At 36.9% G+C, this 72089-nt stretch overlaps 5 protein-coding genes across 5 annotated transcripts; 2 read left to right on the plus strand and 3 right to left on the minus strand.

Moving 5' to 3' along the window:
* Nucleotides 1–4576: 4576 nt before the first annotated feature.
* On the minus strand, nt 4577–19258 carry LOC104889459 (protein STRICTOSIDINE SYNTHASE-LIKE 10). The gene is made up of 3 exons (XM_010674682.4): nt 18773–19258; nt 12142–12408; nt 4577–5323 (listed from the first exon to the last, which is right to left on the minus strand). The coding sequence occupies exons 1-3, from the start codon at nt 19054–19056 to the stop codon at nt 4747–4749; spliced, it is 1128 nt and encodes a 375-aa protein (XP_010672984.1). The 5' UTR covers nt 19057–19258; the 3' UTR covers nt 4577–4746.
* Nucleotides 19259–20168: 910 nt separating this feature from the next.
* Nucleotides 20169–30055, minus strand: LOC104889460 (protein STRICTOSIDINE SYNTHASE-LIKE 10). The gene is made up of 3 exons (XM_010674683.4): nt 29651–30055; nt 21706–21969; nt 20169–20955 (listed from the first exon to the last, which is right to left on the minus strand). The coding sequence occupies exons 1-3, from the start codon at nt 29947–29949 to the stop codon at nt 20385–20387; spliced, it is 1134 nt and encodes a 377-aa protein (XP_010672985.1). The 5' UTR covers nt 29950–30055; the 3' UTR covers nt 20169–20384.
* Nucleotides 30056–38505: 8450 nt separating this feature from the next.
* LOC104889595 (uncharacterized) lies at nt 38506–40874 on the plus strand. The gene is made up of 2 exons (XM_010674853.1): nt 38506–40273; nt 40516–40874. The coding sequence occupies exons 1-2, from the start codon at nt 38506–38508 to the stop codon at nt 40872–40874; spliced, it is 2127 nt and encodes a 708-aa protein (XP_010673155.1).
* Nucleotides 40875–53568: 12694 nt separating this feature from the next.
* Nucleotides 53569–58178, plus strand: LOC109134770 (retrovirus-related Pol polyprotein from transposon RE1). Its single transcript, XM_057393428.1, has 6 exons — nt 53569–54814; nt 54937–55616; nt 56342–56558; nt 56643–56788; nt 57101–57327; nt 57482–58178. Exons 1-6 carry the CDS (start codon nt 53569–53571, stop codon nt 58176–58178), a joined length of 3213 nt encoding a protein of 1070 aa, XP_057249411.1.
* A 12932-nt stretch (nt 58179–71110) lies between these two features.
* Nucleotides 71111–71968, minus strand: LOC130590848 (uncharacterized). The gene has a single exon (XM_057393429.1). The coding sequence runs from the start codon at nt 71966–71968 to the stop codon at nt 71111–71113; it is 858 nt and encodes a 285-aa protein (XP_057249412.1).
* Between the last annotated feature and the right edge of the window lie 121 nt (nt 71969–72089).

A 72089-nucleotide genomic window follows, 5' to 3' on the forward strand; every position in this document is an offset into this window, starting at 1 on the left:
CTTGCACTTTAGGGTTACAAGATTTGGGGCTGCGGTTTCTACGATCTCTTTATGTTTGGTGCCCTTTTGAGATCTCTTGGTAAAACGAGAAACCGTGTGGATTTTGCTATGGAGTCTATGATAGATTGTTTTTGAGTTTATAATAAATTAGCAATCTTGGTTATGCATTAGATTTTGTTCTAGTTATGCTATTTCTTATCTCAAATTTGGTACTTTTGTGTTTATTAAGTACAATTGCAATTTAGAAATTATTGTTGTCATTCAGTTTCTAGAATTGCCTTTGAATTTGTTGTTGAGATGAAGACGTGTTTTGAAGAGAGTTTGGTCAATTTGATGAAGCATGCTAGCGTTGGTTACTTTATACTCTCGATCTAGGCCATGTGATGGTTTTTGTATACGGATTTTGTGTTCGAAGACGCATCGGTACACAATTATAGAAGATGTTCGTTTTCTGGATTGCCTACAATGGGTAGGTTTATGGAATTTTGCTTAAGGTGGAGGTTCTATGGTTTTTTTGGTTGAGCATCATTTTTTGGTTTAAGGTGGAGTTACCTTGTTTGATCGGTTTCAAGTCAAGGTGGAGATTTGTTAAATATGACTTGAAATCTTGTGAATGGCATAAGGCTAACTTTGAATGCACATATCACTCAATCTATAAATGATTTCGATGTGATTCAAATTGGAGGTGATAGCTTGTTCAAAGAGCTTTCCAACGATAGGTCATATGCCCAATTTCGATGAGAAACGAGAAAGTTATGACTGTTTTACGAAAAACTGACGAAGCTGTTTCGTCTCGGGCCCGACCGGGCGGATTTCGCCCGACCGGTCGGGCGGTGCGCAGTTTTGAACGCTGAACGCGTTTTTCGATATATTTTTCGTTTTAAGTTATCTTTTAGGGTTTGTACGGGTTCCTTATGATTATAAAAGGGCTCTTAGTGTTCATCATTATTAACACAACTTATGAAACACTTTTAGCCTCTAGATATAGGACTCTTGTATTATTCTCTCTGATTTTCTCCATTATAGTGAAGAAGCTCTAATCCCCCACCTGTGGATGTAGGTCAAATTTGACTGAACCACGTAAATCCTTGTGTTTTTGTTTGTTCATCTTTATAGTTTTCTCACCTTCATTATTTCATTGATTTTATGTTCCGCATTAATCAAACTACAACACATCCGTTATAACAAACTGGTATAAATCCTTGTGTTTTTGTTTGTTCATCTTTATAGTTTTCTCACCTTCATTATTTCATTGATTTTATGTTCCGCATTAATCAAACTACAACACATCCGTTATAACAAACTGGTATCAAGAGCTTGGTTGTTTTAAGATCTTAAGTGTTATAGAAAAAGTTTGATTTTTTTTTCATTATGTCAATGAAATACAATATTGAGAAATTTGATAGGCAAGTAAATTTTGGCCTATGGCAATTAAAGATGAAAGCCATCCTGGTTCAAAGTGGTTGTTACAAGGCTTTGGTAGGTGCATCCAAAAAGCCTTCGGATATGACGGATGATCAGTGGGAGGATATGGATTTGAAGGCACTCTCAGCAATTCATTTAAGTCTATCTAATGAAGTTCTGAGAGAGGTTGCCAAAGAGACGACTGCTGCGAGTTTGTGGTTGAAGTTGGAGTCACTTTATATGACAAAATCTGTGACCAACCGTCTACTACTAAAATCTAGACTTCATGATCTCAGTCTAGAAGAAGGTAAACCGCTTGAGTCTCATTTAGATGAATTCTTCTCTATAATTATGGATTTGCAAAATATCGATGTTGAGATCGATGATGAGGATATGGCTATTAGGTTGTTGTGTTCTTTACCACCTTCGTATAAGCACTTTCGAGATACCTTATTATATGGTAAAGATGATTTGAGTTTGCAGGATGTTAAGGAGGCCTTAACTCAGAGAGATTTAATTGACAATAAATTAGTTAATAAATCTAATAATTCTGCTAACACAAATGCTTTTGCTGCTCATGGTGGAAAGAATTCTCGAAAAATCTGTAACTATTGTCATGTGAAGGGTCATATTAAATCTGAGTGTTGGAAATTAAAGAAGAAAAGTGGAGAAAGGTCCAATGAGGGTCAATCTGCAAATATTGCCGACACTGTTTCTGATGATGATCTTGCACTTTAGGGTTACAAGATTTGGGGCTGCGGTTTCTACGATCTCTTTATGTTTGGTGCCCTTTTGAGATCTCTTGGTAAAACGAGAAACCGTGTGGATTTTGCTATGGAGTCTATGATAGATTGTTTTTGAGTTTATAATAAATTAGCAATCTTGGTTATGCATTAGATTTTGTTCTAGTTATGCTATTTCTTATCTCAAATTTGGTACTTTTGTGTTTATTAAGTACAATTGCAATTTAGAAATTATTGTTGTCATTCAGTTTCTAGAATTGCCTTTGAATTTGTTGTTGAGATGAAGACGTGTTTTGAAGAGAGTTTGGTCAATTTGATGAAGCATGCTAGCGTTGGTTACTTTATACTCTCGATCTAGGCCATGTGATGGTTTTTGTATACGGATTTTGTGTTCGAAGACGCATCGGTACACAATTATAGAAGATGTTCGTTTTCTGGATTGCCTACAATGGGTAGGTTTATGGAATTTTGCTTAAGGTGGAGGTTCTATGGTGTTTTTTGGTTGAGCATCATTTTTTGGTTTAAGGTGGAGTTACCTTGTTTGATCGGTTTCAAGTCAAGGTGGAGATTTGTTAAATATGACTTGAAATCTTGTGAATGGCATAAGGCTAACTTTGAATGCACATATCACTCAATCTATAAATGATTTCGATGTGATTCAAATTGGAGGTGATAGCTTGTTCAAAGAGCTTTCCAACGATAGGTCATATGCCCAATTTCGATGAGAAACGAGAAAGTTATGACTGTTTTACGAAAAACTGACGAAGCTGTTTCGTCTCGGGCCCGACCGGGCGGATTTCGCCCGACCGGTCGGGCGGTGCGCAGTTTTGAACGCTGAACGCGTTTTTCGATATATTTTTCGTTTTAAGTTATCTTTTAGGGTTTGTACGGGTTCCTTATGATTATAAAAGGGCTCTTAGTGTTCATCATTATTAACACAACTTATGAAACACTTTTAGCCTCTAGATATAGGACTCTTGTATCATTCTCTCTGATTTTCTCCATTATAGTGAAGAAGCTCTAATCCCCCACCTGTGGATGTAGGTCAAATTTGACTGAACCACGTAAATCCTTGTGTTTTTGTTTGTTCATCTTTATAGTTTTCTCACCTTCATTATTTCATTGATTTTATGTTCCGCATTAATCAAACTACAACACATCCGTTATAACAATCCCATTGACATGTTTTTCAAGAAACTCGTGTGAAAAGATAAGGAGAAAGATAGAGATAGATAAAAAGTAGGATCCATATGATAGGAGATAGATAAATAAGAAGATATTACCGAATAAGGAATGTTACAATTAATTTTAAAATTTTCAAATTAGGAAAATGTTGCAATTGAAAAAGACAACAAAAGTACTAAAATTTTACGTAAAAAGTAATATAATAATCGATTAAGTGGGTCAATTCTGAAATTTATGATGTTCGAATCAGATTCAAGCTTCTTTTGACTTCTTGAGTCAAGTTGAAGTTTCTCTCAACAACTTCAAGTGGAGTCATTGAATGAGGTAGATATATATGGCTTTTCATATTTTATCGCTTCTCAAGATTTATCTATTATTTTACTTTATCATTTACAACTCCTTTTCGAAAAAATTTCGTCCTTTTGAATTTTGGTTGGATGTAGAGTGGATTGCTAAGAGGTATTTGAGCTCCTTGTCACAGAGAATACCTATGATGGTTTCACTATAATTGTTTGGACCCATTTTTTGGACTGGCCATGTATGGTCAAATTACTAAAATACCCCTACATCAAGGAGAGATAATCCTCCACCAACTGAAGCTAACTAAAAGGTCCTTATTTATCGGAGGTCCCATCCTCTATAAATAGGGATTGTCTCATTAGTCAAAGGTATAAAATTCTCACCTACAAAATCAGAGCATTTCTCCCTACATTTACTCACTTTCTCTCTCTACCTCAATCTCAACTGACTTGAGTGTTGGAGGGGCTGTTCCGTGAAAATCCTTGGGCCAACTTTTTCATTGTGTTTTGCAAGATCGTTGGAAACCTCTTCCTCGTCACTTCAGACCTTCTCGGGATTTTAAAACTCTCAACACTACAATCATCTTTGACAGTTTCTATGTAGAAACAATAATATGATTCATTAAGGTATGAATCATCGTGGTACCTTATACATAGTGAATTTCATTTTTTCTAGGACGGACAATTGTCCTGCAGATGGCCTTACAAAAGGAAGTAGGACTTCTAGAAAACTGCCAATGAGCTATAATATCTCATGCATTATACAATTATACAAATTTGTTTGAAATCGACCAGAATAATCTCCTTATATAACTTATAATTTGTTGATTATTGATAATATTAGTCTAATAGGCATGGCTATTCTCCCCTTGTACATCTAAAATGTAACACAGATTTCACGTATGTGTGTACAAAGAAGGGGAGAGGAGATTTCAACCCACGATCTATCGTTCACATCACCTCAACCTTAACTAATATCAGCACATCGTCGTTGGTATATGTATTTACACTCTAATAGTAAGAAAAGTACTTACACTCACAAAAGTGGTGGTTCGAAACATATGCAAAATAGAATTTTAAGAAAATAACCATCATCCTCCTAATTTGTCTCAACATTATGCTTCATGATCCTTATACAAACTCGCAAAGGGCAAAACTACAGAACCAAACCACAAGTTCCCATCCTTTTCCACAACTTCACTAACAAACTTCAACATACCACTTTTATCCTCCAACATTTGCAATACATTACAGTTTTCATCCAACTTCACAGCTAAACCAATGGCTCTCAATCTAACAAAGAGTTTAACCAATTCGACGGCGTTAAATGGGAGCTTCACAATGGTGTTTCCAACCCAATGATATGAAAGAAGCCACTTCAAAACTTTGCCTCTTTTTGAATAAATTCCCACCCAATATTGTCCTTTTGAGTTCATCTTAATGTTGTCTGGATAACCTGGGAGTTCTGCTAAAACTTCAACTGTTCCAGATTTTGGAGTATTTTTAAGCCAATACCTTAGAATTTGGCAACTAGTGGTCTCAATTAGCAGAAGAAACTTCCTGTTTTTGCTTAAGGATACTCCATTTGGAAATGTGAGGTTGTCAAGAAGCTTCGTTACTTGTTTTGTTTCTGGATCGTATTTTAGCAACCTTCCTGTCTTATCATTGCTAAGAATCAATGACATGTAGCTCCTGTAAATTGACATTCAATGATTAGCTTTTGCGCCTATGTAGGACCTGTTGGAAGTACCAAGAGTAAGGCGGAAAGGCTCTGTTCTTTTCGGCAGAGTTTCAGTTCAGCTCACTTCAGTTCAGTCCAAAAGAACAACCGTTTGCCAGCAAACAATGTTATGATAAAAAAAATGTAGTTACCTTTACAAAGCTTATTATAGTTGAAAAAGTAAAGAATGATACATAAAATGATTTCCATGGTAGTTGAAAAATGATTTCTAGGTGAGATATAGAGATATTTGACCATAAAAAATAAGGTTATGACTTATGAGAGGGGGATAAATAAATGTGTGAGAAGCAGAAGCCAAAAGATTAATGTTTTGATATAAGTATATAACAAGGGTCAAGATACAGATCAAGTTGGGCTATATTAAGAGATTTGTTGATTACAAAAAAGAAACTAAAGAAGAATGTAAACATGCATAGAGGGGTTAGACCAGCACCGATCCAAATAATATGGAGGCCCTGTGCTAATACTGAAAAATAGGCCTTTGTATGAAAAAAAAACATAAAAGAAACCATCAAAATATGCAAGTAAAACAAATAACAAGCATGCATCAAACTAAGTTTTTCTCTTCAAAAACTTTTGATACAATACAAGAAGAGTTGAATTCAACAAACTTGCAGACATTTTGACCATCAGCTTCAAGTCTTTTGTGTTTAAATAATTTTTATTTATTATTTTAATTTGAAGGCCCCTTTGAGAGTGAGGCTCTGTGCCTAAATTAGACGTGCTAATTCAAGTGATGTGTTGTATGGCTAGGGTTTTCTCTAGGGTTTGAGCGAAAATAGTCTTGTTTGGCGAGCCTCTAGTCTCGTTTAGGGAGCCTTTTCACCCTGATTAGGGCTCGTTTGTCAGCTACTATGGCTGATGATTTGATCAATAAATGTTCCAGTCTGCGAATCACTGAAGACGAGGAGGAAATTATCCCTTTGGGTGGCGTTGTTAGTGAGAACGTGGACTCGGTATTGGAACTGGCAATTGTAGGGAGGGTCTTAACCGAACGCCCCTATAATTTTGAAGCCTTTAAAAATACCATGAATCAAATCTGGGCCATCTCCAGGAAAGCTTTGTTTAGATCAATAGAGAATGGCCTCTTTGTAATCCAATTCGCCTCTGCTCGGGATCGGACGAAGGTTCTTGAGGGGCGTCCTTGGACTTTTGACCAAAACCTAATCTTGATGAATGAAATTGAGGGGAGTGTGCAGCCCTCTGAGATCTCCCTCTCTCACTGCCCTTTTTGGGTGCGGTTGTACAACCTCCCCTTGGACAGTCGTTCGGAGAAGCATATTAGACTCATTGGGGAAAGTTTCGGGAAAGTCTTGGAGGTCGAGTCTGATGGTGTTGCATGGGATACTTCTGCCCGGTTGAAAGTCATGTTGAACGTAACAAAACCGCTTCGACGTATTCAAAAAGTGAGAAACTCGAGAGGGGAGGTGGTGCAGATTGATATAAAATACGAACGCCTCCCAACGTTCTGCTTTGCCTGTGGCCTTGTGGGTCATATCGAACGGGATTGTCAACACGCAGTTGAAGAGGATAGGGTGCAAGTGAAGCAGTGGGGGTCGTGGCTCCGGGCCTCGCCCAGAAAAGGACGGCTGAAAATGAAGGAGGAGGCTCAAGTCTTTTTGAGCTGTGCCAAAGTCTTAAACTTCACTGTCCAAGATGATAAAGTGGAGGTGCCCCATCATCCTATGGTGCAGGAGAGTGAGGTTCAGAATCAGCAGATGGTGGTGAATGTCGACGGATCTTCGGTAGTGGGGCCACAACATGACAAAGCGGATTTTATCGAGGAGTCAGTATCTTGTGTCCCTCATCATGCAGGTGCTACGAGCCCTTCCCACCACGTAAGTGATTCCCCTTTTACTTTTTCTGTTGGAAGTGGGGAGCCCCTCAAAGGGGGTCGTCGTGTTAAAATTTTGAAAAAGAAAGGGGGGACTAAACTGAACATTGCGGGGAATAATGTTGCGGTTGTTCCTCCTGCTATTATTTCTGCTGAACTTAGAGACAAGAGAAAGTTGGTAGATAATATGCTAGTTAATGATGATTTGGAGTCTTCTGATCATGGTGGAAAGAAATGTCGTATTTTTGGTGATGACGATATGGCTAGAAGTTGGATTTCTAGTACGGCGGAGGTTGGCGAGGACCAACCCCGCCCATCATTATGAATCTTTTATGCTGGAACTGTCGGGGTTTGGGCAACCCCCGGGCAGTTCGAATGCTCCGTCAATGGAGTAGTGTTCATAGCCTAGATATGTTATTTATTTCTGAAACTATGATTAGTAGATTTGTTGCGGAAAAGATCAAGTCTAAGTTGGGTTTTAATAATGCTTTTGGTGTTGATAGTGTGGGTACTTCTGGTGGACTTTGTTTGTTCTGGAAAGGAGAGAGAGTTCAGTTTACTCTTATTTCCTACTCGCGGAATCATATTTGCGGTGATGTTGTAGGGGAGTCGAATGTGATTTGGCGATTCATAGGGGTGTATGGGTGGCCGGAGACGTCTCAAAAACATAAAACTTGGGACCTCATTCGCTCTTTCAAGTCCTTTGACGGTCCTTTGATTCTCAGTGGGGACTTCAATGAGGTCCTTTGCTCAAGTGAGATTGAGGGAGGTGTGGGGGGAGAGAGGAGTGCTATGTTGGGGTTTAGAGAGGTGATGGAGGAGATGGAGCTTCGAGACCTGGGGTATGTAGGCTCTTGGTATACTTGGGAGAGAGGAAAAGATCCTAGGGTGCGGATACGGGAGAGGCTCGACCGGTTTGTGGCAAATTCGAGTTGGTGTACCAAGTTTGAGCAGGCGACAGTTACTCATTTAACCAGGTTCAAATCTGACCACACTCCTCTGCTGCTCCGTGTGTGTGGGAATTCAGTTCGCAGGCGACCCCGTAATAAACGATCCTACTTTGAGACAGCGTGGTTACTTGATTCGGAGTGTGAAAAGGTGGTGAAAAATGCGTGGCAGCAAGCAGACAGTTCTGGTCTTGTTGAAAAAATAAAAAAAGTGGCGGAAGACTTATTAGTGTGGGGGAAGTCTGCGGTTTCGAAGTTGGGGAAAAAAATTCAGAACGTGGAAAAGCGTTTGGTTGCGGTCCAAAGTGGCTCCTCGGTATTAGATAGTGAACTGAATATCTCTCTACAAGCTGAGCTTGATGAATTGCTAGAGAGACAGGAAGCTTATTGGTATATGCGATCCCGTGTTGCTGAGCTTCGTGATGGTGATAAAAATACTAAGTATTTCCACCACAAAGCTTCGCAACGGAAGAAACGAAATTACATTAATGGGTTATTTGATCAGAATGGGCAATGGAAAGATGAGGCGGAGGATGTTGAGAAGATTATTGAGGACTATTATGGTTCCCTGTTTGCTTCCAGTCAGCCCCCTACGGCAATTATAGATGAGGTTCTGTCATCTCTCTCACCTCGTGTCACTCTTGATATGAACGAGACTCTTGTTCGACCGGTTACAAAGGATGAGGTTTGGACGGCTTTGAATCAGATGCATCCGTGCAAAGCTCCTGGGCCGGATGGTATGCATGCGATTTTTTATCAGAAGTTTTGGCATATTGTTGGGGATGAGGTTGCTGCTATGGTAATCGGTATTGTGCATGGGACTAGGCCCCCGGATTCTGTCAATTCAACAAATGTAGCTCTTATTCCGAAGGTTCGTTCTCCTACTCTGGTTTCTGAATTTCGACCTATTAGTCTATGTAATGTCATTTATAAGCTTGTCTCAAAAGTAATTGCGAATAGGCTTAAAGTGATTTTACCTGATATTGTGTCGGAAAACCAGAGTGCTTTTGTCCCTGGTCGTCTTATTACTGACAACGCTCTTATTGCTCTTGAGATTTTTCATTCCATGAAGCATAGATTTCGGGGCAGGAGGGGGTCCATTGCGATGAAGTTGGATATGAGTAAGGCGTACGATAGGGTGGAATGGAGTTTCCTGCGGAGTTTGTTGCTTAAGTTGGGTTTTGCGGTGGATTGGGTTCAGTTGGTTATTAATTGTGTCTCTTCTGTGAGATACTCTTTTGTGGTGAATGGTAATGTCTGTGGTTATGTTGCTCCTTCTAGGGGCCTTAGACAAGGGGACCCTATTTCCCCTTATCTGTTTATTCTGGTTGCTGATGCTCTCTCCTCTCTGTTGTCTAAGGCCTCCTTAGAGAAGCAGATTCACGGTGCGAGGGCTAGCCGGAATGGGCCTGAAATTTCTCACCTTCTTTTTGCTGATGACAGTTTACTCTTTGCTAGAGCTACTCGACAGGAATGCATGACTATAGTTGATATTCTCAACAAATATGAAGCGGCATCCGGACAAAAAATTAATATTGAGAAGTCGGAGATATCTTTTAGCAGAGGGGTGAATGCTGTGCAGAAACAGGAGTTGACAAATTTTTTGGCTATGAGACATGTGGAGTGCCATTCGAAGTATCTGGGGGTCCCGACTCTTGCTGGTAGATCGAAGAAGTTGCTGTTTTCGGAAATGAAAGATCGTATCTGGAAGAAGCTTCAAGGTTGGAAAGAAAAACTCCTTTCTCGAGCTGGTAAGGAAGTCTTATTGAAAGCTGTTGTACAGGCCATTCCTACCTACCTTATGGGTGTTTATAAGGTTCCTGCTTTAGTCATTCAATCAGTTCATTCGGCTATGGCTAAGTTTTGGTGGGGTCAGAATGGTTCGGAACGGAAAATTCACTGGAAAAGTTGGGCGGCTCTTTGCACTCCAAAATGCCTTGGCGGTTTGGGTTTCCGAGATCTTGGTGTTTTCAACGAAGCCCTTTTGGGGCATCAAGCATGGCGGCTACTTCAGGCCCCGCATTCCCTTTTCTCCAGAGTTATGAAAGCTAAGTATTATCCGAGTTCGTCTTTTCTCTCCTCTTCTTTGGGCCCTGTAAGTAGCTACTCTTGGAGGAGTATTTGGGGTGCCAAATCTCTGCTTAAGGAGGGATTACTTTGGAGAGTGGGTAACGGAGCAAGTATTAGAATTTGGGATGATCCGTGGGTGTGTAAAAATGGTGAGCGTTTCTTATCTGGGGAACCTTTTGGTGGTTTGGAGATGGTGAGTGACTTGATTGACAAGGATGCAAATGAGTGGCGGACAGATTTTGTGCTAGAAAATTTCGAAGAAGGGGATGCTCATGCGATCTTGGCTATCCCTCTGAGTGAACGTTCAACAACAGATTCGATGTGTTGGGCTTTCACAAAGGATGGGAGGTACTCGGTGAAAACTGCTTATATGGTTGGGAAATCATGTAATTTTGACGAGTTTCATCAAGCTTGGGTGAAGTTGTGGAGTTTGAATGTTTCCCCGAAAGTGCGTCACTTTCTCTGGAGGATATGCTCTTCTACTCTTCCGGTTCGAGCCTTACTGAAGTTCCGTCACCTGCTAGAAGATGATGTGTGCCCTCTTTGTAAATCTGCCCCGGAAACCTTAACTCATGTTTTATTTACCTGCTCTCACGCGAAGGAGGTGTGGGATCTTAGCGGTTTCGCCGATTTGGTTCCCAAAGTTGAAGTTACCTCAATGTTGGATGTTTTTGAGAGTTGGAAAGATGTTGAAGATGAGAAGCTGGAGGGAGTGAGTTTTATTGCCTGGACCCTATGGTTTAGACGAAACCAAGCATTATTTGCAGGGATTAATGTGGCTAATGGTGAGCTGGTTGGGCGTGCATTGAAGGCTCGTCAAGATTACCAAGCTTATGCCCAACGCGTTTATGGAGCTGCTGGTCTTGCTGCTGGCAGCAGCTCTCATGTTTGGCAAGCCCCTGCTGCTGGGGTGATCAAAATCAACTCGGACGCGGCTGTAGGTGCTGATGGCTGGGTCGGTCTAGGAGTGATAGCCAAGGACTGCACGGGACAGGTTTTGTGGTCAGCTTGCAGGCGCATTCGAGCGTGGTGGCCAGCCGAGATTGCAGAAGGAAAAGCCTTGTTATTTGCTGTAAAACAGGCGCGGTCTCATAACCTCCGCAACGTCATCTTTGAAACCGACTGTAAAGGCTTAGTCTCTCGTCTCTCAAAGGGAGCCATTTTCTTTTCCGATATTGATACTATTTTTGAGGATGTGCTTTTCTTTTGTAAGGACTTTGATGGTGTTTCTTGGTCTCATGTGCGTAGAGATGGGAATAGCGTAGCCCATCACCTAGCTAGAGTTGTGCCGTTTGGTTTTGAGCAAAGGTGGGAATGTCATGTACCCCCGGAAATTGCTCCTTATGTACTCATGGACTCTTTGTCCCTTCCTTAATATATTGCACATCGCCTCTTTCCCCTCAAAAAAAAAAAAATCAAGTGATGTGTGAATCAAAAAAATCTTGGTTTGGTACTTTTATAAAGATTATTTCATGTTAATTTTTATTTGAGTCAGATCAATTTCGATCTAAATTAGGAATCAGATCATATAGATTATAGTATAATTCGGATTTGAAGTACACCCTCTCGTTTTTATTAGTTTACCCACTTTCTTTTTCGATTTTCCTTATTAATTTACCTACTTTTTTCAGTTTTGAAAATGGTCCCCTAATTGTTTATTTATTATCTTTATCTTCTCACTCTACTTTTCAATCCCCACAAGGCCACAACATTAACTTCCATATAATATGCCAATAAATTAAGACCTTTTTTTTTTCTTCTACAATCCACATACATATTTCAAAGAAGTGGTTAAACTAATAAAAAGCCGAAGGGAGTAATTAAATATTTGTCATTTGTACAAGGTCTACTCATGCATGCACACATGTTAAATGCATAAAGTTCAGAACATAAAGAAATAAAACAGGGATGGATTTACCTTCTTGGGTACCTAGTACTGCTCGAAGTAAAGTAAACATCCCCACTTTGCTGATCAATATCCAGCCCATTAGTGAACCCAAGGGGTATACCTTCAACTTCTGTTGCAACACTTCTAGCCAGCCCACCATTTGGGCCTACAACCAGAAGGCCCAAATACGCATCAGCAATATAAAGCTCCCCTGTCTTGTCGTTGAAACTTAGGCCCAATGGCCGTCCACATTTATGCTCCATTTGTTCATGATTAGATTGCTTTTCACATACTTCCCTATTAAAATTAAAATGCAAAATCAAACAAAATTCATTAAAACAAATGGGTCCAATTTTAGCCCCACCAATATTTTATTCTGGTGTAAATAAGTAAATAAGCACAATATTGTAGACGAAATTCGATTTAAGGTTTCGAATAGACGAATATTACTCCTATAAAACTTTAGCAATTAATTTAGATAACATCCAAAGCGCCACGAATGTGACGTATCACTATTCACACTCATAACATAATTAAATTATGGGAAAATGTTTGAAATTATGTGCTACTACAAATTAGTCCCAAACATAGTGGAGCAATTTTCATACATACATACGGTGATGACTGATGCGGAAATATGACAGCCATACAATGATAATTGACACATACCATTCGTATCAACTTAGGTTAGATCAAGGATGACAATTGTCATTAACACAGATAATTCATGGAAATCGACTCGAACGAAGATGTGACATTATAATCTTACAAAATAGAAACATTTCCACCTTTTGGATAACTAATTAGTTATTAGGTCCGGGCTATACTTCGGGTAAGGAAAAAATTCATTTATTAATATAATACTTTATGATAATAATACTAAATACAACTTAGCCTAGTGGTTTGAAATGTATTGTTTGGTTTAGTTATGTTATCCTTAGGCCTTGTTTGGTTGACAAAATAAATTATAGGAAGTACAAATTCCTCGGAAGTAGAAGTATATGAAGTTGTTTGGTTAGCAAAATCATGGGAATTTGCACTTCCTAGGAAGTTCTACTTCCTCCAAAATGGAGGAAGTTACTTACCTAGGTCCCCCTAGGTAAGTAGAGCTTCCCATAGGAAGTTCTACTTCCCATTATCAACCAAACACAATTTTACTTTCCTAGGAATTTCAAATACATGGGAAAAATAACTTCATAGGAAGTATGACTTCCTATATACAACCAAACAAGGCCTTATATTCATGCTTTAGATACTTTTTTCAAAGGAAATTTTGTTAATAAATATCACATTTTGAACACTTTTTTAAAATAAATATCTAGGTTGTTTGAAATTATATATAAATACTAACTTTCTGCTATTTCTTTTGGAATCACTACCACTTCATAGATTTTCGCAAAATCGTTGGTTTTTCTACGTTAGTGGCTTGCTATGAAATTACCTTTTTACCTTTCATTAATCTCCTCCACTACCATTACCACCAAAATTCCACGAAACTCACTACCCTTGTGATCGTCTTCTCTCTCCTAACCACCATTACGAGGTATGGTGGGGTGTAGTTAGTTAGTATCATGGGGTGGGTTGATTTTTGATGGGTGGAGGTGGTGGTGCTTTCGTAATTGGTTAGGGTGTTGGGGTGGGATGATTTTTGAGTGGATGGAGGTGGTGGTGGTTTTCGCAGTTTGTTGTGGTTATGGGTGGGTCGATTTTTGGGTAAGTGAGAGTGGTGGCGGTGGCAACAGTAGCAAACATGGTTCTTGCATGTGGTAGGGGCCGCTGGTGGTAGTGGTGGCGGAGGAAGGGCAAAATTGTAATATCACATACCACTAACGGAGCAAAACTAACTTTTGTGCAAGATTCCGTCAAGTAGTAGTGGTTCCAAAAAAATCTAGTCAACCTTGATATTTATATCAAATTTGAGACAACCTCGGTATTTATTTCAAAAAAGTCTCCAAATTATGATATTTATTGACAAATTTTTCCTTTTTTATAATAAATATTTATATATTGTAATAATTTATAGCAATTTCAATTGCAGAGAGTACTTTCAAGTTTCAACAATCAGCATAGACCATACAACCTTTTTAAGATGAACCTGAGCTCCTGATTAGGTGTATGGCACTATTCACAAACCCAAAATTGGGTGATTTCATCATCACTTGAGAGATACATTAAGCAAATTAGTTAGATAATTGTAAATAATATTGGCCTTTAATTTGGAATTGATGGTTGGTTGAATTTTATGAAGTATTGGCACTCCTAACTCTTCATTTTATAACAGTATATAGTTACACACTGATAAAGAAGGAAGTAGATTTAACTAGAGAAAGTATTGACGTTTTATAGTGCGATGTCAAAATGACAAAACAAAAAAAAAATTTATCAAAGCTAAGTCAAAATGATATCAAAATAGAGTACTTTGATAGCAACTACCAACTCTATTTTGGTACCAACTTTCAGTTTGGTACCGATGTTACATTTTAATACTGTGACTTTATTTTGGTACCACGTTAAATTAGCTTTGTTATCAAATTTTTTTTGTCTTTTTATATGAGATGTTATTTTAACATCTCACTATAAGACGCCTATAACACTTTATTTAACAGTCCAATTACAACATAGTACGCATTACTTAAAGTGTTGGTACCTAGCAAATAAAGACTCTACATTACAATAACGAACCTACTGCATAAAGTAACAACTTGTTATTTACGCCAAAACCAGAAGACTTCAATAAGCATCCAAAATAGTTTACTAGTAATAGTTCTGAATTTCGTTTGCAATCATACTCCATCATATCGGATAATCAATGTTCTTAACCTAATTCTGTTGTTCTAGCAAACTTCTGTATTATGGACCTTTACACCCAACTAAGTTGGTCTGAGTAGAAAGTTAAATATCCCTATTAAGTGTTAGTAGTTCCAGACCCTCTATGGCTCTATCTCGTACTCTTTCAGTATCCAAATTCCAATATAAGGTGGACCTCCTTAACTCAATCTAACAGAAACTTTATTTATATTTCAATTTATATTTTATATTCCCTCTGTCCCATAATATAATGCATATTTCATTTTTTGTGGGTCAACTTTAAAATTTTTGACTGAATATTCTCATTTGTATATATAAAAAAACATATTCATGTGAAATCTTGTTAGATTTGTCTCAATATGTAGTTTCATAATATCAACTTTTTATATTTTTTCATTAATAGGGAATTGAAGATATTAAAGGTCAAAGTTACGTCTTGGTGACCGTGTAAACAAGAAACAAGCACTTATTATGGGACGGAGGGAGTAGCAATCACAATGTGATTGAATTACTTTTGAAGCAGCATTAGTTAATATTAGATATGAATGGATGCAAGAATTAAGTTGTAATATGTATATCTATCTATTTAGCATTTAACTAGATAATATTGAACTAAGGATGTCTTTTTCTAATGGTTAAGAATGCGGTGCTGTAAATGATAGGTCACAAGTTCGAATCCCTCCCTCCCCTTCTTTAATTCACTGGCGGAGCCAGGAGGTGCATGTGACCCCCCGATTGTTTTTCAAAAAAAATTAAAATTGTATTGCTGAGGCTTGGACACTGAAGTGAAGAAGAGTGTAACACATGAATATATAGGAAAGGTGGAAAGTCATTGTGTGATATTTAGACTTCGGATTGTCTGACCGACCCCCAGCTTTTTATTTTTGGAAATATATAGGCCCCAACAATAAACAAATAAACTTTAATCTATAATATGTAAGATGAAGAATTTATCAAATTAATATGTAATTCATCATGTTTCAAAAAAAAAAAATATGCAATTCATCAAATTAATAATATTGGTAATTAAAATAAAAGTATAAGATTAGGTACCGCTAATTACTTTACATGATAATTTAGTTTCTATTTTTAGTACTTATATGATATATCTCTATTACATAAGGGAAGGGGGACCTATGGTGTCCTCATTTGAACTGACTATTTTACCCCCCCCCCCTTTCCCTTACTAAATTACAAAAATAATATCACTACCAAAACTGGGGATTCAAACAAAGCTATCGGAAATTAAATTTCAACATCACTCCCAAATCACTTATGTTAGGATACTTTACAAATCCCTTTCTAAATCACCTTCAAGAAATCCCACATATCACTAAACTTTGCAAAAAATTAAAAATTAACTTACAAACCAAAACTAATATAGTAGCGCGTAAATACATAAAAAAAATATTCACAAAATTCACTTACAAATGATTATTCTCAAGAACTCACAAATTTCACTTACAAATTATTCTTTACCAATACACGCTATGCATAAAAATCTGTAAACAAAACATAAAATTTCAACGGGGATATCACACATTTGTCCATCGACGAATTGCAAACTTCCAAAAAGGTACATAATTCTTTTAATCTTCCAAGTTATTTCAAATTAGTTGAAAAAACAATAGCAATTGTTATGTAGCGACTAACAGAAAAAAGGGAGATGATAGCAATTAGTTTAAAAGGACTTAAATTTAACCCTTTATTTTCACATGAAATGAGAGAACAAGATAAAAGTAACAAATTTTTTCTTAAAAAAATAAAAATCCAATATTAAAAATTCTGCTCATAACTTTTGCAAAAAAAAACCATTTTCACAAATAAATTCTGAAAAAAAAAACCAAAATCAAAGTTTTCGCGAACGGTTTTTGCAAAAATCAATTTTTATTTTCATAAAAAAAATTACATTATTTTGCGAAAATAAATAGTGAAATTAAGCACCAAGACAACTGTAAAATTTTGAAATGGAAAAAAAAGGCTTTTATACAATTTAAATTTAATTCAGTTTCATGTTAAATCAGAAAACAAGATAAAAGAAACAATTTTTGTTTTTTTAAAAAAATTTCAATATCAAATTGTTTATGAAAATTTAGAATTTTATCTCAAATATAATTTTAAATATGAGACTGATGAAAATTTTAAATATAAGTTTGTGAGATCATAATTTAGATGTTAGGCAAGGGGAAAAAAACTGAAATTGATTCATACTTTTCGGATTAAATTTTGGGATGATAGAATCGACCCAAGAAAAAACTGAAGTTAGTTGATTTAAGAAATTACCTTTCTTTGTTATAAAATTGACTCAAGAAAAAACTGAAGTTGGTTTGCTTCCTTCAAAAGTGGTTGATACGGCTACTGGATTTTTGATGAATTAGATCTACTGCTTTGCTTAATACTTGAAAAGGTTGATTTTCTTATTGTATAGTGTATAGTTTGATGAACTATGTTCCTTGAAAATATGGTTTGTAGATTTGTAGTGAGAGGAGAGAGAAAATGATTATCAAAAGTAGTGAAATTATACTGATGTTGCCAAGTAGTGGAAAAGGTAGTGAAATATTTTTTGTTAAAATTCTAGAAGGATGTGCCTACAGGCTACAACACGTCACTCAAAATTTTGGGTTTCAAATACAAGTGTGGATCAAAGTATAAATTAGCGAAATTATAATATGGGTTTCAAATACAAGTGTAGATCAAAGTATAAATTAGCCAAATTATAATATTGTTCCATTGGAAATTCAACATAACATATAATATGGACTTTTTTTTTTTTTGTTCAATAGAGATAAGTTTAACTAAGGGAGTAATAATGTAATGCTACTTAAATGCAAAGAGTTAATGACTGCAAAAGAAAGAACAAAATGTAGAAGGAGTACTATTTGATTGTATTTCAAAGAATCTTATTCACAAAATGGAGGTGAACGAACTTAAAATACTAACTTGCATTTTCTTTTTGTTTACTACTTAGTAATAATTAGGCCTAAAAATGTCATCGCACGCATCGCGTGCATAAAAAGCTAGTGGTAATATGTTGGATTGATTATCATATAATTAATTCATGTGGAACAATGAATATAGGAAATGATATGTGATACATACACCTAGATAAAAAAAACAAAGGCAATAGAAAAACAGTCCGATCTTTAACAATATCGTATGTGTTGTGCATCCCTCAATTTGAAATCTTGGCTCCGCTACTACCTTCTTTGTACTTTGTACTGCCTTTGTGGCTCATATGGATAAAAAAAACTAAATAATATTGACTATAATTGGAAGATCACTAGCTATCACCCATACTTAGATCTTTTCTTATCTTGTTCGTAGCACGTATTAAACAGAAGTGGATGGTTGATAGATTTTTTTATAATTATTAATACTTCCTTCGTTTTTTTAACAACTTGCAACATTTCTATTTTTGAAAATTTTCTATTACTCGCATCATTTTTATATTTGGCAATATATTCCTCTTTCTCTCTTTTAGCACATAAGACTCTTTTTTTTTTATCTCTCTCCTCTCCTTTGTCCATGCGAAAAAAAACCGATGCAAGGAATCGAAAAACGGAAGAATTATTTAAATAGGATATATCAAAGAATTCTTTGAGCTACTCCCTATTAATGATAATCCATATAACAAGCTAAGATCAAATTGGTCCCTCAAACATTTCCCAATGACACTTGAAATTAAAACAACGTTAGCAAACGTGCATTGATTTCGGAAAACTAGTTATTGGGAACAACATTAACACAAAAAAAGGGAACAAAAAGAATCTTAATGAATGCACCAATCCTAATAAAAAAAGACAAGTAGCTAGTAGAATGATTAAAAACTATTTATGTAGGGATGTATGTGCACCTTAGAGGAGAAGTGAAGGCAAAGTCCACCCAACGCCGTTGATGAGGGAGCCACTTTATAATCCGGCCATCGGATATACCAGCATACGGCCCGTCGCCGGCCGCGTCGAAGGCGAGACTTTCGGGCCCGAAAGCGCCATCTATAGGCAAAACCTCTAGCAACTCCGAAAGTTTTGAACCATTTTTATTAGTACTATCTTTGTTTGGGTAAGGAAGATATGTGGTGATTAGAAAGGCACATATGAGGATAATTGTAGGAACTGCCAAAAACTTTGATGGGATCATTCCTACAAGAATTTGTGATTGTTTGAGATGATGTTGAAGAGATAGAGAAGGAGGATCAGAAACGTGGAGGTCCAAATGTAAGTAGTAAGGTTGTTCAAGTTAGGAAAGGGACATGTACATGAATAATACTAATATTTGACCATTCCCTTTATGTAGGAAATATGATATACATGGAATAACATTTGGTGTAGAGAAATACCAAGAGTATGAGGACTATAGTATAGTCATAAATTCTGGAGGAATGTTAAATAGTCTCCAAGTGTTTGATGTTTGCGATTTATCTACTTTTCGGTCACATGGACTAGTAAGTCAAAATTGAATTAAGGAAGTGATATGTAGGTAAAGTCGCTACTGAAAAATTATAGCGACTTTACTATTCATGTAAGAGGTTAGATAAATCGTGAACATTTAACTATTAGAGATTTATAATTTTCCTAAATTTCACGATATTGTAGTTATTTACTTGCAATCCACCAAACTTAATAATTAAAAACTCCTAATTGCCCTTTCTCACACTACACATTTACTCATCCCTATCACGTTCGGTCACTTCCCATTAAAAGTTACTAATTATTACATGCATATATTTACATATTGATCTTGATTTATTATTACAAAATTAGTAACTAACTACTAAACGAACAAGTGAAATGTCAAATTTTTAAGAAAGTGGACCATCACCAAATAAAGATTTTTATTTTTTGTACAACCCCAAATGTGAAGCTCTTAGCCAAAACTGAGTACAATTTTAGGTCGGGTATAGTCAAAAAGTTTCCTTATAATAGAATAACTAGTGTTTTCGAATTTTATATGCATTTTTTTCCTATTTCCATTAAAATATATCAAGGAAAACTCAACATTTAAAAGGTACAAATATGATAATATAGACACTTAAAGCATGATTAAAAGTTGGTTGAGATGCTAATTGTGTCGTGTATAATAGCAAGAGGTCACAACTTCAAATCTTGTTACAAGCTAATTTTACTTTTGTTAATTGACACGACTTATGTATACATTGGGCAAGTGAAGTAACTGAGGTGCCACGTGACATGTATACATTGTCACGCACGCCTTTTAATATATTTGTATAAATGGATGCATGTCATATGCAATTAAAAAGAAAATGTGATTATGTAATTGATATACTCCCATCAAAGAAAATAACTATCATCGTAAATAACACAATTCGAACTAACTATGTGTTAACTACATCTAACTAACGTATTATGGATCAAGAATATGAAAAATACACTAGTGAGTAGTGATAGTCCTTAAACTACTAATGTTACGCTCTCCTATTATTATACATCATATGCACAAAAACAGTATTAATGCAAATTGTAGACCCAAACCGAAGGCATCATAACAGAACCAATCCACAACTTTCCATTTCTCTCCTCTACTTCACTAGCATACCTCACTTGCTTCCCTTGAGCATCTTCCAGAACTTCAACCGTTTTTCCTTCTTCGTTCAACTTCACCGCAATTGCATGGTGCCCGCCCATAAACAAAGCATGAAGTCGCTGTGCAGAGCTAAGCGGGAGCTTAAGCAACACATTTCCGACCCAAGAATTTTTAAGAAGCCAATCTGCCAAACGGGTTTTCTTGGCATGTAAAGCAACCCAAAACTCGCCTTTCGAGTTTCTTCTTATATTGTCCGGAAATCCAGGCAATACAACGAAAGTTTCAACTTGGCCTGCATTTGGACCCTGAAGCCAGTATCTTAAGATCCTGCAGGTGCTAGTTTCAGCTACCAGCACAAATGAACGGTCTTTGCTCAAAGCCACTCCGTTTGCAAAGGCAAGACCACGCAGCAAGACAGTGACTTCTTTGGTTAATTTGTTGTACTTGATGAATCTGCCTGTCTGATCTCCACTTAAAATGGATGGCATGAAGTGTCTGCAATTGAATGCGAGTAAATGTTAGCTAAATTTCTTATAATATGACTTAAATCAAACGTAGTCTATCGTACATTTCAGTATTGGCTAATCATTCACGTTCATAAACCATGGGTTCATATGACTAAGATCATAGCAGTCAGCCAGTCAATAAGAGAATAAGGTTGCAGTCTCTTCAACAGAAACAAGGGAGTTGATGATGCTGTTTCTGAAGGAAGTAATACCGTAATTCTGTAAACTATGTGAGATATGAGAATGGGACCAATGACAAGAAAGGCCTCCCAAGGAAGAGAAAAAAGAAGCTGAAGAATAAGAGCCAGTCAAACTACCCCCATTTGTCAGGCACAAAGGCTACCAACTAATAAAATAGGCAGGTCTTGAATCACACATTTTATGGTACAACATCCTAGAGTCTTCAAGGTACCCAGTATACGCGTCTTCTAAAGGGATCTTAAATCAGCTATCATTGTGAGACCGTGATCCCTCTACGAGTCCTCGAACCAATTTATAATAAGTAAACCAGATAAAACTCCATGAACGGTAAAAATCAGAGGTTAACATTAACATATGAAATTGTCCTACCCAGAATTTTTTTTGTGCCAACATTAGTTTACTGCTTTCCTTGTTAAATCTTGAAATACTTCTTATTCGAGATCTTACTTGAACCCTAGTGCTGAAACATGGATATTTTAAGTCTGAAGTAATGTACTAGTGACTACTAAATAAGCACATAATCTACAGGAGACTATACCTTCTACGAAACTTCGTGCTTGTGTCGGTGAAGTAGATGATATCATTTTCTTCATCAATATCCATGTCATTGGTGAAATACAAGGGAACGCCTTCAGCCTGAGTTGCCACATTTGAGGCCAAACCACCTTCAGGCCCAACCCTTTGAAGGCCAAAGTAGGCATCAGCAATGTAAAGGTCTCCACTTTTCTGTTCAAATCTCAGACCTAGTGGCCTGCCACATACATGCTCCAATTCTGGTGCAAATGCTCGCGTACACTCCTTTCTTCAACATGAAAAAACATTTAATGGGAATGAATTCAGTACTGATAATTTTCATTAGCAAAATTCAGAACATTATACTCCATTCAGCAGCGTATATCTAGCACAAGAAGCTGAACAGAACAATACAGCTTGTACGAAAACATATAATGGTTTCCTTTATAATTGGCATGATCCGCCACCAATTTTCTTCTTTGATACCTTGAACTGAACACATTAAGAAATCCAATTGACTGTTCATCCTAAAACCTGACAATGGAGCAACTGTTCCATTCGCATTTTCGACATTCAAGAGCATGCTTACAACCCAAGTGCAGTTCCATCCCCAAAACCCAATTATAGTTCTCTTTGTTTGCTTAAATTAATCTGAACATGTTTACAAGTCCAAGTCATTATCCATCCCGAAACCAATTGGCAATCTGATAAGTGATAACTATCCCATTCCCATCCCTCGACATCACGAGCATGTTTACTGATGAGTGAGAATTTAGTCTCACTCATATGCATATTTTGGCAAGATTTACATGATAATTTTGAATTCAAATGCGCTTTTTCCTTTAATTTCCTCATTTTCATCCTCTAACGATGCATGCTAGGTAGATGGAATTTCATGGTTCTTTCCCCCTCCCCTTTGATCACTAACTATTATTTAGTGTGGTTGTAGTTGAGAAAAAGTGCAAAAGGGAAAAGGAGCGGGCGCTCCTCCAGTCCCCTTTACATGACAAAACGAATCAGAAACTTGGAGCGAGGAGGGAGCTACCGAGGAGCTGGAGCTCCTAGCATGAGGAACAACGAAGCGGACGCTCCTTTACGTATTAAAGATGGTAGAAGAGGGCAGAAACTTGGAGCTACCAAGGAGTTCCCATTGAGCAAACGCTCCTTGGGCGCATTTGACAAGGAGCGGGCGGTCCTCTATATCAAGGAGCGGGCGCTCCTCACCTGCTCGGCAGCCACCTTGTTGGGAGTAGGGATGGAGCGACCCAGGAGCTACCCTTGAGCACTCGCTCCATCGCCTCACTTTGATAGGAGCGTGCGCTCCTATTTAACAAGGAGCGCGTGCTCCTTGTTATTTTCACGACAAATTTTTCTTAAACGCTGATTTTGGCCCCGTTTTTGTAAGGATATAAATATTCTTTTCACTTAATGACAAATTAACTTTTATTCCAATAAATCATTTTCAGAGAGTTTTTAGCTTAATCTAGTGAGAGAAAGTGAAGTTCTAGAGAGAGAAAGTAGATTTCCATGGTTTTGTAGCTTGGATTATGACAAAAATTGTGATTTTTATGCAAGATCTTCCTTTCTTCTTCATGGTTTAAGTAATATCTCCTCTTCTCTCTGCTTTTTATACTTTTATCTTTTTATTTATTTAAATTTTGTCTAAATTAGTTTAATTCATGTTTAGATTTTAGTATTTCACTTAATCTTGTATTAGATGGTGTGTTGATTGTTTAGTTGTTCATATTTGATTTATTTTCTCCTTCTATTAGTATTATTATGATGATTAGTGAGTAGTTAATAAGTTGGGGGTTGGAGTGAAAACCCAACCATGATTGATTTTGGTATTTGAATAAGAAGTTAGGGGTTCGATTGGATTTCTTAATTGATCAATAGCATGACTATCGTCTACTTGCATTCTAGGATTGGAATGTTTGTTGATTGATGCCTTAGTCAAATTGAGAGGAAATTAGGGTTGATGTTTATGTTATTTTCTTACTTAATTGCTCATGAGAGTGAGAATTGAGTGAGAGTTTGTTGCTTGATCCTTTCCCCTATACTTCGCGCTTCTTATTTCTTAAATCATGATTGGATGGTGTTTATCTCCTTCTCCCAGTGTTTTTATCAATCAATTTCTTGTCTAATCATTTAGCGTTTTCTTAGTTAATTACTTAATTTAGTTCTTAGTTTTACAAACCAAACATTTTGCTAAATCTTCGACTTAGCTTGCAACAATTAGCAACATCAGTGTTCTTCTTGATATTCCCTGCGGATTTCGACCCTTACTTATCACTTTACCTAGTTTAGTGATTTAGTTAGGTTTTGGTTGACCTTAGGAGATTACTAACGACCTAATTTATCCTTTGTCAAAATGGCACCGTTGCCGGGGACTGGCCCATGTTAAGGGGGCCAATGGGTAGTTCATATATGGTGCAAAATCACCTCTTTCTACATGGTAGTTGTAGATTTGGTTGGTTTGCACCATCATGCCATCATAGTCACTCTGCATGCTTTCCATCATAGAAAGCATACGATTTTGAGTGACAGAGAGGTAATGGCATGCTCAAGATCAAAGGAGGAAGAAGAGTAAGAAGGAGATTGTCTAGTGGAGCGACCTTGTAGAGGGGGACAACATGCTCAACACAGGGTGGGGGATCTTCATCTTCGGGTTCACTAGCGACATCTCAAACATTTCTAGCTTCTCGGTCAATCCTAATGGCCTCGGGGTTGGGGAGGAAGCAATGGTGGTGACCCGTAACAAACCAACTCCAACGCTCCGGGTCATGGGTAGGACGGATCCATTGCATCCGTCGCAAGGCATCAAGGTCAAGGAAAGGGTTATTATCAATGGTCTTGAGTTGTTTTAGGTGTTCCCAAAACCCTTATTGATAGCTATCAAACATATCATGCCACCAATGTTTATGTCCCCCTGATAGAGTTCCCCTTTTTATCTCTACACATTGCTCTAAGAAGTGAAAACCCGAGTTTAGCATTCCCCCTAAGCAGTTGGGGGTCTTGGTGGCCATGTAGAGAACGATGAGGTCTTCCTTGGTCATTTTACTAAGCTCTTGCTTAGTAATTACACACCCAACGAGAAGTCGATGGTTGTACCAAAGGATAGATGAAACAATGGTCGTAGAGGAGACGGACCGAGATTGAAAGTTGGAAAGTCGAGAGATGAGCCTCCAAAAAGCTTCTTGGTTGTAGTTGGAGAAGTTTTGGAGGTGAGGGTGATAAATCCTCGCCTCTGGGGGCCAACTAAATACCCCATTCAACTCCGCTAGTGTCATTCGAAATTTGGTGTTAAATAGTTGGAAGGAAATATCAAATTTTTCCTCCCCATTTAGAGTTCACTCCTTGGCCCAGCGAAAGAAGAGCGGGCGTCCGTTTCCTTGTGAATTTTCAGAATTTCCCAAAGGAGCGGGCGCTCTTGATTAACACGGAGCGTGTGCTCCCATTTTTTTTCCGCCCCTTTTTTAATTTTTCGGCCCTCTATCCTCTCATTTATTTTCTCCCATTTCAAACCCTAACATTTTTCTCCTCTCTCTCTCTCCATCTTTCTACCTTCTCATCTCTCACAAACTCCATTAAAATCACCATCAACTCCATTTTTCTGACTCTATTCTCTTCCAGTACATCCTCTACTTTCTTTTTCTTCACAAAAATCTCATTCATCTCCCACAAACTCTTCATCCTCTTCTCTCACTTGAATTTTGGGTTTGCTTGAAGAAATTGGGTTCATCTTAAGATTTGAACCACCTTTGCCTACTACATTTAAGTAAGATCATCTCTTCCTTTTTCTTCTTCTATTTTTCACATTTTATATTTATTTTATTTTAATTTTTCTATTTTTTTCTTCTCTTTTATTTTTCATTCTACATAGTTAGTTTATTTTTACTTTTTGCTTGTGATTGTAGGATTAGCTGTTTTTCTAGATAGTTTTTTATTTCTTAGTTTTTTTTTTTTTGATTTGTGATCTTTGTGTTTTGTGTGTTCTTATAGTGTAATTTTTCTTTTTAGTTTTTATTTTGTAATTCTTATTGTGATTGTTGGAATTGTTGTCATAGAAGCACCTTTGGAACCTCCCTAGGATCATTTGAGTTGTTGGAACTTTGTTGGTGTATATATTGATTGTGACTTTGTTGAAATTTTGGGAATTGTATTGTCCATTTATTGATTGTCTAAGTGTGTGCATAGTGGTTGAGCATCCTCTTTAAACTCCATAACATGACTTCACGCACCAAGAAAAACAAAAACCTCACAAATGCCAATCCTTCCCCCAATGATTCAATCCACATTCCTAACTTTCGGTTTGACCCCGACTCAAATCATAAAAAGGCTTATGATGTACTTAAGCACTAAAAAATCAACCCGACCAAATTCTACCACGACCCTACCTTAGAAGCACTTGGCATTTGCCAAGATGTTCTAGCGTGCTTAACGGACCTAGGCTGGGACCGTTTTTCATCTATGCATGCTTTGACATATGAGCGGGTCACCATTGAGTTTCTCGCGTCCCTTGAGCGAACTCTAAATGGGGAGGAAAATTTTGATATTTCCTTCCAACTATTTAACACCAAATTTCGAATGACCCTAGCGGAGTTTAATGGGGTATTTGGTTGGCCTTCGGAGGCGAGGATTTATCACCCTCACCTCCAAACTTCCCCAACTACAACCAAGAAGCCTTTTGGAGGCTCATCTCTCGACTTTCCAACTTTCAATCTCGATCCGTCTCCTCTACGACCATTGTTTCATCTATCCTTCGGTACACCCATCGACTTTTCGTTGGGTGTGTCTTTACTAAGCAAGAGCTTAGTAAAATGACCAAGGAAGACCTCATCGTTCTCTACATGGTCACCGAGACCCCCGACCGCTTAGGGGGAATGCTAAACTCGGGTTTTCACTTCTTAGAATGATGTGTAGAGATAAAAAAGGGGAACTCTATCAGGGGGACATAAACATTGGTGGCATGATATCTTTGATAGCCACCAATAAGGGTTTTGGGGAAGACCTAAAACAACTCAAGACCATTGATAGTAACCCTTTCCTTGACCTTGATGCCTTGCGACGGATGCAATGGATCCGTCCTACCCATGACCCGGAGCGTTGGAGTTGGTTTGTTAAGGGTCACCACCATTGCTTCCTCCCCAACCCCGAGGCCATTAGGATTGACTGAGAAGCTAGAAATGTTTGGGATGTCGCAAGTGAGCCCGAAGATGAAGATCCCACACCCCGTGTCGAGCATGTTGTCCCCCCCTCCACAAGGTCGACCCACTAGACAATCTCCTTCTTACTCTTCTTCCTCCTTTGATCTTGAGCATGCCATTACCTCTCTCTCACTCAAAATCGTATGCTTTCTAGGATGGAAGGCATGCGGAGTGTCTATGATGGCATGATGGTGCAAACCAACCAAATCTACAACTATCATGTAGAAAGAGGTGATTTTGCACCATATATGAACTACAACCATTGGCCCCCTTATCATGGGCCGGTGAGTATGATGATTAGTGAGTAGTTAATTAGTTGGGGGTTGGGGTGAAAACCCCACCATGATTGATTTTGGTATTTGAATAAGAAGTAAGGGATTCCATTGGATTTCTTAATTGATCAATAGCATGACTATCGTCTACTTGCATTCTAGGATTGGAATGTTTTTTTATTGATGCCTTGGTCAAATTGAGAGGAGATTAGGGTTGATGTTTATGTTATTTTCTTACTTAATTGCTCATGAGAGTGAGAATTGAGTGAGAGTTTGTTGCTTGATCCTTTCCCCTATACTTCGCGCTTCTTATTTCTTAAATCATGATTCGATGGTGTTTATCCCCTTCTCTCAATGTTTTTCTTAGTTAATTACTTAATTTAGTTCTTAGTTTAACGAACCAAACATTTTGCTAAATCTTCGACTTAGCTTGCAACAATTAGCAACATTAGTGTTCTTCTTGTTATTCCCTGCGGACTTCGACCCTTATCACTTTACATAGTTTAGTGATATGCATATAGGTTACAGCAGTATAAGAGGTGGCATCTTCGTAATAAAACCAAAATAATACAACTATCGTGTCGACTGATGTGATCTGATTAGATCTGAAATAAGCAAAAATAAGGTGAGCTGAACATATCCTAAATATACTATCACACTCTCATAAAATAAGGTTTTCTAAAATAACAAAATTAAAAACAATAATTTATCAGTAGATGGTATTTGATCATTGTGAATCTGCGACAATTTTTTTCTCCCTTCTCATATAGAAAAACACTTCTCTTAAAAAGTTTTCACAAAATCGTCTTATTTATTTCATAAACGAAGAAGTACATAATTTTGGGTTTATTACAAAAATACCACTTGATATGTTACAATACACTAGAATTTTTATCATACACAAAAACATTTCATTTATTTCAGAATCAGAGAAGTACATAATTTTAGCTACTTTTTTGTTCGCTGCTTATTTAAAACCTCCAAATAAGTATAATAACAAAATAGGTTAGCTCCAAATGAGTAAAATATAACCTTATTATGCACATGGTACACCCGAGTGTATAATAGATACACTCTACAATACACATTTTCGAAATCAACCAATGATTTCCCACACTAATACATCTTATTCAAGTTTGGATAAAACTTGATTGACCCATTGGGTAAGGCTATGTTTAGTTCACCTGAAATTTTCTGATCTGAACTTATCTGATCTGAACTTATTTTTTCTGATCTGATCTGAACTTATTTTTTCTGATCTGATCTGATCTGAACTTATTTTTTCTGATTACAAGATCTTATCTTTTAGATTTTTCTCAATATATAAGAAAAAATACAGTCATGTGGGGTCTTGTTTGATTCGTCTCAATTAATATTTTATTAATATTTAATTATTATAATTTTTACTAATATGTAATGAAAGATATAATGATTTTTAAATATAAGCATGATCTGAACTGATCTGATCTGAACTTATTTTTTCTGATCTGATCTGATCTGATTAGATCTGAAATAAGCAAAAATAAGGTGAACTGAACATAGCCTAAATTACCCATTACTAATAGAATTTAATGCAAAGTGGAATCCAACTCAACATTAACAATTGTTTTTTTTAATAATATATTAGAAGTGGGTAATCTACCTAGTAGGGTAGATGTAGATGTACTGATGTAGTTATGTCCTTCAAGTAGGGGTGAAAGTTATTCGGATAAAATCCAAAATCCAATCCAATCCAATCCAAATTAGTAATTCGGATCGGATTCTGACTGTGTTCGGATTGGATTCGGATTGAGAATTTTTGGAAAATTGGATTTTCGGATCGGATTGGATTGAGGGTAATTGGATCCAAAAATCCAATATAACCGAATAGTAATATTCCTTGTATTATATATGTGGATTGGGCTTAAGTGCTTAACTGATTTTTTATTATAAAAAAACCTACTCCATAGTCCAATACACATAGAACTTCAATCCTTCCCCTAAAGCACTAACTGCACTTAATTCCTCATTTCCTAAATCTACTAGGCTGCTGTTGTGCTTAATTTATTTCTACGAAAAATTAAAGTTTTAAAAAAAAATCGGATTTTCGGATCGGATCCAATCTAGAGTATGAAATTTCGGATTGGATTGGATCGGATTCAAACCCTAATTGGTTTGGATTCGGATTGAAAAATTGAAATCCAAATTTTATTCGGATCGGATTGGATTAGGCCCTAATCCAAACCGCACACCGAACTTTCACCCCTACCTTCAAGCTCATTCATAATCATTATATCAGCCGAAATTTGCTGATTCATTTATGTCAGCTAATTTATGTTGTTGGTCAACCTTAGAGACATGTGTTATTGATTTTTACAAACCAAACATTACGGATTCATTTACTCATTGTAATAAATTGATTGTCGAAAATCACAACTTTGAGGACAGCAATAAATAAATAAATAAATAGAGGGAGTAGTACTAGTAGTACAAATTAATGAATTATACATACCTAGAAGAAGAAGAGGTGAAAGCAAAGTCGAGCCAAGAGTTGGAATCCGGGTCCCACTTGAGAATTCTGCCATCAGCAACACCAGTGTAGGGACCACCACCAGATGGGTCGAAGGCCAAGCTCTCGGGCCCAAACGCAGCTTGGAGTTGGATGGGCCGGGCCAGATGAAGAAGGTTTTGGGAAGCATTGAGGAGAGAGAGAGGAGGATGAGAGAGAAAACGAGGAAGAAAGAGTAGTATGAAGGATGATAGTGCTGCAATTGCAGATGCTGTGAGAACCATGTCTGACCCTTTCCTCATCTTTTCTGTGGGATGCAGATAGCCCAAGTGTTGGCTGTTGTGTTGGGGAGTTGGAAGACTATTGATTAACAAAAAATCTAATACTGTTCATATCCAAAAACAAATACTTTCTCATAAATGTAATGTGAGACTTTGGCACATAGATTTAGGAGAAGATAAAAAGAAAGAGAGGGATTCATGTGATGAATACTCCCTCCGTCCCAAAATATAGTTCTCATTTCTATTTTGGGAGTCAAATTTTAAAAATTTTGACCAAATATTCATACTAATGTATACAAAAAAACATATTCATGAGGGGTCTTGTTAGATTCGTCTCAATGTATAAATTCGTAATATCTTTTTATATTTTTTATTAATAAGAAATAGAAGATATTATAGGTCAAAGGTACGTCTTGGAGACTGTGCAAAATGAAATGGGAACTATATTTTGGGACGGAGGGAGTATATTGGTTCGAAAGTCAATTTTTTAAGACACACTAGCTCAGAGGCTATAAGGCTAAACAGTTTAGAATTAAATGTCCAACATATTATTGGGATGAGAATTCGAATCCTGGGTAATGTCCTGCAATTCGTGGTAGTATTCCACTGAGCTACCACCTCTTCCTCTAATTCATGTGATGAATAGAGATAGAGAGAAGTAAATATCAAATATTGTACTTCCTCCGTTTTAAGATAGAGTTCTCATTTCCATTTTGGGTGTCCCAAAATATAGTTCTCATTTTCATATTTAGTTCCACATTTTTTCATAATTTGTGTGGAAAAATCATGTCACATCATTTATTTGTTTCTTGAATTTTATTTTTCCCTCAATTTATTCAACTAAAATGTTACAATTAATGCTCTTTTACCAATTATTCTCCATTCTCTCTTAAAATCATCTTTTCCCATACAACATTATTTAAATAAACAAAAAACATTTAATATTCCTCTTAGGTTCTACTTGCATAAATTACCGTGAAAAAAGAAAAATGGGAACTATATTTTGAGACGGAAGGAGCAACATTTTTTATTTTAAAATGGACTAAAATGGTAAGTGATTCATTTATTTTAGAATGGAGGAAGTATGTATATTGGTCTTCTACGCCTAATTTTTTTTTTTTTTTTTGAAGGGAACCCAAAAAAGGGGGATTATATTATATCTTCCAAAGCAAAAGAAATCACATCAACCGGGAAATCATCCACCCACAACCGCTTGCCAATCTCCCAAGGTTGGAGATGAGCTAACATATGAGCAACCTTATTCCCATAACATTTAACAAAAGACCATACAACACTAGAAAAAGAGTTAACTAAATCTAAAACATCGTAAATTATTAAATGAAAATCACTAGAACCCCATTTTCCGCTTCTTAAAGCTTGGATAGCCAAGAGACAATCGCTTTCAACTTCCACTTGTGTATAACCTAGCTCCAAAGTCACTTTCAATCCATAGAAAATTGTCTTCGCTTCCGCAACTCGGGTCTCCCACGCCTCATGAAACTGGAATGTGCTCGCAGCTAACACCTCACCCATATAGTCCCGACACACAAAACCAATACCACAACCCAAAGAACCCCCCAAGCCTGCATCAACATTTACCTTCATCCAATAGGTAGTTGTTGGAACACAAGGTGACACTCAAGAAGGGGGGTTGAATTGAGTGACGAAATTTCATCGATTTTCGCAAAACCTTTGTTATTGCGTTTTTGCGAAAACTAAAACTTAAATTATGTGGAATTTGATGCACAAACACAGAATATAACGTGGTTCAATCTCACCTCTGAGATCTACGTCCACACGAAACATAACTCTTGATTTCTTTGAATCCTAAAATATCAACCTCTTGATACAATAAGACTCCCTCACTACTAACCCTAGTAGTGCTAACCAACTCTTAACTCTAAGAGTTGACACTCTCTATAATAGTGAAATTACAGAAAGAAAGAATCCTCAAACGAGTGCTTCTTATTCAAACAATTAGAGGACAATTACACTCGTATAATAGTTACTTGAATCTAACTCAAACAGTGTTATACTCTATGCGTTAGGAAATTGTTTTCAGCTCTTAATATCTCTGATTTTTCTCCCTGAAAACGTGAGATCTAAAAGTGAATTATAAAACCCTTTATAGGACTTGATTTGGACGAAAATCCTTCAAAAATATCTTTATCTTTTAATCCTTAATTTAAGGGATAAAACTCTCTTTTTAGAAAAACAAACTTCATCTTTTTCCATCTTTATCTTTAACCTCAAAAAGATAAGTTTTCCATATTAGATTTTCTTTTCAACTCAAATTCTGTTTTTATCAAAAAGTATTTTCCAAATCTTTTTTGAAAACTATTTTACTTGTTTTCTTAAAACACGTTTTTCTGAAATTCTTTTCTAAAACACGTTTTTGTAAAATTCTTTTCATAAAACACGTTTGTATAAAATACTTTTCTAAAAACACGTTTTTTTTTTATAAAATTCTTTTCTAAAACATTTTTTATGAAAATCTTTTATCTTATTTCATAAACTAATTTCATTTTTATATAGACATATAATATTAATACAATTATTTATTTCCTTAACTCTAAGAAAATAATAATTATATATTTCTATATTTAGCACATAGTATCTCACCTAGTTCAAGCATATTACATTTTTATACAAAGTAACTATTCTAAGGAACATATAAACTTGGACTTCATTCTTGATTCTTCTTTTCCTCAAAGTCTTCATTTATGAATTCTTTTCTTCATGCATCTGTTGCAACTGTTACATACTTTCACACTATAACATATTATATTAATTTTTATCATCAAAACATAACATGTATATGCACAACAGTAGTTTTCGCCCACAAAGTGGGGTGGGCCGAAAGCACGGAGCTCGATGCTACAGGTAATAGGCGAGCCTCCAAAGCCTCGCTGCTTATCTTCATTGCATAACCAAGTGTATCAGCAGGATCACTCCTCTCATTTGCCATCAAGACACGACATCTAGCACCCGATATAGCCCATGCTGTTGTAGAGAACACACAAAGCTCCTCCTATTCCATATTCTCAAAGCATCTGCCCCACCAATCTCCCATCGAACCACCCCCCCTCACATAGCGTCCCATCATGCGAGCTACGCCTCCACACTTCCTTTGCCATCGGGCAATGCACAAGCGCATGTACATAACTCTCCTCTTCCTTCCCACAACCTCCACAGCCCGTATTATAGCTAGGAATTCTCCTACTTAGTGCTAATCTCGTTGGCAATGCATTCGAGACGACCCTCCACGCAAACAGCTTGACTCGAGGCAACATTTTAATTGCCAAATCTTCTGCCATAAATCCATAACATACGATGGTGACGCTTCCTGCTCATTGTTCGCATCACCCCACAAAGCTTTGTATGCCGACCTCACTGAGTATTACCCATCCTTTTCAAGATCCCAACAAATAGAATCATCCGGTAACCGAGGGCTAAGCGGGATACTCATCACTCTCTCCACCTCAAAATGGAGAAAAGTTGTGACACTAATTCTCGATCCCAAGACTTGGTAACCGGATGGATTAAATCGGCCACCACAGAGTCATTGTTCGAATTACCTCATGGGGATAAAATCTTTCATGACTAGGTGCCCATAATCCATGCATCATGCCAAACTTTTATTTGTTCACCATCACCGACTCTCCATCTAACACCTCTTCTCAAATTAAAACCCACTTTGCCTCCAAATACCTCGCCAAGTGTAGCTTGGATTCGAACCTAGTTCAGAACTCATATAGGAAGAATGAGGAAAATATTTTGCCTTCAAAATCTGCTCAAGTAAGCTGCCCGAGTGTGTTACCAATCTCCACGCTTGTTTGCCAAGAAGAGTCCAATTAAACAATTTCATGTTACGGAACTCCAACCCTCCTTCACCTTTTGGTTTACATAATTTCTTCCATGCTATACATTGAATTTTTCATTCACCATTCTTTTTCCCCCACCAAAACTGCGCTATCAATTAATTTGAAATTAAAAATAATTCATAGCCCAATAATATTAAGAAGAGAATGGACCACCTTTCTGAATATAATGAGTTGGTGACTAGTTTTAATATATATAGTGACCGATTTAATTTATTCGAGGATCATATTCTTTAATTTATTTAGTGACTAGTTTAATCTATTCGGTGAGAATGCCATATTATTTTTAAATCTTGACGTACGATTGCAATTCCAGATTCAAAGGGATACAAAGGAATGAGAAGAGAAAGGATTATTAGGTTGGTGTGAGATATTTTGGGATAGTGTTGGATTAGAGGCGAGATAGAATAAACTTGTTATTAAGAGAATATAAGATTGAGTTTGTCTAACTTTATGTTAAAATTAGGCCCGCATATTCTATAATTTGTGATAAAATTTTCAAAATGTACTACTTCCTAATTCTTTTGTAATACCCGTAATATTGAGATATGCTAAGAGATCAAGGAGATGAAAGAGATTAAAGACTTCAAAAAAAAAAAGAACTCTCATAAGCTAAGAGAGAGATAAGAGGAGAATATATTGCCAAAAAATATCAACATTGCAAGGAAACATTGAACTAAGATAGTAAACATTGCAAGTATTAAAAAAAGAAGTATATTATTTAAATAAAAGTTTTCCATTCGTCTGATTTTGTTTAACCCATTGAACTAAGAAGCCTATTGAGGCGAGTACCAAGCCGTTGTCCGAGCTATTTTTACGGTGGGGACTAGGATCGTCTCCACCTATAGGGATTAGATTAGATTAGATTAGATTTGAATTGAGGGTCTTCGAATGCACATAAATCAAATGAGCCTATATTTTACATTAACGTTTTATCTTTCAGGACATAGGAACCTTTTATTTTGAGTCACATTATTTAAAATATTTGATATAAGTTTGGAAAACTAGACTCTAGACCAAATAAGCAATAAACCCATCTAACTAATTTGATTTGTGTATGCGTTTTTCTTTGTTGAACTTATGACATGCTAACGTTAAATTTGAACCATTGGTAATGTAAGAGAGACTTCCTATTTATAATTTAAAATTAAGTGACAATTCAAACTCAATATTAAGAAGTGAATATATTAATTTTTGGAATATATTGACTAGTTTAATATATTTAGTGACTAGTTTAATCCACTTAGTTCTCACATCTATACTAATATATTAAAAGGTGTTCTTCAACAAAGAAATGTGCCACATGGCGCAGTCCTGATCTCTCAGAGTTTTGACTTCATGTACTCCATGTACAATAAAAACAATTAGATTATGCATGGTATAATATTTGATCCCTTGACTGCAAGCTTGTGTATTCATGTCTTAACCACCAAATCAAGTAATATTTGGTGTTTTAATTTCAATGCAAAATACTAATAAATGAAATATATAAGTATCCAGGGCATAGGTCGGGCCTAAAAACTAGTTTTTTTAATTTATTTAGTGACTGATTGAATCCATTCGGTAAGCCTGTCGAGTTTTTTAAAAAAATTGTTTGTTGTGGTTTGAGATTCTAAGGGAAACAAAGAAAGAAAAAGAGAAGCGACGACTTGGTTAGTGTGAGATGTCTAGTTATAATATTTGGTAAGAGTGAAATGAAATAGACTTTTTAAAAAAATGTGGGCTTGGATTTGTTTTATTTTATGTTAAACTTAGACCGTCTATTCTAATAATTTGTAAAATTTAAAAACTCTTTTACTCATCATATAATTATATTCTTTTAAATACTTATTTTAGAGACTGAGGTTAATGTTTATGCTTGTCAATAATAAGTTTGTTTCAGATTTCTATATTAGCCCATCATTGGATAATAGAGTCCGTGGATTAGGCCCAAAAGACATAGTAGTTACATTAATTTGGATTTGTAGATAAAGCTAAACTATCAAGTTTCAAAACTGTGGATTGCATTAGATCGAACTTGGTAGAATTTGGATTGGATAGTGGATGATATATTACTCAAAATCCTAATTTATTTCGAATTTGTTAATATTTGGGCCAAATGCAAACCGGAAATCATACCCTTAATTCACAAGTTAAAAGACTGAAATAATCGTACTAGTGTCAGTTATGTCACCATCTCCTATAAAAAAGATCACAACAGAAAAAACCGAACAAGAATGTGAAACATCCTAATGAAGAAACATGTAACAACATTTAGAAATAGCTGGACTAGACCTGTGCATGGGTTGGACTAGGCCTGATCACGAACTCGACCCGCGGGCTTAAGGCCTGAAATTTCCAGATTTTGTCCACGTTCTGTTGCGTGCTCGTGCTTGTGCCTCCTCCTTGTCTGGCCCGTAGTTTATGTTGTTGTTTTGGATTATTAGTTGTTTTCGACTCAAATTCCAAGAGAAGGGATGTTTGGCCTGCAGGCCATATAGACGGGCTCGTGCAGGGTAGGACCTGAAATAAAATTTCTTGACCGTGGTAGACCCGCGACCAACATAGCGGACAACTGGTGGGGGCTGGCCCAAACCGTGTTGGAGTATTTGATATTAAATACGATACTTTTTTATTTATATAAATAATACTTCCTCTTTGTTCATTTTCTTTCCCTAAGCATATAATAAGGATCCAAACTTTTAGGTTTTTCACCATTGAGGACATACAACTTTATTTTTCTCCGTTAGGGACCATAATTTATTTTTTGGTGAAATTTGACTATTGTGAGGTTGAAAGGGTGGGTTCTTGAGTTAAAGATTTTTTGAAAAAAAAAGAAATTGAATTAATTGTTCTTAAATAAAGTATTCATCTTCTTCATCCATTTAATCATGCTCACAAACATCCACCATAAAACCCACCATAGCCACCCCAAAACCACTAACCATTCCCAATAATTACACAAACCACCACGAGAACCACCCAGGCCACACCGAAAACAACCCTATACATCAATTAACCCACCCCTCCACATTGAAAACAACTCTAGGCGCCAATTAAACCACCCCTCCACCTTGAAAACAACCCTAAACCCCAAAATGACCGCGTACTGCTTGATTGTTGGAATCTTTACTTTACGAGGATTGGGGGCCCGCATGATTCCCTCGCTAAAAGGGGTAATGAAACCTAGGTTGCCGATTTGGGCCTCGGATTCTTTGCTAGGCTCAGAGATGCTCGATCCTTGTTCTCTTTCCTTGCTATCCTTTTTCTGTTGTTGTGGTTCCCTCCGTTCCTGGCTAAGGTTCGGGAGAACCTTCCCTTCTTCCCTCGATCGTGCCCGTCGCTCATTCAGGACGTCGCGGGCATCTCGAACACCATTTCTGAGGTGGCGCTCGTTAATGATGTGCCTTGCGTCTCCTCTACCAGGGTGAGCTCGAGCGGAGATCTGGGGGGCTCGAGCCGAGTTTGGAGAATCGAGGGTGATGAATTGGGGTCGGAGGGTCCCGCCTAGGCTTCCCTTAAAGTACTCAAGGGACGGGAGGCCTAGTTGACATGTCTTCCCCTCCATTCTGAAAGTTTAGCATGAGTGCCCTTAGGCTTTCGCTCAAGATTGTCCCTGAGACGATCTGCTAGTTGTTGGAGGTCTTGCTGGGTGACATGGTTGGGACTCGTCTTCTCATATCGAGGGGGCTCGATTCGGGGTAAGGTCACCCTTTGTCGAGGTTCCCCAAGATTGACAGCTCTGGTTGCCTGGCCTCTCGAGGGTGGACTTCCTCGAGGAAATGCTGATGCCTGAAAGAAAGAACGGGGGACTGACGAGGGTCTCTCGCTGTCTCGTCGGCTACCTTGAGGGAGGGGGTCTCTCCTTGGTGTGATGAGCTCGGGGGCCTTCGGCTTCGTCGAGTTCTCCGAGTATTGGCCACGGCTTTTTGCTCAATATTCCTACAGACGACACCAATCGGTTTCGGGTAAAAACTTGTAAGATGGGGGATGAATTGGAGTCAAGGTCGATGGTTGATGAAGGTAACCAGTCACTCGGGAAATGAAGTGAGCGCTGCAAAAACGAGAGTTAGACTATCCCCGAGGGGTGTCCGAGATCACCCCTCCGACATTCAAGTCAGTTAATTGATCAACAATAAATATGGAGTGGTTTGTCTAGAATTTATTACCTCAATAAATGGGGATCCATTATTCCCTATTTATAAGCGTTGGAATGTGTGAAATTAAAAATGTCTTGCCAGGCTGGAGCGAGGTCTGGGCCGGGCCAGGCCTCTCATCTTGAGCAGTCATTTGATCATGGAGGTCTAAGAAGGGTCGGCCCCGTGTTAGGGCATGAGGACATATGAGGCCCACCGAGAATATATTGGGCCCAAACAATAATCATTTATCACTCAATGAGATAAAACACTATTATCATTCATCTTTTAATGATAATAATAATGACAATAACTCATATTATCATTACTATTATTATTAGGATAGATTATAACCCATGTCCGATCGTAATCCTTCCAGATAAAAGCAACCTTATTCATTATTTTGTACTAATAACAATATACATTTATTGGACTTTTGTTTTAGATGAAACCATTACACTAAACTTATTATCACATAAAACCAGAGTGCCTTTATTCCTGGTCGCCATATGGATGACAATATTTTGATCAGTCATGAGTTGAGTCACGTTCTCAATAAACATCGTCGGGGCAACGTTCATATGGCAGCGCTCAAAATTGACATGAATAAGGCGTATGACCGGGTTAATTGGAGGTTTCTTTTAAAGGTTCTTCAGGCATACGACCTTCCTGGACAATGGATTAAATTGATTAGTCAATGTATATCCACAGTTACCTATCGCATTTTGATCAACGGACAAATTACGGAGGCTTTTCCATCCACTTGTGGTCTCCGCCAGGGTGATCCACTTTCTCCCTATTTGTTTCTATTCTGTATGGATATCCTGTCCCGCATGTTAACACTGGCTACTGATCTTCGTCATTTCGATGGCTTTCGGGCCCACAGGTACGCGCCTTCTATCTCCCATCTGTTTTTTGCTGACGATGCTCTTCTTTTCTTTAAAGCCTCAACTACGTCATGCACGGCAATTTCCAATCTTCTGGGTCGCTTTTGTCATATTTCTGGGCAAATGATCAACCTCCGTAAATCTTATGTAAAATTTAGCCCCAATATTCCTGAGAATCGTGTCCTTGAATATAAAGGTCTCCTGCAGTTGGACTCGACAAAGTCTTTGGGTACATATCTTGGTGCTCCTGTGGATATTCAAGGGAAGAAAACTCAACATTTTACCTTTCTACTGGATAACATTACGCAACGCATCACATCCTGGAGTCATCTCCCTCTATCACAAGCGGCGAAATTGATCCTCATAAATTCCATACTTTTGGCTTCTATCGCTCACATCCTATCGGTCTTCTTGATTCCCAGAACCATAGCAAACAAGGTAGATGCAATGCTTACTCGATTTTTCTGGTCTACCAATTCTGGTAAAGGGATTGCTTGGCGAAGCAAGGACATATTACATTTGCCCAAGGGTGCTGGTGGCCTAGGGTTGCGTAGTATTACTTTGCACAATCGCTCTCTATTGATTAAGAAAGTTTGGCGTCTGCATCGGAATCCCAATCTTCTTATAAGCAAAATTTTTTGTTCGATTCCACGGGCTAATGCAATTACACTAACTAAGCTTCGGCCTTTACGAGGACAATGCTCTTGGGGTGCTCGAGGGCTGCATCAAGCTGAGAAGGTTCTCTTAACAAATTATGTTTGGAAAATTGGTTCTAATTCAGGTCTACTTGCGGGAAAGGAGCGATGGGTCAATGGGGCGATTCCCCTATTTCGGGAAGATGTTCCTCTTAGGACTGTTGCTTTGACGACAGTGGCATCACTTTTGTTGCCTCAACACCAAGGTTGGAATGTGCCTCGTCTCTGTGAGCTTTTTCAGTCCTCTACAGTTCGCACTATTCGTGGATTAGAGATTCCACGGTTCAATTCTCCTTCTAACAGTCTTCTTTGGCCTTTCACAACATCTGGCCAATATACCACTAAATCTGGGTACTTTTTCCTCTCTCGAAATACATATATCTGTAGCATGAACGTCCCTCTAAATTTGAACTTTTTTCGAATTTCATGGGGACTGCGCATCATGCCTAAATGGAAGATTTTCCTTTGGAAACTTTGCCACAATGGGATAGCGACATCCGCCAATCTCTCCTCGCGGGGTCTTGCAATATCTGATACTTGTCCACAGTGTAACATGGCACCTGAAACATCCCAACACATTTTCAGGAGTTGTCACTTGGCTACCATTTTATGGCAATCAGGCCAACTGGGTATTCATTCAAATTCAAATCCTGATGTTGCTTTCCAAGACTGGCTTATTGCCTGGGTCCATTATTTCTACCAACATGATGGCTATCATGGTGCTCGTCTGCCGATATTTGTGGCCACCTTATGGGGCATTTGGCAGGGTAGGAATAAGTATTTTTCAACGGAGTAATTCAGGACTTGGCATGTATTCACTCTCTAGTAAACCAAGGTATTCAGTAGCACTTCACGTTTTTGGCTCAACCGCGATCCAAAGTCCATGCTCGGTCTGTTGATTCAGGACCTCCAAGGTTCCTTTTCGCACATTTTGGAGCATCTTTCTGCGGCAATCCACAAGCATATATACAAGTGTATGGTTCTTGGACCCCAACTTCTACTTCGGCAGGTATTGCATGGGTAGTTGACCATATTTCAAGCCACACTAGGGAAGGTCAAGGCAGTTGCATTATCGCTCCTTCGGCTCTATCTGCTGAAGCCAAAGCTTGTTTGGAAGCTTTGATTTGGGCTCAAGGACATGGTCTTCGTCACATCATGGTATATACGGACTGTGAACTGCTGGTCCAGGGTTTACGGCATCAAGGCACCCAACCAATTTCAATTGCTTGGACCCTGGACGACATTCGATCCATTGGACAACAGTTTCAATGGTGTAGGATTACAAAGGTTTCTCGTCTACTAGTTCAGCAGGCTCATGATCTGGCTACTCATATACGGAAAGGCCAAATTCCGTTTACGGCATTTTAGATTTGTTTGTTTGTTTATGCTTCTGTATGTTTTTCCGGTGTCCAAAAAAAAAAAAAAATTATTATTTTTTTAGGTAATGAGTCCAAAGTAATAAATACTAGTATATGAAAATTGTGTTATCAATATGACAATATCCCTTCTATCACTAGATAAACAATCGTGTTACCCAACTTCTACTAATTAGATTGAATGAAAAATAATAGAAAACACGTGATAACAAGTAGAGTATTAGTAGGAGATATCCTTGAAAGATTTGATACCCTTGAAAGAGTTATATAGTATTTTGCTAAAGGACACCTACTAAGTTTAGTGACCCGACAAGGTATGCTAAGGGCACAGTTCTTTGTTTGTTGGAGTGGGTTTGCACTTTGCTTTCATCTTGTGCAACAAATGCAACTTCTTCTTCTACTGCATAATCATATTCTTATTTTTAAATATGGCCATTATCAAAAGAGTTAAGCGACAAAAACTGCCACCAATATTTAAAACCTCTTAACAAGATATGCATATCTTGACAAATGTGTATTATGCTAATATGTTGCTAGTTGATTGCTACAACAAATAATAGCGCACGTACTACCAAACACCCAGCCGTATTGGCTATGTATACGGTATATTAGCTTAAATACCTCATTTAACCAGCTTATTAATTAGCTTTTGACCTATTTAAATTATTATTTTAAACAATTGATTAGATATGAAAATGGCAGATATCAGCGATTGCTTGCCTATGGCGAAAGCCTTTAATTAATTTGAAGGGCTATCATCAAGAATTTTTGGATGGAATACATAGGTTAATTCGACTTAATTATACAGATAAGATTTTTTGGAACTGAACTAACAAATTATGCAATTAATATAGATATACCCAATAGGTTTCTTCTCCTTTGTCCCTCTTCAAATCTCTTTCTAGGATTTTATTTTCTTGGCTTTCTTGACCAAAAATAGTCTAATTTCTTCATAAATTTGATCCGATCATTTTCCTTAAGATTTAGTGTTATTATCTTATTTATTGCTTTCTTTTGTTTAATTCCCTCCATGTGTGAGAGTTTTTCTACTCCTTGGTGTTGCTTCTCATTTTTGTACGAGCTTTCTTATTTTCATGGTGTCGGTAATTTGAAAGATGATCTAAATCCATGAGGGTTTAGATTTTTTAGCGATTCGTCGCAGGAAACAATTATATCACATAATCAGATTGTGCTACTTGGAAAGATTCAAAGACATTGAAGTACACTTCTCGTGTCAAGCTTGAAGTCATCGAGTTGGAGTTGTGCTCGAGTATGCTTATAATTTTTCAGTTCTTAAGTATCATTGTATGTGTTGTTTGACTTACTATTAATGATTTATTTTCTTCCCATAAAAAAACTTTTTGGGACTGATGGGATGGCAAGGGAATTCCATCCCAAAGTGCCTCTAATGGAGTTTAATACCACAACCTCAAGGTTGTAAGATACAAACTTTACTACGCACTACTTGGTAATATTTGTATCTTCTCTTAGGTAGGTAAGATCAAGGACCCTATTGAACTGACACCTTGCTCAGTTTTAACAAGTCGGGTGTACATGTCAAACTCCTTGGGAAGGAGGCGGGCCAACGCCCTGAGGGGTGTTTGGAGGGGCAAAGGCCAAGGGCCCAAGGTTAAAAGGGGCCAAATCATCTAGCTTTAAAATAGAACTAAAAAAAAAACCTAAATAAAAACAGGTCTGCACAAGGCTCACACGCGTAAAGTACTTCAATAAACTGAGAAAGAAAATCTCAATTCCCAAAATCTTCGACTCCTCATCTTCTACTCCTCTTCTTCAGTTCTTCAAATCTTCATTCATCACTCCTTCTCTCTCTCTCTCTTTCCAAGATCCACATTAAAATCTCTATTAATTTCCAAAAATTTCTCAAACCTCCATTAAACTCTTTGAAATTTTCCATATTTCCCAAAAAAACTAGTTAAATTTTCCGTAAATATGGCATTCTACAATTTAAATAGGGAAGAATTGAATTTGTATAATGCAATACTCATTAGATTTGAGTTAACTACCTAGTAAGGACCTAAAGTATGAGAGTTTTTTCCAACAAGGACCTCAACAATTTTTTTGATCTACTAAGGACCTCATATCTACTATGGTTACATTTTCCATCCAATATTATTAACTTTGTTTTCTTTTTGTTTTAAAAAATTGAAATGACCCCACCAACTCAATTATTCTTTATCTCTTTCTATATTCCTCTTAATTTGACTTTAACTTTTTTTTCCCCATAAAACTATGAGTTTTTTTTTATCAAATTGGCACTTTAAGATACATTATTTGATCACATGAACATATTTTAAAAAATTATCACATGTGTGTATTTTCAAAGATTTTCTTTAATCATATGAGTATTTCTTAAAATTTGGACTACTTATAAGTATTTAATAAATCTTCATTGACCATATAAGCCCTTTAGCTAATGTTATATATTCACCTCTATTTACCTCTTATATATTCTTAGAGTAATTGTCTCAAAAGAACTCTAAAGAATCGATGATTATATCTCTCTCAATTCTTTACCTTTTTTCTCTTTTCTCTCTCGGACACTAATAAAAAGTATCGGGTCAGTAGTTAATGAATTCACGCCAGAACTATTCCCAAAAGCAGGATAAAGGGCAAAAACCAGCCGACGTGGAAGAAGAAGTGTTTTATCCATCAAAATTGAGTTTGACAACGTCGTTGGAAGGTGGACGCCAACATATGTTAAGAACTTACCATACGAGTATTTAAAGAAATTACTACGGCATATGTGTTTTTAATAAATTTCTACAATATCTTATATATAGTCGAAATTTTTAGATATACTCATATGATTGAAGGAAATCTTTAAAAATAAACACATGTGGTGATTTTTTTAAAAATGATCATATGATCAAAGAATGTATCTTAAAGTACCAATTTGACAAAAATACTCATAGTTTTATGAAAAAAGAGTTAACGTCAAATTAGGAGGAAGATGGAGAGCGATAAATAATAATTGAGTTGGTGGGGCCTTTTCAATTTTATAAACAAAAAATAAACAAAGTTAATAAAATTGGATGGAAAATGTAACCTATTGGATGGAAAATGTAACCATGGTTAATTTGAGGTCCTTAGTAGATCAAAAAAATTGTTGAGGTCCTTGTTAGAAAAAATTCTCATAGTTTAGGTCCTTATTGGGTAGTTAACTCCATTAGATTTAGTCTCAATCAAGTGAAATTATTTAGAAATTATAAATTAAGAATTTGAGTAAGGTTTTTGGAAATTTTTGGATTCTGATTTACTTGAGTTTCGAGTGCTTTGTTGGGGTAACTTATCGTCGGATTACCCTGCCTCCTGCCGTCGGTGGTCGCTGGTGCGCCTGCCGGAGCCCATCGCAATTCCTGCTGTCATGCTGCTGCAATTCGCGTTGCCGTGCCTGCCGCCTGCCGCTGTCGGATTCTCTTAGCAATTCACTTGTTCACGGTGTTGTTATTCCATCTCTATTCTCTATATTATGATTTGAGAATTCTGATTCTGAATTTCTGGTTTGATTTATTTTATATGTAAATTATAATGCTGCCTAAAAAACATTTATCTGGGAGTGAAAGAAGGAAAAAATTTTTTTGCTGAAAAGTTAATTGAATCACATCAAGGTGTTATTGACAAATTTGTTGTTAGAAACGTAATTCATAAAAATTTAGATCAACCAAATGAAAAATGCCGTTTTTATGATATTTCATTATCATGTATTAGATGATTATGTGAGTTGCTTGAACAATTTTTTTTTCGGTAAATCTATTAGCAAATTTGTATTCGCTTAAACAATGGGTTTATTTCCTCGAACTACTATAAAATGTTTTTATTTTTGTTTTATTGTAAATTGTATTTTTTAAAGGGGCCCAATCTACTGTTTTGCCTAGGGCCCCAAAAAGATCAGGACCGGACATGGAAGGAGGGAGATGGTAAAGGAAACCTCACCTCCAAAAAAACCCTAGTTGGGTTTGATTCCACTGTCTTAAGATCAAACCTTTACCACTAGGCCAAACCTTTCTTGATACTTGGTAATATATATATAAGAATATCATAATTCAGTGACTTGATCGTAATAATATATAATTATATTCCAATATTATTTTAGTATGAACACTAGACCAACTACAAGAGGGGGATGAATTGTATTTGAGGAGAAAAGTTTGAATTAAAATGATGAATTAAAGATTCAAAATAAAGAGAGACAACACACAAAGGTTAACCTACAAGAAAAACTTCCAAGGCTCAACAGGAAGAAAAACCTTGACCCTAAGGGATTTTGACTCAACACTTCTCTTATTAGAATAGGCCAAAAGACTCTCTTTATATTAGAACCTATTTCTGAACCTTTGTATGTTCCACAAGGAACTTGTTTCGTGCTAATCACTCAGTTTCCTCTAAACTGATGACACTCACTTTACTTCACTCGAAGTCTTCTCTTTCTCTCACTTGATTGCAAGGATATTCTGAAACTTTTTACTCACCCAAACTCTAAGGATATTACAATAATATGTATTGTAGGAGAAGAAGAAAATAATAGAAAACTTTCTAAGTAAAATATTCAAATGTGATGATTGAAAGTTGTATCTTTTTCAAGCAATTATTTCTCCTTAAATAGCTGTTACCCTTTGGTTAGTGGTCATAAATAGTGGTAATGGTAATAATGATATTTAGTGTAAATTTATAAAGAAGTTTTCATGTCAATGACCATGGGAATAACTTTATCACAAAAGATAGGTTTTCCTTTACAAATTTACATTACCACCCAATACCACATTCCCAATTGGTAATAGATAGTAATGAGATTTTAGGAAGAAAATGAATATCTTGGGATGAAGTAGCATTACCATAGATAATGATATTGGATTTTTAGTACAAATTTACAAGTGGTGATCATGGGTCGGGCCAATCCTTAAAAAAATTTCACATTGGTCGGGCCGAGCCATAATTCGGGCCAAAATTTTGTGCCTAAAGCCCGCTATATCAGGAAAAAAAATGTGGGTTTTTCGGGCCAAATAAATTAAAAAGTCATTTTTGACTTGCCTAAATCCCGTTCCAAAGCCAAAAAAATTGGGTCGGGCTTGACCGCGTGCCAAAAAATTCTGCCCAAACCTGCTCAAAATTCGGGTCGAACCCAACATTTATTTTTGCAACCTTAACTTTACTAACTCCCAAAATTTCCCCACCACACACTTAACGTTTTCTGTCTATTTTTCCATCCTGGCCCAACATATTGACTTCCCTCAAGCCACCCTGCTGTAACTGTATGATTCTTCCATTACTCCTCCTCAAACCTTGCAGCATAATTATCTCAAATCTCTTTCAATCGTCCAAATTCATGCAACTACATTTACAATTAGGAGAGGAAAAATTCATATATCGACTTTGATATTCAATTTATGATGAAATTTCAAAGATCACATGGACTTATCGAGGAGAGACAAAGAGGAAGAAAAGGGGGAAAACAAACTTTGAAACGGAAAATGGAAAATGGTGGTGAAATTTAAGAAGTTAGTAAAATTAAGGTGCGTGGTAAAATACAAAAAAAAAAAGTATAAAGTGGTTATTTTCAAAGTCGATAATACATAAGGTGGTAGTGACCATGATTATGATAAGACGATGGTAACTTGTTGTTCTAAATAGATCACTTATAGTATTATGACCCCTTTAAAATTCAAGGTGACGCATTATCTAAAAAAGAGTTATTATATTTAACTTATAAAGTGACCCTTTTAAATTACAAAGTGATCCTTTTAGAGAATAAAATGATGTGGTTTTATCATAATTTTATTATATACGTTAAAATAAGCTCACATTAATTAATAAAATTATTTAAAACAACAATTTATAAGTGATTTAAATATGATTTGTTCATTAGCATATTCTGTCGTGTGCTCTTTTCTTCTTATCTTACTTATATCTTATTCTTTAAGAATCATTTTTCGAAGAAAAGTCAAATTTAGGGTAAACATGCTTGATAAGTTTGGTTCAATTCTAACAATTAGTATTGGAAGTCAAGCTAAGAGCAACAACCTTGATAATAAAAACTATCATGTAGTAGTACTACTTATGAATTACACTATGACTTAGTAAACCCTTAATGTCACTTTCGAAAGATTTGCTGAAGCAACCATATCAACTCACGTTTTTTTAATGCCACTATCGTTCCCAAGCCGTCACATTGCCGTTGACCCTCTATATGGGGAGGGAAAAAAAAGCCATTTCCGTTGACCGACTAAAGAAACTTCTTTGGAAGTCAAAATGTTAAACCTACAATGCAAGTTGTAAACTTATGCTTTAAGAAATTACCAACATGATTACTTTTTCTCTAGCAAAAAAGTCTTATGTACGTGCATAAAGAAAAAAGGAGCAAGACAAAATTTACTTATTTAGGTAGTGGTGTACTTATTTGTTCTTACTAATGTTGAGACTTGAGAATGGGTTTTAATTAGTTAAGAAAAAAATTAAATACTTTCTTCGTTTTTTTTTATTGCAACATTTAAATTTTTATATTATCCATATAATACCTTTTTCACCATCTCTTATAATGTTTATTAAGGTAATATATTATCACGTGAGATTTTGTTGAATTCGTGTCGATATATATTTTCTAAATATCAAATTCTTATAATTTAAACAAAAAGATAATTAATTATATTAATAATTAAATTTTGGTATTGACAACTGTGTAAACTCATACTTCATATTGAAATAATAATAATAAAAAAAATCGGATGAAGTACATATCAAAAGTTGTTTGGTCTCGTAAAAGTTTGTATCTCACAATAATCATGAAAAATTAAACCCCTCTAAAAGCACTTTGAGAGTTTGGAATAGAGACTAGAAATTCCTCTTACCTTTTCCTCTTGCTCCCAAAGGTCTAGTTGTGTATAAAATGGGTTGAATTAAATTTGTGGGGGCTTTAAGACGGCCAACCTTAATTAAAAAGTAAAAATGTAGATACGTTTTTAGCAATTATCAACAAATCCCGATAGTTTAGATAAATGTTGTTACTAATTACTCCATCCGTTTCATTTTAATCTATACACTTACACTTTTCACGTATGTCAATGCAAAACTTTGAGGACATATATATTTAGTTTTGTATTTGCAAAAATTATAAAAAGTAACATATTAATAAAATACATGTTATGATGAATCTAACAAGATTAATTCCATATGACTATATTTTCATCCGCGTATAAATCACAAATGATGGTCAAAGTGAAATTTGTAAATAGTGTAAAATGTCAAAGTGTGTAGATTAAAATGAAACAGGAGGGAGTATATATATGTTTAATGAATATGAGCAAACTGATTTAAATAATTCTTGGATATAACTATTAACACCATAATTTATGGTGCATGTAACAACCCACAAACTACATTTTTTTGTAAAAAGAACTTAAATGACATAAAATAAATGACTTAAAATTCATGTCGTAATTTGCATAGTTTAATTACATCATTCTTATTCAAGTATATGTCATTATGCATGATACACAACATAATAAATTATAGTGTAACATGTTAGATACAAGACAAGCTTCAAATTTTATTATCAATTAAATACCTGACATTCTTAGGCCTTATTTATCCAACCCGATTTTTATAAAACTAAAACTATTTTTATTGATCAAAAGTTCTAATTCTTCTATTTTTTTAGTTTATCCATTTTCACCCTTGTTTTCACTAAACAAAAGCAAAAATTATTGTGTAAAATATCATTCGATTTGTCTCAAATTGTATACTTAAAAGATCAATATTTCACAATCTTATAAATTAATAATTAAAAATATTGATATAATTAAAATTTTATATGGGCAAGTGAGAAAGTTAGAAGTGAAGAAAATCATTCGCAAGTTGAAGCATTAATTTTAACGTTTGGGGATATTGTAAGCTAAGTAATCACAAATTCACGATGCAAATAATAGCTTTCCACATAGCCCATTCCTTTGCAGAAGATAAGTATGTCTCCAAATTATTCTTACAGACCATAGGGCGCCAGTAACGCGTATATTTGATGGTTTTGTTTGGCGCTCTTTTTATAAAGGTGGTTAGTTAGTCTCGACTCTTGTATTTAAGACCTTTCACATGAATGCATGTTAATATAATCTTTTCATCAAGAAAATATAGGATTTTCGAAGAAGTATTGTACCAAATTAAGTTATGATTTCTATCTGTAAGAGGTAATAAAGGAAGAAAAAGAGGTACTTCACATCCTAGGTTGTTCATTCCCAGTCTCTCGATGCCTTCCCACGCACAAAACCACATTACCAGTTTACCACCGTGCTTTAGTATCTACAAGACCTAACGGCCACAACACATACACAAGTAATTTGTTTTCCTATAATAATGACTCCCAATTTTTGTCATAATTAAGAGGGACGGAACCAGAAAAATATTTTAAAGGGAACTAAAAATATAATTTGTATTTTTAGAAGGGTCGAATAGAAAAATTAAGCTATTTTATTTTTAAAAAATTTACATTTTCAGTCTAACTTTTAGGAAAATTCAAAAGTTGGCCGGAATCACGACTCCCACCAGTCTCCATGATGTTCCACCACTGATAATTAATGTATATTGATAGTTTTATTATGTGACTAATCACTACTAGTGTCAGCTTGGTTAGCCTCTAGCCTTGGTAACACACCATATTTTCATCAAGACTTTAGCCAACTAACCATAACAACCTCAAACCCATGATATACCTATTGTGAAACGATTAAAGTGTAGCACATATTCTGGTCTATAATGATGTAATATAATGTTTTGTTTCATGTAAATATGTAATAATATAAGCACTCACTATAATATGTAACGTTCTTCCGATTCACATATTAAAAAATGAATAAAGTCATGGAAGTGTATCCTTAGACATGATTAGTTTTAGATGAGAGATGTCGAGTAAAATAAGAAAACTAAAACCACATAATGTGCTAACTTGGGGTAATTTAGTAGTACTATTTTTTTTTTTGACAGGAATTTAGTAGTACTATTGATTTGATAATTAGAGTAAAGAAGAGTGTTATTAACTCATAAACGGCCAAACGGTATTAGAAACAATGTTGAAAGTTAATTATAAGTTTATCCATATATTACAATTTTTAGATTATACTCAAACTTGTTTGTAATCTCATTCGCTCCTTCTATACAAGTATGAAAATTTTGTAACACACGATTTACAATTAGAGTCGAATGACTTGAGAATTGTTATCTATTAATAGCACAAAATCTTATGTGAAAAAAAAAAAGAGAAACATGCATGTGTCTTATAACTTATATATGCTCGTTTTTTTATTAGTATCGTCATCTATATAAAGAATCTCGCACTAAAGACTAGGCTAAAATAATTAGTAAAGTTATAACGAATTTAATTAAGTTCAAACAAGTTCTTCTAAAAAAAAACAAGTTTTAGATTTAATAAGTTTAGATAAGTTTCAAGAAGTTCATATTAGCTCCAATAAGTACTATAACACCTTACAAAATAAACATGAATAAGTTTTGTTAAGTTTAAATAAATTCATATAAATTCCAACAAGTTCAGGAAATATAGGTTCGATCAAAAAAAATAATGTAAAGAGAATGCACTCGTTAATTCTTCCGTTATAGTGTTAATTTAGAATTGTTTATCTATAATGCTTAGAGAAAGTAGGTTAGTTTCAACTCCTTGAATATCAAATTAATTTCATATGAGATGAATGCAATTTTTTTATGAATTCAAGCCATTTTATTTAAGATTTTCTTTTTGATTTTTACCACCTGATAAGTAGGTTGTTTTACGCTTTGCCACCTTTTGTTTTTTTTTTTCAATTTTACTACTTTAAACTTTCCAACTCACTAGAAACTACCACCTAACTCGTGCTCCGGCCAAAAATCCAGCGAGGAAGGGACCACATTTGGGATTAATAAAAAATTCCCCCTTTTTTTTACTCTCTCTTCCCCTTAAACTATTCACATTCTTATCTTCAATTCCCTCCACCAACCTCTCTGTTAGAATCATCAACTCCTATTGATTTTTACAGACATTTTTTTACACTCATCTCCTCCTCTTCACCCAAAAATCCAAAATGCCAAGCTCCCCTTTCTCCTCCTTTATTACGACTTTTGCAGCAAGAGGAATTCCGCAGTTGCTCTTTTGGTGGTTTTGGGAAGAAGACTAACACATTATGTGCCTATTATAATGATGAAGATTAATGCATGAGAACCAAAACGAGCATTATGCTAAAGAACACCATAGATGCCCTAATTTAGGGCCAATGTAGCCAATAAATGATTAAATTCTAAGAACAAGAAATTCCCAAAATTAAAGAAGAACCCTAACCTATTCTATTGGGCTGAGAAATCATACCTTTAATTTTAGCGGAATTTCCAATTTCTCCTTTGATTGAGGCCGAATTTGTCAATAAAAGATAAGCTCCAACTTGATTTAGGCTTCCATTAAAGAAATTTGGGTTTTTAGAGGCATTCAAAATACACAATTGGGGTTCTAATAAAGAGGAAATGAAAAATCGAGGGTAAACAGGAAAAGATAGGGGAATTGAACATAAAACAGTTAGTTGGGCCCTCCTCGTCGGATTCTTTGTCGGAGCTGAGTCAAGGTGGTAATTTTTAACGACTTGGAAAATTTAAGGTGGTAAGATTGGAAAAAAAAAGTGGTAAAACGTAAAAACGGCTATTTATTAGATGGTAAAAATAAAAAAAAAATCCTTTATTTTATCTACACAAATATATTAAATGGCGTGCGTAACAACGTCGATGCGCCACGCGTGGCACCCTCCTCCTGCCACCAGAATTTTGCCACGTGTCTGTTAACCAACAAAGTCAAGTGGTCATCATTTAAAAAATAAACTAGTTATTAGGCCCGGACTACACCCCGGGCAAGGAAAATTTTCATTTATTAAAATTATAATTTAAGATGATAACACTAAATATTATTTGGTCTAGTGGTTAAGACTTTAGTGTATGCTCTTGAGGTCCCGGGATCAAACCTTACACTATGCAATTTCTAATTTTTTTTATTGTTATGGATTACATGGAGTAAAACTCCTTTAGGGAGAGCGCCACGTGGCACCGTTTCTGGTTTAGACACGCCTTTTAATATATTAGTATAGATATGCTAAAGGCTGGGCTCAAACCTCTGACCTTATGTAAGGGTTTTCAAAGAATCACCATCTCATCTAACATCTCTTAGTGATCCATGTTTCCACAAAATTACAAATATGTGTTGTAATTAGTTAATATTATTAAACATATCCCTTATTGCATCCTTAAAAATAAATAAATTTGCATGTTCATTAAAATTAATTATGTATGCATGATACAATTTGAAGAGCAGTGTTGACCACTACAGTACTATCCATAGGGAGTTTTAGTTCATGTAATCTATGTACAATAAAAAAAATTTAGAAATTGCGTAGTATAGGGTTTGATCCCGATACCTCAAGTACATATTCTAAAGTCTTAACCACTAGGCTAAATTATATTTATTGTTATTATCATAAAGTATTATATTAATAAATGAAATTTTTTCTTACCCGGAGAGCCTAATAACTAGCTATACTTCAAAAGGTGTTTTTTTTGTATCTATATAAAGCGAGGCAGATGTTAATATCTGAATAAGTTAGTATGAATTTTGCTCTTTTATTCCATAACTCATTTCTAAAAGCATAGACAAAAATAAAATATAATCCACAATAATTACAATGAGTTAAATGTCTATTGATGATAACTAATTTAATAACTAGTACTTAGGCGTGAGATCGAATCTCATCCATCAAAACTAGATATAGTATACACCAAAAGTTTTGTTCCCATGTTACTCGATGCTCATAAATGGGTTTCCTTTAAAGGCAACGGATTCTCTTCGATCTTCAACAGCTGAAGCACGAGATTGATGAACTTGCACTCTAATTAAGCTGAACCAGAAAGTTTGGTACCCTAATATTTGGTGACTTAATAAGCATCTCTTATAATGTAAAGAATTCCCAAATCATGTATCACGATTGGCTAATTTTGAACCTTTTCTTTCCAGATCCACAAAAGATTTGGTTTTGAATGAACATAATGATTTCGGATGGTCGCTGTGAAAAAGGCCATGTAATTGTCATGGTCAATAATAATTATTAATGAGTCGGGTTTGTATATATTAGCCTGTATCTTGTATATTTGGAATATCCTATCTTTTAGGAATATATCCTTTTAGGAGTTTAGGTTTCCTTGTATTATACGTATATATACTTGTGTGATCATCAATACAAGGTTAAGCCGTTTTCTCCAATATTTCTCTGAGTTTAACATGGTATCAGAGCCTCTCTAACCTAGAGATTATTTTCGATCCTGTTCTTGAATTTCGTTTCTCTTTGTTTCTTCCGCACAAACGAGATTACAGCTTCACAAATTTATTTATTTTTTTTTTTTTTCTTTCTTTCCGGTTTTGTTTACACGCAATCTTGCGTCGGGTTTGGTTTTGTTTCCACGCAATCTTGCGTCGGGTTTGGTTTTGTTTTTGGCCGGCGATCCTTGTCGTTCCACAGTGGTTCCGGTGTCGTGCTGCTACTCCGTGCCCCTGGTCTTTGTTTGTTTGCCGTCTCGTTGGTGTTGTGGAGCGTGAGTTGGTGTGCCCTAGCCTTCTTTCGCTTGTTGTTTTTTTTTCTCTGCCATATTTTCTTTGAGGTGTGATGGGTGACGCAACTCCATCCAAGGGGGACGCTACTCCCTCCAAGTATGAGCCTTTCACAGATTATTATCTTCATCCTAGTGAGGGTTCCCAGTTAGTTATTTGCCCCGTCTTGCTTACCGTGGACAATTATGAAGAGTGGTCCCGATCCATTCGCAATAACCTGCGCTCCAAGAGCAAGCTCGGCTTCGTGGACGGTACTATCTCTAAGCCTGCTGCCACATCTCCGGATTATCGTCAGTGGGGTATTGTTAATTCTACTCTTGTTGCTTGGATTTTTAATACAATTGATTCTAGTATTCGTTCCACTATCATTATTCCTGATGATGCAAAAATATTGTGGGATGACTTGCGGGATCGTTATTCTCTTGGTAACGGTCCCCGCATTCTTGAGATTAAGAATGCTATTGCTGATTGTAAACAACGCGGTCGTTCTGTTGCAATTTATTATGGTGAATTAAATAAACTGCAAAATCTGTTGTCTAGTTACTTGAAATTGCCTGCTTGTACTTGCTCCGCTGCTGCTGAATATGCTAGAATGCATGAAACTGCGATGTTGCATCAGTTTTGTATTGGTTTGGATTCCCAGAAGTTTGGGTCCGTTGTGTCTACGTTGTTGATGAGTGATCCTTTGCCTACTATGAATGCTGCTTATGCTAAAATTATTGCTGATGAGCGTAAGCAGTCTGTGTCTGCGGCTCAGGAGGCCACTTCTGCTACTTCTGTTGGTTTCAGTGCTACTGGTTCTGCTTCTGGTCGGTCTTCGGATCGCCTGGAATGTAGTCACTGTAAACGGGTTGGTCATGATAAAGACCATTGTTATTCGCTTCATGGTTTTCCTGATGGGGGTCGTGGTGGCCGTAGTGGCCGTGGTGGTCGAGGCGGTCGTGGCGGCCGGTCGACTGGTAAAGGCAGGGGTGATTTTGCTGGTTCCGTTGGTAGTACTGCTCGTGGCGCCAATGAGCAAGTTTCTGATTCTGATCGTGGGAGTGTTCCTACGCTTTCTGATACTCAATGGAAGGAGCTACTGGCTGCCTTAAAGGGTTCCAAGTCTGGTTCTGCTTCGGATAACACTAAACTTGGTACGTTTAACTCTATTGAGTGGCTCATTGACACTGGCGCTTCGAATCACATGTCTGGTAACATTGATTTATTTACTTGTTTGTCTGATATTTCTTCGCCTGTTGGTTTGCCTAACGGCAAAAGCACGACTGCCACTAAAGAAGGCCGGGTTATTTTGTCTGATGGTTTAACCCTTGATAATGTTCTTTATGTCCCTGCTCTTCAATGCAATTTATTGTCTGTGTCTCAATTATTAGAAAAACAATCTTATTTTATTATGTTCACTGACAAGCTATGCATTATTCAGGACCGCAATTTGAGGAACCTGATTGGAGCGGGGAGCAGTGTGATGGGGTCTATATTTTTCGTCCTGTTCGTGCTCGGAATCTGCAGGCGCATAGAGTAGTTGTTTCAGATGCTAGTTTGTTGTGGCATCGGCGGCTCGGGCATCCGTCAATGCAAGTTGTTTGTTCTCTTCCGGGTGTTACTAGTAGTCATCATAGTACTTCTGGTTCAAGTTGTTTGTTTGATTGTGACATTTGTTTTATGGGGAAGCAACCCCGAAACTCTTTTCCATTAAGTTCCAATAAAGCATCTGATATTTTTGACTTAATACATTGTGATATTTGGGGTCCGAATAAAATTGCGTCTAGTTGTGATGCACGTTATTTTTTAACCATTGTTGATGATTTTTCTCGTGCTACCTGGGTTTTCTTGATGGTTGGTAAATATGACACTGCTCCATTGATTCGTGAGTTTTGTGCTATGGTTGAGACGCAATTTCACCGCACAGTTAAAGTGGTGCGCAGTGATAATGGACAAGAGTTTCTCGGTTTGGGCTCATTTTTTGCTGCTAAGGGTATTTTACATCAGACGTCGTGTGTTGACACGGCACAACAAAATGGCAGGGTGGAGCGTAAACATCGTCATATTTTGAATGTGGCTCGCGCCTACGGTTTCAAGCCAAGCTTCCTAAGTATTTTTGGGGTGAGTGTGTTCTTTCTGCTGTTTATTTGATTAATAAAACCCCTACACCTCTTCTTAATGGCAAAACTCCGTATGAGTGTTTATTTGGTCAAGCTCCATCGTATGCTAATATCCGTATCTTTGGATGTCTCTGTTATGCTGCAAATCGTCCTCGTGTAAAGGACAAATTTGATTCCCGTTCTCGAAAGTGTATCTTTGTTGGTTATCCCAATGGAAAAAAGGTGGCGTTTATTTGACTTGGAGACGAATGAATTTTTTGTAAGTAGGGAGTTCAATTTTTCGAAGACAAATTCCCATATCTTAACTCGCTTCCGGATGAGAAACGAGCTCTTTGGGAAGCTTATTTTGCTTCTCCACCGGTTTGGGAGGATGCTAATGATGATGATACGCCACCCACCGCGGTCCGCCGCCCACCGCGGTCTCCCGCATCAAACCGCAGCCAGGTCGCGGACTCTACTGCTGCCTCTCCCCTTTACGGCAGCTTCCAGCAGCAACCGCGGCTTCCCCGCGGCACCCAGCCCCAAACCGCGGTCCTACCGCGGCGCCTCCTGCTGCCCCACTTCGTTGCTGCGTGTCCCAGCAGCAACCGCGACCGACCCGCAGCCCGCAGCTCCGAACTGCAGCCCTACCGCGGTCCCTACTGCTGCGTCCCCAGCACGGGTGTGCGACGCAGCCCCAGCTCCTCCGTGCTGCTGTCCGAGGGTCCCTCACCTCCCCTTGGACAGCCCGGTCTTGGTCCTAGTGATACATCGTCGGTTGGTGATGGTGGTAATACTACAGGGTTATCTGAATTGAGGGGGAGTTCATCAACGGGTGATCGTCGTAGTGATCGTGAGAAACGTCCTCCTTCGTGGCATCGTCATTATGTTATCAATACTGTTCTTACGGCAAATATAGACCCCTCTCCATCATCTGTTGCTCCCACTCCTTCTTGTTCTTCAGGTAAACCTTTTCCTATAGCTTGTCATGTTGAATATAATAATTTTTCTATGAGACACAGATGTTTTTTGATGGCGATTACCAAAGGAAAGGAGCCGTCTTCTTTCAAAGAGGCGGTTAAGCATGAGGCCTGGCGTCAGGCGATGCAAGCTGAACTTGATGCTCTTGAGCGTAATGGTACTTGGACCATTGTCGACCTTCCTCCTGGTAAGAAGGCGATTGGTAGTGGCTGGGTTTATAAAATCAAATATACGACCAGTCCACGGTGGAGCGTTTCAAGGCCGGTTGGTTGTCCGTGGCAATCGTCAAGTTGAAGGTGTTGATTATAACGAGACATTTGCTCCGTTGCTAAGATGGGTACGGTACGCCTTTTTCTTGCTGTTGCTGTTTCTTTGAATTGGGAATTGCATCAGATGGATGTTCACAATGCCTTTCTTCATGGTGATTTGGATGAAGAAGTTTATATGCATTTTCCCCCTGGTTATGGTACTCCTTCTCCTGGCAAGGTTTGCAGGCTCCGGAAATCTTTATATGGTTTGAAACAGGCACCCAGACAATGGTTCTCAAAACTGTCTACTGCTCTGCGGAATTTTGGCTTTAAGAATTCCTACGCTGATTACTCTCTGTTCAGCTATGTCCAGGGCAGTGTTTCGTTGCATGTTCTTGTCTACGTCGATGATTTGATTATTGCCGGGTCTTCTCATGACGCCATTCTTCGGTTTAAGACATATCTGTCTCAGTGTTTCTTCATGAAGGATTTGGGTGTGCTTAAGTATTTTTAGGTGTTGAGATTGCTCGTAGTCCGGAGGGTATTTTTCTCTCTCAACGCAAGTACTCGTTGGATATCCTCACTGAGGCTGGCATGTTGGGATGCAAACCGATTGATACTCCGATGGAGCAGCACCATCGTCTCGCTCTTGTTTCAGGGGGCCGTTCGCGTATCCAGATCAATATCGTCGGTTGGTTGGTCGGTTGGTTTACCTCTCTGTCACTCGGCCGGAGTTGAGTTACTCGGTGCATGTTTTGGCTCAATTCTTGAGTGATCCCCAGGTTTCTCACTGGGATGCAGCCCTGCGTGTCTTGCGTTACCTTAAGGGTAGTCCGGGTCAAGGCATTTTGTTACGCCCTATGCCAGATTTACGATTGACTGCTTTTTGTGACAGTGATTGGGCCGCTTGCCCGTTGACTCGGCGCTCTTTGACTGGCTATCTTGTTTTCTTGGGTCGTTCTCCAGTTTCTTGGAAGACTAAGAAACAACCCACCGTCTCTCGCTCTTCCGCTGAGGCCGAGTACCGTTCTATGGCTGTCACCACTTGTGAGTTGAAGTGGTTGAAAGCTCTCCTGTGTTCTCTTGGCATCGATCACTCTAAACCTATGCAGTTGTTTTGTGACAGTCAGTCTGCTCTTCATATCGCCAAGAATCCGGTGTTCCATGATCGTACGAAACATATTGAGGTCGACTGTCATTTTGTTCGGGATGAGTTGTTAAAGGGTAATGTCTCCACCTCCTATGTCTCGACGACTCATCAATTGGCGGATATTCTTACGAAGGCCCTTGGCCGTCAACAGTTTGGTTTTCTCTTACGCAAGTTGGGCATTCGTGATTTACATGCTCCAACTTGAGGGGGAGTATTAATGAGTCGGGTTTGTATATATTAGCCTGTATCTTGTATATTTGGAATATCCTATCTTTTAGGAATATATCCTTTTAGGAGTTTAGGTTTCCTTGTATTATACGTATATATACTTGTGTGATCATCAATACAAGGTTAAGCCGTTTTCTCCAATATTTCTCTGAGTTTAACAATAATCATGTGAAATACATTACGATCCCACCCTCAAAAAAAAAAAAAAAAAAAAACATTAAGATCCCACCCAAGTTCTAATATCATTGAATCATTCTCAAACTTTTCGATGTCATTTTCCCGGGTTCATATTCTTTAGAGTTTTATGAAAACTCTACAAAATAGAGTTGAATCCTAACCATATATTCTGGGGGAATAGGGAGATCTTTTGGAGAGAAAATACAAGCCTTTGATTTCTTAATCAACGACTGGTATTTAACAAAGTCCATCATGTAGAGTTATTTTGAAACTCTAGAAAATCTCAACACCATTCTCCCTTCCTTTTTTAACCTACACTTTATATATGATATGCTTTGTCATAATTTACATAGGATTTTTCTTGCATATGCACATAGCGTATAGGTTTAAATATTTATGTTTAGCTTTATATAACAAAATTGATAAATATGACATAGTTAATTAAATACATTATTCTCACTATGGGAATTAGATATCAATTATGAGAATTAATTAACTATGTTATCTTTATCAATTTTGTTGAGTAAAGCTAAAAACAAATAGGTAAACTTATGCACTAGGTACATAGGCTAGAAAATTTGATTCACATATTTCTGTTTAAGATATTATTAGATTTGTCTAGACATAGATTTTCGAAATATCAATTTTAAAAAAAATTTACTTACACATAATTAAAGATCTTAAAGGCATTTTAAAGGGGGATTGTTAAACATCATCCTGAAATATATAACTTAAAATCGCCTCAAATTTATTTTTATAGACCATTTTGCCTTTTCCCCTTTTCCACACCACCACTACCCCCACCACCACCAACTTACTGCCATTTCACCCTCTCCGCTTTCCACCACCCCACCACCACCACCACCACCACCACCAACCTATTGCCATTTCACCCTCTCCTCTTTTCCACACCACCCACCACCCCCACCACCACCACCACCTACCTTCCCACTGTCTGTGACCTCCACCACCATCACCTAACCTCCTCCACCGCAGCCGCGTAACCCAAAAGCCTTTGAAATTCTTTATGGCGAACGTCCGGCCAGGACGTTCTGACCATGGGGCGAACTTTCTCATCTTCCCTATCAAAGTGAAGGTTTAATTCCTACCCCCACGCATTTGCTTGGAATTTAAGGGGGAGAATGGGGATTGGGTGTATGGCTTGTAACAGGCCTCTAGGTACATAGAGGCCCTGTGTGAGTGCAGCACAAATGATTTCTTCTTACCTAATTAAAAAAACTTCCTCTGTTCCAAAATAAATGTTACATTTCTCTCAAAAAGCTCTCACATGAAGTAAAGAAGTGTTACATCTATTTGAAAATGGATGAAATATAGAGTACTAAGTGTTATTTAAGGAATATGTATAGTAGTAACTTATAGGTCTAGCTATCTATTATTACTTCATTTGTCATAAATTAGTTTTTAAATTCAATGTTTTTCTTAGTATTGAATTGAAACACTGATTTTGTTGAGCCAAATTATAAAACAAAAATAAGCAAAATATAAGCTGAAAAGAACACAATTTTAAAGATCAGCCTAATTGTATTATTAGCCACAATCAAAGTAAATTAATGCTTGATACGCAACTTATTTGCACCGAAAGATTATTCATACGACAAATTGTGGGAGCTACCTAACAAATTTTGGGACAAACACTAAGACAACAAAGAGCAGATTTTTAAAGTAAGGCAAGTTGGGCAACTAATATCTTTTCGAAAAGAAGATTATCTTAAGGAGTTGGGATTTGGGATCCTCCAACCTTTTCATTTTGAGCATGATGATAACCAAGTACATTGAACATAACCAAGCGTGTAATATCATGTTGTGTTATTAATTTTATAGAATATGTTATGTCTTGTAGTACCTGTCCATGCTCAATAAACAAATTTTTTGCTTTATTTAAATTTTCAGTTATGTTTAATATCAAGTTGATTTCTCAACAATAACTTGTTATTTCACAAAAGGAATTACCGATGAGTAATTGATCTTTGCTGATCATTGGAACCAGAGGGAAATTCCCATTAATAGTCGTCTGTTTTAGTTTTTTCCCGCTAATAATCCTCAATTTTTTTTAATTCCATTCGTAATCCTCAATTACTATATAAATATCAAGTGTGACATTATGAATCAAAAAAAGTTAGTTACCGTTAAATATTGAACATTTTCGTTAAAATTAATAGCACACAAGTCAAGGTTTTCTCAATGAAATTTAGAGCACACAAAATGAAGAATTTCGGATACTTTTTTTCAATTCTGACATCAAATTTGGCCCTTAAGAAACAGAATTACCCCCTAAACATTAACCGAATAATTTTTATGACACGTAAACTAATTAAGTCCCACTAATTAGCTAGGCATAAGTTAACATTTTTCTTTTGTTGAATGTCACCTTTGATATTAGGGCAATAAATGAGGACTACCAACGGAATTAAGAAAATTGAGAGTTACCACTTACTAGTGAGAAAAGTAAAAAAAAAAAGGGTTATCAATGGGAATTTCCCAATTTTATATTGTAGAATTTCAACTTTTTCCTTGGGTTCTTCTTTGGGAAGCAGTGATCCATTAATTTCATAGATTTGTATACACTAATATATCAAGTGGCATTTTCATAATAAACCTAAAATAATATATTATTATATTGATTACATATCTTATTGTACTTTCGGTCTCTCATTTGTTGAATTTTTTAATAAAAATGAAAGAAAAATATTAAATTATAGATAATATATTATCTGTCTCCACATTTACTTTAGATTTTCTCAAAAGTTTTTTTCATACGTAGTAAAAAGCTATTACTGCCCTAAATATATTTTAAGACATTAATGTTGATGTTTAATCCAAACGTAGAAACAGAAAAAAAAATCATCATGTTCGAAACAGCTTGTTAGCAGCTCACAAGATGCGATTCTTTAGCATTTGTCATGTGGGCCGGCCTAATGATACTATTAAAAAAAGCCCATAACTAATTGATTTTTTGTAAAAAAAAAAATGTGATTTCTTTTTATTTATTTTTTAAAATTAAGACACGATTTCCTTTTCACGTTAATCTTCAACTACCCCTAACTCAACTAGATTTTGCAATTACTTGTAACCAGAGGCGGAGCTCATCCGGTGCGACGCGTGCAACTTCACAGGCCCCCAAAAATAAGGGCCTCAAAATTATTTCATATGTATTATTAGTTGTATCATATGCTAACATAAAAGGTAGATTAGTTTAGTGGTAAGTAACTAGTAAATGAAAGGGTCCAACATTGCTAAGGTCAAGGGTTCAAATCTATTAGCAAATACTAATATTTTTTTTACTTTTTAAAAAGGGTTATATATATTCACAACTTTTTACATTCCACTTCATGTTTCTCAATTTTCCTCATTTCGTCCTTTCATCTTCATTCACCAATTCTCAAGACAATGCAAACATTAATACTTCACCTTCCAATTTCCATAAAAATTTCTCCAAAATCCATTAATTTTCAATTTATTAATAACGGTTTTTTCACCAAATACCCCCGACAAATCAACAAATTCACAATATACCCTCAATGTTCCATAAATGCACCATATACCCCTAAGTTTTCTAAAACGTTCACCAAATACCCTTTTTCTTAACTGCCGTTATCTCACCGTTAGCGTTATTTACAATATTGCCACCATTAACCCCTAATCTCTAATTCTAACCATTTCCCTTACCCCTAATCTTAAACCTACCCTTACCTTTACGCCAAACCCTTACCTATCCAGCCCACCACCCCTCCACCCCACCCAGCCCCTACCCATCTCCCTCCTCCATCGCCGGTTCTTTCACCGCCTCTACACCCTCTTCGTTCACCGCCGGCCTCCCCCACCCCCTCTTCGTTCTCCGCCGGAATCCCCCACCCCCTCTTCGTTCTTCGCCGGACTCCCCCACCTCCTCTTCGTTCTCCGCCAGAATCCCCCATCCCCTCTTTGTTCTTCGCCGGACTCCCCCACCCCCTCTTCGTTCTCCGCCGGAATCCTCCACCCCCTCTTTGTTTTCCGCCGTAATCCCCCACCCCCTGCTCGAAATCCGACAACCCTGCGCGAAAACGACCACCCTGCACGAGAATCTAACCCACCCTCGCGAAAATCCACCACCTTGCGCGAAAATCCGATAACCTTGCGCGAAAAACCGACCACCTTGCGCAAAATTCTAACCCACCCCCACGAAAATCCCCCACCTTGTGCGAAAATCCGACCACCCTGCGTGAGCAGTTGATGTGATGGTGAACGAAGAGGGGGAGGGGGAGGAGGATGGATGCTGCCGGGGAGGGGGATGCGGAGGTGGAGGGGGAAGGGCTTGGGTGGAGGGGTGTTGGGCTGGGTTAGGGTTAGGGTTTTGGCTAAGGGTAAGGGTTAGATTAGGGTTAGTGTTAGATTAGAATTAGGGTGTAGGGTTAATAATGGCAAAATCGTAAATAAATCTAACGGTGACTTAACGGCGGTTAGAAAAAGGGTATTTGGTGAACGTTTTTTAAAACTTAGGGGTATATGGTGCATTTCTGGAACATTGAGGGTGTATTGTGAATTTGTTGATTTGTCGGGGGTATTTGGTGAAAAAACCGTGTTAATAACTACACTTTTTTTTTGTCAATTTTCAATATTTTGAGTTAATAAAAATCATTTTTTTTGTGAAAAAAAAGAGATTTAGGGGACCCTTTTCAAGAATATGCGCAGGGTCTCCAATATGCTAGCTTTGGCCCTGCTTCTAACTGACTTTAGCACTTGACAGTTACATCTTTGATCATTAATATTTTTGAATATCGATCGATTAGTAAAAAAACCATAAAAAAGTTGATATTTGAAAAATACATTCTATAATATACTACCTAATTAGAAAAAAAAAAAAGAAAAAAAAGAGATGTAACTACCTAATTAATTTTTCAAAATAAAAAAGACACAACAAAGTGAAAATTGTGAAAATTTACAACACGAAAGTAAAAACACAGTTAATTATTTCCCTCTCAACTCAATTTTTGAAAAAAAATTTAAATCCTTAATTTAGTGGGAAAAATTGATTACAAATTCAATGTTTTTTTTTTTTTTTTTACTTTTTAAAAAGGGTTATATTCACAACTTTTTACATTCCACTTCATGTTTCTCAATTTTCCTCATTTTGTCCTTTCATCTTCATTCACCAATTCTCAAGACAATGCAAACATTAATACTTCACCTTCCAATTTCCATAAAAATTTCTCCAAAATCCATTAATTTTCAATTTATTAATAACTACACTTTTTTTTGTCAATTTTCAATATTTTGAGTTAATAAAAATCATTTTTTTGTGAAAAAAAGAGATATAGGGTCCCCTTTTCAAGAATATGCGCAGGGTCTCCAATATGCTAGCTTTGGCCCTGCTTCTAACTGACTTTAGCACTTGACAATTACATCTTTGATCATTAATATTTTTGAATATCGATCGATTAGTAAAAAAACTATAAAAAAGTTGATATTTGAAAAATACATTCTATAATATACTAACTAATTAGAAAAAAAAAATGTAACTACCTAATTAATTTTAAAAAATAAAGACACAACAAAATGTGAAGATTTACAACATGAAAGTAAAAACACAATTAGTTATTTCTCTCTCAATTCAATTTTTTTTAAAAAATAAAATCCTTAATTTAGTGGGAAGAACTTATTACAAATTTAGAAATCCCTGATTTATTAGGTGTAATTAACAATTAGTTTAATATTTTACATATTTTCGCATGCTTCATGTGCATATAAGACTAGTTGAAACTAATAATATGACAATATTTTATTTAATAACATGTTTATGTTATACTTCCTCTGTTTCTTTTTAATTGACTAGTTTCCATTATTTGAAAATATTACAATAAGGGCCCGTTCTTTTGGACTGACATAAACTGAACTGAAATTAACTGAACTAATTAAACTGAAATGAGATAAACTAAATTGCATAGAGAAACTAAACTGAACTGAAATTAATTGAATTAAACTAACTGAAAATAAGTCCAAAAGAACATGACTTAAGTGACCTAAAGCTCATAATGGATAAATAAATTTTCACTTATTTACAAAATTGCCCCCACTTATTCATGTAATTGTCACTCACTTTTATTTAATCTCTTAATATCTCCTAAACCATGTGGTCCCAACTCCCAAAAATAAAAGCATGTATGTGGTCCCAACTTTCTTTCTCTAAACTCGTTGTTATTTTCACACTACTCGGAGTCTAAAGGAGTATATGATAGTAATCTACAGTTGTTTACAGCTTTACAGCCCATTTTGCTTTGTACAGTTATATGGTCTCCCTTTTATTTGGGCTTTACGGTCCATTCCCTCTCTCCTAAATAGGTTATCTTATTTTACCCAATATATATATTTTAGTTCTGTTCTCTGTAGGCTGTAATAATATACACACATGAATACAACAAAGCGTTTCATCTCTGCGCCGTCTTCAACATAATTATCATTCTTTATCACAATTATTTTCATGGTATCAGAGCAGACATCATTGTTGACAGATACAAATTTCTCATCTTTCATACATCATCATCTATAAAGTTTGAAACTTTATTCAAGTAAGTTTTCTCTTTTCTTTCTGCCATTTTTCACCACTATAAATCTCATTCCTTTATAATCTTTCCTGCTCAAGTTTCTTTCCCATGGCCGAAAACCCAGAAAAAGAGTCCACAAAAATAGACCAAACACACACCCTTTTCCTTCACCATGCTGACCACCCTAACTATGCCCTATCTCCTGAACCTTTGGATGGGAACAACTACAACCAATGGAAGAGAGCATGTATAATCTCTTTGAAGGCCAAAAACAAGCTGGGCTTGGTAGATGGAAAATGTCCCAAACCAGATAGCAAATCCCCTATTTTAAGCCATTGGGAGAGATGTGACAATATGGTAATCTCTTGGCTCATTCACTCAATGTCTAAAGACATATCATCAAGCATACTCTACTGTAATTCCGCAGCAGAAATTTGGTCTGAACTCAAGGTGAGATATGCTCATGTTAGTGGCACGAAGATCTATAAGATCCACAAGGAGATAACCAATTTTTCCCAGAGCAACATGTCCATTACCAACTACTTCACAAAACTGAAATACCTTCATGATGAATATATGGAGTCCATAGATATTCCTGTCTGCACTTGTGGGTCATCCCAAGCCTTCACCCAACTCATCCAAGACCAACACCTCATGCATTTTCTCATGGGCCTCAACGAACCATACAACACCACCAGATTCTCATGAAAACACCTCTCCCATCCGTAAACCAAGCTTACCATGCCTTGTTAGAAGAAGAAAGACAAAGAGAGATTACAAGTACATCGGTACCGGATGCTAAATCATCTGCCATGGCAGCTTTTAACAGAAAATTCCAGCAAGGTTACAACAACATCAATTACAATGATGTTCAAGCACAGAAGGGACATAACACTTATGTGAATTATAGAGGTAATACAGTAAAGAAGAACAATTATTACTGTGAGCATTGCAAATACCCAGGACACTCAACTGAGAGATGTTACAAGTTGAATGGTTACCCTATGAATCACAAATACAACAACAATAACAATGGGAAAGGAAAGAAATTGGCAGCACATTGCTATAATGACTCAAACAACAATGATGACCCAGTTTGCAATTCGAATGATGGGAGGAAAAATGTTGGAAATTCACACAATCACAGCAAGGCCATGATCAATCAGGACCAATACAACCATCTATTGGAGCTGATCAACAAGCAAACCTTAAACAGTAGCAACTTGAATGGTGGAGACAACACCTCCAGTGCAATGCTAGCAGGTAAAACTTTATGTTTCATGTCTTCTACTATGTAACCTTTATGGATATTGGATAGTGGCGCAACAGACCACATTACCCCATACTTAACCTCTTTTACAAGTTATAAGGAGACTGTAGGACCTGATAATTTTATAACCACAACAAATGGATATAGAGCCAAGGTAAAACACATAGGAAGTGTGAAATTAACTCCAAATATAATTTTACACGATGTTCTTCATGTTCCAGAGTTACATTTCAATCTCATATCTATCAACAAACTGTCCTCCAGTCTAGGATGTCAAATCTTATTCTCTCCTTCTTCTTGCTTCATTCAGGCACCTTCCAAGAGCAAGCCTATGCTTCTTGGTAAACACAAGAATGGACTATATCATGTAGAGCCAACCTTGATGAAAGATAATGAAGGAACAAGTAACAAGATTACCATCACAGACAACCTAGCTTCGTATTTACCAAATGACAAATAAGTGTCAACTTGTAATAATTTAGATCCTTCAGCTCATGTTGTATCTAACTTTTTTGCTCAAAAACCAACAAGTTACACCTTTCATGATGTGAATGTTAAGTCTGATGAATTGTTATGGCATTTAAGGTTGGGACATCTTCCTTTCAACAAATTTAATCTTGTTCCTTGTGATGATATTCATAGTTCTGGAAAGCATGATCACATATGTTATATTTGTCCCATGGCTAGACAAACCAGAAAACCATTCCCTAGTAGCAGCATCAAAACCACCTCGCCTTTTGAACTCATACATGTGGACACCTGGGGACCTTACAAAAACCCAACTCATGCAGGACATAAATATTTTTTGACCATTGTAGATGACTATTCTAGGTGCACCTGGACTCATCTAATGCAATCCAAAACCAATGCTGTTCCTATTCTGAAATCTATTGTCTCATATGCTCATACTCAATTCAATACAAAAGTTAAAACCATAAGGACAGATAATGCCCTTGAGCTATGTGAAGGATATGCAAAAGAATATTATACCCAAAATGGAATAGAACATCAAACCAGTATCAGAGACACTCCACAACAGAATGGGGTAGTTGAGAGAAAGCACAGACATCTGTTAGAAACAGCTAGAGCTCTCTGTTTCCAAGCCAACCTACCAATGAAATTTTGGGGTGAGTGTGTACTCACAGCCACATATATGATAAACAGATTTCCTCTTTCTAGCCTCAAAAATAAAACACCTTTTGAAACTTTCCACAAAAAGAAACCTGAGTATCACCATCTTAGATCCTTTGGATGCTTGTGTTTTGTGTCTACTTTGAAAAAGGATAGGAACAAATTCTCCCCAAGAGCAAAGCCATGCGTTTTTATGGGCTACCCATATGGTCAGAAAGGGTACAAAGTCCTGGATATAGAGTCAGGTGAATTGTTTACAAGTAGAGACATCACATTTCATGAAACTGTCTTTCCATTTCACAAGCAAAACAATACCCCAAAAGCTTCTGTTTTCCCTGACTTCACAGACTATGACACCCCAGAACACTCATCTACTCATACTCTCAACACACCAAACACTACTACTCCTGAACCTACTGCTCATACATAACACCTCTCCACTTCTCCCAACCAAATCACCTTCACTCCTCAAGAAACAAATGATGTAGCCACATCTCATCCTAACCTTGTCCCAGAGAATGTTCTTAGGAGATCTAGTAGGCCTCATAAAGTCCCTACCTACCTTCAGGATTATGAAACTACCACAACAAACAACCATTGGTGCAACATTGTCCAATATTCTAAATTGCCTAGTATTTTCATGCTTTTGTTTCCTGCCTAGCTGCTCATCATGAACCCAGGTACTACCATGAAGCTGCTGCACACCCTCAATGGACAGCAGCCATGCAACACGAACTTACAGCATTAATCAACAATGACACTTGGGACTTGGTTGATCTTCCTAAAGGGAAGAAAGCAATAGGCAGTCGGTGGGTTTATAAACTCAAATACAAAAATGATGGAACAATAGACAGACACAAGGCCCGATTAGTTGCTCGGGGATTCTCTCAAATTCCTGGCATTGACTTTGATGAGAAATTTTCCCCTGTGGTGAAGATGACCACCATCAGATGCTTAATTGCCATTGCAGCAGCTCGGAGATGGGACCTGCACCAACTTGACGTCAACAACGCCTTCCTCCATGGTGACTTACATGAGGAAGTTTACATGAAGGTCCCAGATGGCATTCCTAACCCTCTAAACCAAGTCTGTAGACTGAAGAAATCAATTTATGGTCTAAAACAAGCAAGTCGACAATGGTTTGCCAAGTTAACCAGTGCTTTGATTCAACATGGTTTCAATCAATCCAAAAATGATTACTCCATGTTCATAAAAAAGGAAGGTGAAGACATTATTATACTTACAGTGTACGTTGATGATATTCTTCTTACTGGTAGCAATCCCGATCTCATTCAAGACATAAAAAAATTCCTAGCTACTACCTTCAACATAAAAGATCTTGGCAAAGCAAGATACTTCCTAGGCTTCGAACTGGCATACCTCAATGACGGAATTTCTCTTACTCAACACAAATTCACCCACGAGTTGCTTACCGAGAGTGGCCTCAACAAGTTCAAAAATGTGGCTACTCCTCTTCTTCTTAACCTCAAACTAAGCAAGAATGATGGCACCTTGCTCCGAGAAGCTACTCATTACCGCAGCCTCATTGGCAAGTTAAATTTCCTGACCCACACTCGTCCAGATCTGTCTTATGCCGTTCAAACTTTAAGCCAATTTATGCAAGAACCCACAACAGAGCATTTGAAGGCTCCATATAATGTTTTAGCGTACGTGCACCAAACCAAGGGTCAGGGCATCCTTCTCCAGGCTCTCCCCAATCTTACTCTTCATGCCTTTTCCGATTCCGATTGGGGGAGTTGCCCAGACACACGCAAATCTCTCACCGGCTACGTCCTCCTCCTTGGGCACTCTCCAATTAGCTGGAAATCAAAGAAGCAGGGCACTATTTCCAAATCTTCCTCCGAGGCCGAATAACGTGCCATGGCCCAAGCAGCAGCAGAAATTACTTGGGTAGTGCGTCTACTCACAGAAATGGGCGTCTCTAACCTCGAGCATGTTACCCTCCATTGCGACAACCAATCCGCAACTCACATCGGTAAGAACCCAGTATTCCATGAACGCACCAAACACATCGACATTGACTGCCATTTCACTCGAGAGAAGGTGCTTGAGGGCTTAATTCAGTTAACCTATCTGCCCACTCAATCGCAAGTCGCGGACATTTTTACAAAAGTTCTGCCTTCTTCCCAGTTCAAGCACCTCATGTCCAAGCTGGGTATGGTTGATTTTCATCCCCCATATCAGCTTGAGGGGGGGTAAAGGAGTATATGATAGTAATCTACAGTTGTTTACAGCTTTACAGCCCATTTTGCTTTGTACAGTTATATGGTCTCCCTTTTATTTGGGCTTTACTGTCCATTCCCTCTCTCCTAAATAGGTTATCTTATTTTACCCAGTTTATATATTTTAGTTCTGTTCTCTGTAGGCTGTAATAATATACACACATGAATACAACAAAAGCGTTTCATCTCTGCGCCGTCTTCAACATAAATATCATCTTATCCTTGGGATGATAAATTATCATTCTTTATCACAATTATTTTCATAGTCACTTAATAAAAAGAAACAAGTTATAGTTAAAGTTGATAGAATGCAAAATTTAAATGGTTTCCGTATTTAGAAATGAAGGAAGAGGTTAAAATCTTTAGGTTGAAAGTATCTATGATACCATTATATGCATGTAAAATTGCGTCTATTTTCTTTATGTTACTTTTGCTGCTTAAAGAATTTCCTATTAGGGTAGAAAAACTATAAAAGTTGGGTTAATTTCAGGTTGACATGACTTGAATCTGACTCGACTTATACATCAAGTTGTTTTTAGGTTTAAAAAGTCAACCTAAACCATTATATTTCAGGTTGGTTTGGGTCGACCCTTTTTTTTATTTCATGTCGAAAATCTCAACCTAAACTTGTGATTTTCAGGTTAAGTTCAGGTTGGTTTATGAGGTTGAGTCAACTTTTGTCAGCCCTAGTATAGCCGCATAGAGTTAAGGGAATCTCAATCTCCAAAGTGTCTCTAGTGAGTACGGCCTCAGTACCATGATGATTGAAAAGCAATTGTTTTAATACACTTTGTACTGTTCAAATTGGTCCTCCTACTATTTTCATATCATACTATTTTGAGATATGCTTTCAGGAACTCCCTGATCATAAGAAGAATTTTTCTCTAAAATGTCCTTGCACAAGATATTCACCCAGAGGCCCAACAAGCACCAATTCTCCCATCAAATTTCTATTATTATTAATATCTAAATTACACTCAATTCAGGTACTTAACTAGTTATTAGGTCCGAGCTATGTCCCGGGTAAGAAAAAATTTCATTTATTAATAAAAGACTTTATGATAATTACACTAAATACAACTTAGCCTAGTGGTTAAGACTTTAGTATATGTATTTGAGATCCCGAGATCAAACCCTATACTACACAATTTCTAATTTTTTTTATTGTACATGAATTACATGAACTAAAACTCCCTAGGGAGAGCGCCACGTGGCACCGTTTCTGGTTTACGCACATCTTTTAATATTTTTTTTTTTTTTTTTTTTTTTTGGCAACAAGAGCAAACAGGCATACTAAAATAATTTACCTAACCTAGCCGCTACTGCTAACTTATGAGCTACAACAAGATCTTCTCTTCGAACCCACTTAATCCCCCAATTAGAAACTCGTTGTGACAGAGCCCTGAAGTCATGTATAATTGTGGCAATCTCTACTGGTTGCTGTAAACCATTCACTGCACGCACAACTTCCGCTGAATCAGAATGAAGTTGTATATTTCGGACTCCTCTTGAGAAAGCTTCATAAAAACCCCGATACACTGCTAAAGCTTCAGTTTGTAGAAGAAGAAGCTGAAACTATGGCATTCCCTTCCAATATCTTTTCTCCGTTCATATAACCCGTCCACCCTATGCCTGCTTTTGGAAAATGTAGCTTATGTCTCTTCCAAGATCCATCCACCAAAACTAAGCACACTGCTGGTTGATCTAGATAAAGAAGAGGTGGGACCCTTTGTTGAGCATCATATTCAACTAATCCCCTCTTAAGCTGCTGTCTTGTTATTTTGTTGCTTTCATCAAATTCTTCGAGAAGAATTTTCTTCTTAATAAGAATGTCTACCGGATGTGCAGCAAGATTATTAAACACAATATTGTTGCGATAAAGCCATATTGACCAGAGAGTAGTAACAAACTCTCCTACCCTTTCAGATTTTAACCCATCTTCCTTCCAAAAGAGCAATAAGAAATTCCGGATCCAGTCGTCAATCGGAATATATACACTTGATCTAGTGTTAATGCCCAGAACCGAGGCAGACCATATTCGAGAAGAGACATCACAATCTCTGAATAGGTGTCTTTCGTCCTCTGGAGAATAATTACACATGCTGCAGTTAACACTGATGGCAATATTGCGCTTTACTAAGTTGCACTTGACGGCTAGGGCTCTCTGGAGAAGCCTCCAGATAAAAACTTTCCATTTGGGTCTAAGGTCAGAAGCCCAAAGTTTACTCCAAAATCTCCTTTTAGTATTATTGGGTTCAAGACTTCCTCGCAGCCCTAGAAGGAATACATAAGCATCCTTAACCTGGAAACCCCCATGCCTAGATCCCTTCCATGCAAAGTAATCTTGCATATGTTCTTTAGGAATGTAGGTTGTTAGGATCTTAATAGCTGATTCTGGAACAAACATCTTCCAGATAAGCTCCGAATTCCACCTCCTTTGATTAACTACCACCAAATCCTTAACGGTGCGAATCCCTCTCTCATGCAGTTGAATTCCCGGTTTAAGTTTGAGGGGATCTCCCGTAACC

This window comes from Beta vulgaris, chromosome 3, assembly GCF_026745355.1.
Source record: "Beta vulgaris subsp. vulgaris cultivar EL10 chromosome 3, EL10.2, whole genome shotgun sequence".
Lineage (NCBI taxonomy): Eukaryota > Viridiplantae > Streptophyta > Magnoliopsida > Caryophyllales > Amaranthaceae > Beta > Beta vulgaris.

Coding starts and splice junctions, on each gene's coding strand:
- LOC109134770 (XM_057393428.1), top strand. CDS start 53,569: ATGGGTGACGCAACTCCATCCAAGGGGGACGCTACTCCCTCCAAGTAT. Junction 56,559..56,642: donor CACTCCTTCTTGTTCTTCAG/GTAAACCTTTTC, acceptor CGATTACCAAAG/GAAAGGAGCCGTCTTCTTTC. Junction 56,789..57,100: donor AGGCGATTGGTAGTGGCTGG/GTTTATAAAATC, acceptor GGTTTGAAACAG/GCACCCAGACAATGGTTCTC.
- LOC104889459 (XM_010674682.4), bottom strand. CDS start 19,056: ATGATCCCATCAAAGTTTTTGGCAGTTCCTACAATTATCCTCATATGT. Junction 12,409..18,772: donor GCCTTCACTTCTCCTCTAAG/GTGCACATACAT, acceptor TAATTTTAATAG/GGAAGTATGTGAAAAGCAAT. Junction 5,324..12,141: donor AGTACTAGGTACCCAAGAAG/GTAAATCCATCC, acceptor GTCAATTTACAG/GAGCTACATGTCATTGATTC.
- LOC130590848 (XM_057393429.1), bottom strand. CDS start 71,968: ATGTTTGTTCCAGAATCAGCTATTAAGATCCTAACAACCTACATTCCT.
- LOC104889460 (XM_010674683.4), bottom strand. CDS start 29,949: ATGAGGAAAGGGTCAGACATGGTTCTCACAGCATCTGCAATTGCAGCA. Junction 21,970..29,650: donor TTCACCTCTTCTTCTTCTAG/GTATGTATAATT, acceptor TTCATGTTGAAG/AAAGGAGTGTACGCGAGCAT. Junction 20,956..21,705: donor AGCACGAAGTTTCGTAGAAG/GTATAGTCTCCT, acceptor ATTCAATTGCAG/ACACTTCATGCCATCCATTT.
- LOC104889595 (XM_010674853.1), top strand. CDS start 38,506: ATGGCAGCGCTCAAAATTGACATGAATAAGGCGTATGACCGGGTTAAT. Junction 40,274..40,515: donor CTTATGGGGCATTTGGCAGG/GTAGGAATAAGT, acceptor CTACTTCGGCAG/GTATTGCATGGGTAGTTGAC.